Here is a 72089-nt window from a genome sequence, read left to right as displayed (position 1 = left end):
GCCCCAAGGTGATCACGTCGCAGCGGTGAACAGCGCGGGAGAGGCGGCGCCTGCTGCGGTTGACAGTTCGCGAGTTCCATTCGGTGTGTCTCGCATTGAAATCACCGGCAATGAAATCTCGCCCCTCCAGCGACAGCAGGGCGCCGAAGTCGGCTTCGTCTAGTCTGTCAGGCTGCCGGTACACAGACACCAAAAGAATCTTTCCGGCGGTGGTGTTGACGGCCACTCCTGTGGCGTGCAGCACATTGAGCGCCGGCAGTTGCACTCGGTGGTGGCGCAGTGACTTCTTGACATAGATGGGAGTGGTGCCCCCGTGGGTGGCTCTGTCATCTCAGTAGCAGCAAAAATTTGCTGCTCGCACGTCGACCCCGGGTTTGAGGAAGGTCTCCTGCGCCAGGCAGATGTCGACCACCTAGTCCCGTAGGAACTGGCGAAATTCGCCCTGCTGTGGGTGGAGGCCCGTAGCGTTAAACGTGCAAATGGTTAACCCATCAATATGGTCGTTATCCATTTTAAGGCTGGCTTCTCCCGGCGGTGACCTGGAGGGCCGCCGTCACCGCTCCCACGAGCACCGGTAGCTGAGTCATCAGCTGGTTGAGCGATCGCAGAAGCGCGGCCAGCACGGTGGTGTCTTCCTTCGCCGTTGCGGGAAGGTTTGACTCCATCGCAACGTTTCCTGTAATCGGCAGCGGAGCGGTGTGCTGGGAACGCCCTGCGCGGACGGCAACCGTCCTCGCAGCCGCCCGACAGCAGGCAGCGCCGCCGGTGAAGCCAGCTGAATCGGCTGCGGTGCCGGTGCGGCCTGCCCTACGAGCGGCTCTGGCTTCTCGGAGGGGGCTGCCGGCTTCCCCTTAGCGACGTCCGCGAGGCTGCGACTCGGGTTTACGCGGCTGGCGCCCTTCCCGCGCTTGAATGCGGCGCACCTTCGATAGCAGGCGCCGTGACCCCCGTTGCAGTTGCAGCACCTCGGCCGGTCTTCTTTCTTCTTCCGGCAGTCCCGCGACTGGTGCTCCTCGGCGCACTTGCAACAGCGCTCAGCCATCCTGCAATATTTTGCCATGTGATCCACGTGCTGGCAGTTGAAGCACTGAGCTCGCCTGCCTTTCGCACGGAGTGGTTCGACTTTTAAGTAGAAGTCGGCAATGTTGTCAACCTGAAAAAATTTCCGATTCTCAACCAATACCACTAGGAACAAGGACATGTCCCTGTGGATCCTGGGCGACAGCATGAGGCCGACGTGGAGGGACTGTAAGCCGATGCCCTCCAGCTGCCGCGGCAGGTGGCAAAAGACGACCTTCAGCGCTCCAGCTGTTCAGTGCTCTGCGTGAGGGAGTGTCACTTCTCGGTTTCGCAGAGCTGCATGAGTTTCGCGTGGTCCTCTATGCATTCTGCTCTAACCTTGTAGATGTCGGAATGATAAAACAGTACTCCCGGCCTCTTTTTATACTGCCTGATCCTCATCTCGTGACATCTAGCGGTCAGTCCCGCATTACATAGCAGTGTCCGGACACTTTTCATCAGGTGGTGTCCGCGTCCATAGGTGGGTGGTCAGTGCGGCAGAATGCCATACGAGGAGCTAGGATTCGATTCACGACCGGGCCGGAGATTTTCTCCGCTCGAGGACTGAGTGTTGTGTTGTCTTCAAATCATATCATCCTCATCGACACTCTAGACGCCGAGATGGCGTCAACAAAAAAGACTTGCACCAGGTGACCGGTCTACGCGGCAGGACGCCCTCCCCACACATTTCACTTCAGCAGACATTGTATGTATGGAACCTCCCTCCACATAAAACCAGCTACCGTAATAACAACACTCACTATAGCGTAGAAATTATGATGGGCCAAATAGTGGCATATGCGAAAGCTGTGTTAAGAAACAACCGTCTGCGTAGTAACAAACAGTTCCCTATATATTATTGGTCGGTATCAACTATTTCGATTTCTGCAGCCGGTCTATACACGAAAATAAACAAATAGGTGTCTTCTGCTATTAATGCTCACGAACGATTTTACAAATGACGCAGCCTATTATTGGTTCACATATTTATCCCTGCTAACGTAATGAACACTTTTATCATAAAAATCTGATATGTTAACATAGTCATGCCAGAACACGACTGTCGGCTTATCTTCATCTTGTGCATACTTCAGACCTCGTAAATAAATTGTAAGCCTTTGTGTACTTTCAGGAATGACCGATTCACACTACAATCGACAATTGTGAATTTTAACAGAGTAATGTTTTCATATTGTTGTTGTTGTTGTGGTCTTCAGTCCTGAGACTAATTTGATGCAGCTCTCCTTGCTACTCTATCCTGTGCAAGCTTCATCTCCCAGTACCTACTGCAACCTAAATCCTTCTGAATCTGCTTAGTGTAGTCAGCTCCCTCTACGACTTTTACCCTCCACGCTGCCCTGCAATACGAAATTGGTGATCCCTTGATGCCTCAGAACATGTCCTACCAACCGATCCCTTCTTCTGGTCAAGTTGTGCCACAAACTTCTCTTCTCCCCAATCCGAATCAATACCTTCTCGTTAGTTATGTGATCTACCCATCTAATCTTCAGCATTCTTATGTAGCACCACATTTCGAAAGCTTCTATTCTCTTCTTGTCCAAAATATTTATCGTCCATGATTCACTTCCATACATGGCTACACTCCAAACAAATACTTTCAGAAACGACTTCCTGACACTTAAATCTATACTCGATGTTAACAAATTTCTCTTCTTCAGAAACGCTTTCCTTGCCATTGCCAGTCTGCATTTTATATCCTCTCTACTTCGACCATCATCAGTTATTTTGCTCCCCAAATAGCAACACTCCTTTGCTACTTCAAGTGTCTCATTTCCTAATCTAATTCCCTCAGCATCACCTGACTTAAACCGACTACATTCCATTATCCTTGTTTTGCTTTTGCTGATGTTCATCTTATATCCCCCTTTCAAGACACTGTCCATTCCGTTCAACTGCTCTCCAAGCCCTTTGCTGTCTCTGACAGAATTACAATGTCATCGGCGAACCTCAAAGTTTTTATTTCTTCTCCGTGGATTTTAATACGTACTCCGAATTTTTCTTTTGTTTCCTTTACTGCTTGCTCAATATACAGATTGAATGACATCGGCGAGAGACTACAACCCTGTCTCACTCCCTTCCCAACCACTGCTTCCCTTTGATGTCCCTCGACTCTTAAAACTGCCATCTCGTTTCTGTACAAATTGTAAATAGCCTTTCGCTCCCTGTATTTTTCCCCTGCCACCTTCAGAATTTGAAAGAGAGTATTCCAGTCAACATTGTCAAAGCTTTCTCTAAGTCTACAAATGCAAGAAACGTAGGTTTGCCCTTCCTTAATCTAGCTTCTAAGATAAGTCGTAGGGTCAGTATTGCCTCACGTGTTCCAACATATCTACGGAATCCAAACTGATCTTCCCCGAGGTCGGCTTCTACAAGTTTTTCCATTCGTCTATAAAGAATTCGCGTTAGTATTTTGCAGCTGTGAGTTATTAAACTGATAGTTCGGTAATTTTCACATCTGTCAACACCTGTTTTCTTTGGATTTGGAATTATTATATTCTTCTTGAAGTCTGAGGGTATTTAGCCTGTCTCATACATCTTCCTCACCAGATGGTAGAGTTTTGTCACGACTGGCTCTCCCAAGGCCGTCAGTAGTTCCAATGGAATTTTGCCTACTCCGGGGGCCTTGTTTCGACTCAGGTCTTTCAGAGCTCTGTCAAACTCTTCACGCAGTATCGTATCTCCCATTTCATCTTCATCTACATCTTCTTCCATTTCCATAATATTGTCCTGAAGTGCATCGCACTTTATATACTCCTTCCACCTTTCTGCTTTCCCTTCTTTGCTTAGAACTGGGTTTCCATGTGAGCTCTTAATATTCATACAAGTGGTCCTTTTTTCTCCAAAGGTCTCCTTTAGGCAGTATCTATCTTACCCCTAGTGAGATAAGCCTCTACATCCTTACATTTCTCCTCTAGCCATCCCTGCATAGCCATTTAGCACTTCCTGTCGATATCATTTTTGAGACGTTTGTATTCCTTTTTGAGTGCTTCATTTACTGCATTTTTATATTTTCTCTTGTCATCAATTAAATTCAGTATTTCTTCTGTTACCCAAGAATTCTACTAATCCTCGTCTTTTTTCCTACTTGATCCTCTGCTGCCTTCACTACTTCATCCCTCAAAGCTAACCATTGTTCTTCTACTGTATTTCTTTCCCCCATTCCTGTCAATTGCTCCCTTATGCTCTCCCTGAAACTCCTTCTGGTTCTTTTAGTTTATCCAGGTCACATCTCCTTAAATTCCCACCTTTTTGCAGTTTCTTCAGTTTTAATCTACAGGTCATAATCAATAGATTGTGGTCAGAGTCCACATCTGCCCCTGGAAATGTCTTACAATTTAAAACCTGGTTCCTAAATCTCTGCCGTACCATTATATAATCTATCTGAAACCTGTCAGTATCTCCAGGCTTCTTCCATGTATACAGCTTTCTTTTATGAATCTTGAACCAAGTGTTAGCTATGATTAAGTTGTGCTCTGTGCAAAATTCTACCAGGCGGCTTCCTCTTTCATTTCTTTGCCCCAGTCCATATTCACCTACTACGTTTCCTTCTCTCCATTTTCCTACTACCGAATTCCAGTCACCCATTACTATTAAATTTTCGTCACCCTTCACTATTTGAATAATTTCTTTTATTTGATCATACATTTCCTCAATTTCTTCGTCATCTGCAGAACTAGTTGGCATATAAACTTGTACTACTGCAGTAGGTGTGGGCTACCTATCTATCTTGGCCTCAATAATGCGTTCACTATGCTGTTTGTAGTAGCTTACACGCACTCCTATTTTTTATTCATTATTAAACCTACTCCTGCATTACCCCTATTTGATTTTGTATTTATAACCCTGTATTCACCTGACCAGAAGTCTTGTTCCTCCTGCCACCGAACTTCACTAATTCCCACTATATCTAACTTTAACCTATCCATTTCCCTTTTAAAATTTTCTAACCTACCTGCCCGATTAAGGGATCTGACATTCCACGTTCCGATACGTAGAACGCCAGTTTTCTTTCTCCTTATAACGACATCCTATTGAGTAGTCCCCGCCCGGATATGCGAATGGGGGACTATTTTACCTCCGGAATATTTTACCCAAGAGGACGCCATCATCATTTAACCATACAGTAAAGCTGCATGCCCGCGGGAAAAATTACGGCCGTAGTTTCCCCTTGCTTTCAGCCGTTCACAGTACCAGCATAGCAAGGCTGTTTTGGTTATTGTTACAAGGACAGATAAGTCAACCATCCAGACTGTTGCCCCTGCAACTACTGAAAAGGCTGCTGCCCCTCTTCAGGAACCACACGTTTGTCTGGCCTCTCAACAGATACCCCTCCGTCGTGATTGCACCTAAGGTACGGCCATCTGTATCGCTGAGGCACGCAAGCCTCCCCACCAACTGCAAGGTCCATGGTTCATGGGGGGAGGGGTTTCATATTAGTCAACAAAAAATTGAGCTTCCGCGAGACCACTGTCTTTAATAGACATGCTTTTGTCAGTAATCAGCAACAGCATTGGCGGTTTGATGCTTATTGTTATCTCTTTTCCCGCCATAGTATAGTCAACGTTCTTTCCACGCTTTCAGCTACATCTCACTCCTTTGCAAAAACAGACATAATGTCTTATGGGATAACAGCAATCAGTGATTTTATAATGTTACTTAAAAACCGTCTTGATTGCAATTTTTTTTAATTCATATGACCGGTTTCGGTTCATTCAGAACCATCTTCAGATCTGTAAAAATAATGATACTAATTTACTATTTCAGACGACAGATGTCGTTATCAATGAGCGCTCTTGTCACCCACCGCAATACAAATGGGCATATTTTACTTCGATGGTATACAGGCTACTAAGATTGCCACTAAGCCAATAGGAAGTAGAAAAGGAGTTAAGTGTTTTAAAACAAGTGGCCGTAGCGAACGGATATACGTGTAAGCAGGTGATGAATATTTATAGGAAGATAAAGAAGAGGAAACGAACAAATAAAAGGAAATCAAGTAGCAGTTAAGAGGAACAACAAGAAAAAAATATGTAGCTCTCACTTACAATGGAAGAATTACAGATAAAATTGAAAGATGCTTTCGTAAATCCGACGTTAAAATAGGGTTCCGAACAAATAACACGTTAAAATTGAAGCTCCGGCATAGAATATGTAATATTAGGAATAAATTTCATGATTCAGGTGTATATAAGATCAAATGTAATGACTGCTGTAAACAATATATAGGGCAGACTGGTAGGAACTTTGAAACCAGATTCAGGGAGCACTCCTACTCTCAAAACAAAACAGCTTTTGTGGCGCATATGGCTGCGACAAACCACTCAGTCACGAACATTGAACACAATTCAGACATCCTGCATAGAGCTCATAAGGGACGGTTTCTTAACATTTTGGAAGAAATTGAAATATACACCCACAAAAAAATAAAGATCCGGATTTAATCCTCAACGAGCAAAGCGAATTCAATCATAACGCCTATTTTAGCATTTATGACGACCTACTAAGATGAGAACTGTTGCGTGTGGAGATCCAGGCCGAGGGATGAGAGATGGTGCGCGGTGGAGAAGCCGGAAGACGCGTGGAGTGCCTGGCGTCGTTGACGGGGCCCTCCTGTGCGGCCTCTTGCCCGCAGCGATGGACATCAGACGACTGAGCGGACCGCGGCACAACACCGAAATGGCGGGAAATACGGAAGCAGACCGTAGAGGAAAACAAGTTCACACCATCACCATAGATATATAAATCGCCCTATGTTTTTTAGATCGTATAAAAATGATAATTTTACTGTTTTTTTATTAATGCTGATAAGTACAGATTTTAATCTTGACATCTACATATTTTAATTAAGTATTTTTAATTAAAAAAAAGATCTACTGAATACAGTATGTGCAAATGGAATGTAAAAAATGTACCAGACGCCACCTGTCGGTGATAGTGTTATAATTAATATAAATGACGTGCATTCTGTCAACCAATTTTATGTGACGTAGCATGTGAAAATTGCTGGATTTGGACGGGTTACTCCTGTAACTGAAATATCAGTTACGCTCTGGTACATTTGATATTGATTAGATAGGGTGAAAAAGATTAGCTTCCGTGAAATAGTAAATTAGTATCATTATTTTTACAGATCTGAAGATGGTTCTGAATGAACCGAAACAGGTCATTTGAATAAAAAAAATTTGCAATCAGGACGGTTTTTAAGTAACATTACATCTCACTTCATCACCAGGCTAGCATTCGGAAGGACGGCATGTGCTGTGTGAAAACGCACATGTTACGTTCGCCTTTACAATTGATGAGCATCCGACCCGATAAATGGCTAATAACACCTGGTGGTTACTATAAATATACGTGTAAGATGTATTAAGGGTGACAAAACGTGTTATAGACGATCCGAGAGCGTCGACGAAAAAAACAGGTGGTGAGCACGCGCGACTTCAGCGATGCAACAACTCGCCGTCGCTGGATCCAGAGATGCTTCCTGAGCGACGCGCAACAGCCGGCCGCTGTCGTAGAGAACCGACAGCATCAACGATTAATTAATTAATTAATTGTCAAAAGTTGGCGTGGCGATGCGTGTTTGTTCGTATAAATGGTTCCTATTGTATGACGTAAGAAGGTAGTTAGTTCCCGAGTAGACCTCTTACCGACTAAGTTGATATACACTCCTGGAAATTGAAATAAGGACAGCGTGAATTCATTGTCCCAGGAAGGGGAAACTTTATTGACACATTCCTGGGGTCAGATACATCACATGATCACACTGACAGAACCACAGGCACATAGACACAGGCAACAGAGCATGCACAATGTCGGCACTAGTATAGTGTATATCCACCTTTCGCAGCAATGCAGGCTGCTATTCTCCCATGGAGACGATCGTAGAGATGCTGGATGTAGTCCTGTGGAACGGCTTGCCATGCCATTTCCACCTGGCGCCTCAGTTGGACCAGCGTTCGTGCTGGACGTGCAGACCGCGTGAGACGACGCTTCATCCAGTCCCAAACATGCTCAATGGGGGACAGATCCGGAGATCTTGCTGGCCAGGGTAGTTGACTTACACATTCTAGAGCACGTTGGGTGGCACGGGATACATGCGGACGTGCATTGTCCTATTGGAACAGCAAGTTCCCTTGCCGGTCTAGGAATGGTAGAACGATGGGTTCGATGACGGTTTGGATGTACCGTGCACTATTCCGTGTCCCCTCGACGATCACCAGAGGTGTACGGCCAGTGTAGGAGATCGGTCCCCACACCATGATGCCGGGTGTTGGCCCTGTGTGCCTCGGTCGTATGCAGTCCTGATTGTTGCGCTCACCTGCACGGCGCCAAACACGCATACGACCATCATTGGCACCAAGGCAGAAGCGACTCTCATCGCTGAAGACGACACGTCTCCATTCGTCCCTCCATTCACGCCTGTCGCGACACCACTGGAGGCGGGCTGCACGATGTTGGGGCGTGAGCGGATGACGGCCTAACGGTGTGCGGGACCGTAGCCCAGCTTCATGGAGACGGTTGTGAATGGTCCTCGCCGATACCCCAGGAGCAACAGTGTCCCTAATTTGCTGGGAAGTGGCGGTGCGGTCCCCTACGGCACTGTGTAGGATCCTACGGTCTTGGCGTGCATCCGTGCGTCGCTGCGGTCCCGTCCCAGGTCGACGGGCACGTGCACCTTCCGCCGACCACTGGCGACAACATCGATGTACTGTGGAGACCTCACGCCCCACGTGTTCAGCAATTCGGCGGTACGTCCACCCAGCCTCCCGCATGCCCACTATACGCCCTCGCTCAAAGTCCGTCAAATGCACATACGGCTCACGTCCACGCTGTCGCGGCATGCTACCAGTGTTAAAGACTGCGATGGAGCTCCGTATGCCACGGCAAACTGGCTGACACTGATGGCGGCGGTGCACAAATGCTGTGCAGCTAGCGCCATTCGACGACCAACACCGCGGTTCCTGGTGTGTCCGCTGTGCCGTGCGTGTGATCATTGCTTGTACAGCCCTCTCGCAGTGTCCTGAGCAAGTTCGGTGGGTCTGACACACCGGTGTCAATGTGTTCTTTTTTCCATTTCCAGGAGTGTATCAGGGTACGGTACGTCTAGGTCGACCCATTACGTTTTGTATTGATGCACCGCAGTTGGTGTTTAAGGCTTCGGAGAGGGAAAGAAGTTTTTCTGGTAGAACCAGTATGTTATTTTGGTGCAGTTCACGGTGGCAGCGTGGGTACTCTGTCTTTTAGGCTCCTGTTCATGTACGTGGCTGTGACGGTAGTTTCCTCCCAAAGCTGAGCTACGGAATGTGCGTAGGCTCTGTGAGATTTTATAAATAGTCGCGGATGAGACACTGGTTTATGCAAATTTATGTGCTAGGGCGATCGATTTATTGACGCCCGGTGGACAGTTCGGGAGTATGAAATAGTTTGCTGTGATAGATACAGCGTGAGCCGGGTTAGAGAGGACATTTGCAGTTGACGAGTTTTTGGGAATCGTTGGAACCGATATCCTGTCCGTGGTGTACAATTAGTGGTCGCGGCTCGCCCAGAGGTAACTGGGTTCTTAGCTGCTTTGTTGGAGTGGTTTGGTAGTGACTGGTGTGTGTGTGTGTCGAGAATGGAAATCCTCGAACACATATTGTTGTTGTTGTTGTTGTTTAAATACCACGATCATAAAGCGGACTTAGAATTGGCTGCTATAGATGCGAACTGTTTCACTGTAATATGATAGATCGCACCAGTAGTTGAGTTGATAAGCGACGAGAATAAAAGGAACCATTTACGAGCAACACACAACTAAACAAAAACTTTATTAGTCAAAGTGACGAGTGGCTTATTTCAATTTAGGTAACTTAGCGGGTCGCATTTTGCTAACGTTTGAAGGGGCTCAGAATTATGTTAAATTCTTACTTAAGGTTAGGGTTAAAGGGGCAGTGGCGCCTAGTATTTTTGTTCATTTCTTTTAATTATTATTGAATTTCCGTTTTTGTGGGGTGTCTCAGTCCTTGCTGGCACTCGCTCACTTACGTGAATTAAATGGTACTGTGATACCTAGACCCAACAAATAAGTTTTCTTGGGTTAAAAGAAACTTTTACGTGTTATTAATTAGTAACTGTTGTGTGTAGCAATATTTTGTGAGAAAAGCAAAGGTTTAGTTTCAGAGATATTAATAACGCTTAGCATGACACAATTTTTCGATAGTGTTTGTAAGTTCTGCCTGATCAAAAAGTTCATTAATTGAGTTGATCCGCGCTAAATATACAGAGTGTAGATATTCTAAACAGTTAAAACGATTTCATTCATTGAAAGAGTGTCCTAAGTAACTGCAATTAGAACTGAAGTTGTCGAAAGTCGTCACGGAAAAGTCAGCGATTATACTCATAACTTGGTTAATCTGTGGAGTAGATTACGCCGTATTATTTACATAGCAAAGCTGGACTAAACAGAAAGAAATTTCATGGTAGCATCAATTATCTTAATCCTTATAGAAATCATTGAAAGCAACTTAAAGTGAATTGATTGTAACACGACGATATATTTGATATAAATATTGTAAGTAATTAAAAGATTACGAGACTTTTCCAGAGATAGTGTGCTGCGTTGAGAGAATTTTATTGTGTGTGAGAACAATTATAAACTAGAGGTAACATTTAGCTTTACATAATATAAACAGGTATGGTATTTAAAGTGGTTTTGTGTTTTGTTTTGTCCGATAATATGATAAAGGGAGTTGTTATCGAAATCTGCCTGTCTAGTAATTGCTCCTCGATATTGTTTGTCAGTGTCATTGGGATGTTTTATGCGTGTCTATTCGTTGTGTAATAGTGTCTTTCAAGAGTGCAACTACGGTACGAGCTAGACTTCGAGTATTTGCCAAGCTCTCCGCTACGACTCGAATCTTCTGAAAACTAATAGCGATCCACAGTCATAATATCGACTGTAAAATTAAAACTGTACCAAATTGATGCTGTAGTGGTAGATTGGTTCGTTCAAGTAATTTTGCGCAGCAGGAAGCCATACATCAGCGGCGTAGCGACGCTGGTACAGTACGATCCGTTGTCGTTGTGAGTTCGATCTTGAGTACCGCCAGTCGGCGCGTTACAGTCTGTGGCGAACCCGGGCGGAGGATGTGCGTAGTATGGGGCCATCCTGAATAGCAAGACGTAGCGAGAGGGTGCTGGATGACGGAAGTTTCTTCGTCGCACGTCGTTGCGTTCTTAAAGGTTACTTTGAGGAGGGTTCCGTTGCTAGGAGACGGATTAAGTTCTGTACAGGTTCACTAACCAGGTTCAGCTGAGCCCGGCGGAAACCTAATCCCGTCGTCGCTGCTGCTGAACCATCGCCGCAGTGCTGACATCTCTTCAGCCGAAACACCTCTTCAGCCGAGGCATCGCAGTACCGATATAGCCGCTACAGCCGAGCCGACACTGCAGACCACCCTTGCTTCAGCCGAGACGTCGATACAGGAGCAGCACCGAGCTGCCTAAAATTTGAGTACCTTTTATCGTTGAAATTTTTTTCTTTGGTGGTAGTGATCAGTGTTGTGTGTTCGGAGGAACTATAAAACTTGTAGGACAGATTGTTATATGCACGGAAAATTGTGGTGTAGGAAGTGTTGAGTTTATTGGAAGGATAATTGTTGACGTATTGTGGTTTCTTTATAGTATAGCAAAATGGATGAAAACTTAAAGGACTATTTGGAGCATCTTTTAGCTGGACAGCCGGCCGCAGTGGCCGAGCAGTTCTAGGCACTTCAGGCAGGTTCGAATCCTGCCTCGGGCATGGATGTGTGTGATGTCCTTAGGTTAGTTAGGTTTAATTAGTTCTAAGTTCTAGGCGACTGATGGCCTCAGACGTTAAGTCGCATGTGCTCAGAGCCATTTGAACCAAAGAAAAGCTTCCGTCCACAAATCAGCACGACTTAAGAATGCACCGCTTATACAAAACTCAGCTTGTCCTCCCCGGGCATGATATCCTGCGAACATGGGTAAAGGGCAGCAGGCAGATTCGATATTCCTACATACGCGGAAAGCGTTTGGCGCAGACTGTTAACGGCAGTTCGGGCATACGGAATTATTTTCCAGACATGAGTGGCTCGAAGACTGCTTAAATGATAGAATGCAGCATGTTGTCTTGGTCGGTGAGTCATCAGACACAAGGGCATCGTCAGGAGTGTCCCAGAAAAGTGTTATAGATTCTGTCTTGTTCTGCGCTATAGGTCCTATCTTGTTCTCTACGTACACAAAGGATGTGACGTACAAGGTGAGCAGCAATTTACAACCGTTTGCTCATGACGCTGTAATCTACGGGAAACTGTTGTTGAGTCCCTGTAGGAAGAAACAGGACGACTGAGACAAAATTTTTATTTGGTGTGATGAATGGCAGCTTGCTCTAAATGTAGAAAAATGTAAGTTAAAGCAGATGCGTACGAAAAACAACATGTAACGTTCGTATATAGTATTAGGTGTGTGTTGTTTGATCAGTCACGTCGATAACATATCAAGACGCAACGTTGCAAAGCGATATGAAATGCAACGAGGACGTGAAGTTAGTAATAGGAAAGGCGACTGGTTAACTTCAGTTCACTGGGAGAATTCTGGGAATATGTGGCTCATCTACAAAGGATACCTCGTACAGAACACTAGTGTAGCCCATTCTTCAGTGGTGCTCGAGTATTTGGGCCCCACCATGTCGGACTAAAGGAAAACATCGAAGCAGTTCAGATGCATGCTGCTGGACATGTTACCAGTACGTTCGATTTAAAAAATGTGCTTGAATTCCTTAGGGATCGAACTGCTGAGTTCATCGGTCCCTAGACTTAAACACTAATTAAACTAACGTACGCTAAGGACAACACACACACCAGTGCCCGAGGGAGGACTCGAACCTCGGGCAGGAGGTGCCGCGCAATCTATAACATGGCGCCTCAAACCACGCGGCCACTCTTCACGGCTTAGGTTCGATTAACACACGAGTATTACGGAGATGCTTCGTGGACTCAGGTGCATCCCTGAAAGGGAGACGACATGCCTTTCATGGAACATACTGGAGAAAATTTAAAGATTCGGCATTTGCGACTGACGGTGGAATTATCTTACTGCCGCCAAAGTACATTTCACCTAAAGACCTTGAAAACAAAATGAGAGAAGTTGGGTATCATACGGAGAGACCTATAGACAGTCATTTTCATTTGTGAAGGAACAGGAAAGGGAATAGCTGGTAGTGTTACTAGGTACCTTCCGCCTTGCATCATTTGGTGCCTCGCTGAGTATGTGTGTAGATGCTGATGTTGATGGTTGCTTTGAAATGGCCAACTTCCTTCCCTTCCCTTTCCTTTCCAGTACGAGCTTGTGCTCCGTCTCCAATGATCACGTTTACAGATGGTTTGCTGAAGATTTCAACCAGAAACTAGCTAATGGTAATTTCTCTCATTATGTTATCGCCATCATGAAGCGTCAGCTCTATCTTTTCGACGTATCAAACTTTCGCAGCACTTTAGTTGATCACTAAACTCGTTCATTCCATGTCCTGAATCGAATAGTCATACTGACATGCTAAGTATTGTTTGACTTATTGCTTCCGTGTGAACTTCAAAGGTTTCTTAGAAACCTACCTTTGCTCTTTTCTTAAACACTTCTCATGATTCATAAAAAGTTCATAACTGAATGTAAATAATAAATTTAAGTTACGGTTAGGCTACAATTAAATTTGTGGGTATCCTGGAATCCCAAAAACGAAATCTACTACCGGGAAGGATGTAATAATGACATTGAAGCCACAACCTAACGGAGAACTACCGATAAGAAAAATATTTTTTTATCATTCATTTAAAAACAAGTGAAAATTAAATTTGACTTGGGGTTATCCAGAATATGATGAGCAAATTAGCAATAGGTTTTTCCTTGCAGCAACACTTTATCACAGTTGTGAAATTTAATGGACATGGCAATCATTCGCGTTTCATTTTGCTTTCGAGGTATAACGTAACTAATCAAAAAAATTTGCAATACACCGTCGACAAAAAAGTAACGTTGTAACAGTGTTGCTGTTCTCTGGTGGTAGATACTGTCGGTTTAGAAATACACACACTGTTGTTTTGCCTGTTATGAGCGCGGCTCATGTTTTCCTTGTGTTCCGTATACAAGGCCACGTCAGCCCCTGTTTTGCATGTGAAGTTACTGGCCCGTGGTCGTACGCCTCGTCGTCTGGAATCATGTCAACTGCAGACAAAACAACGCCTGTCGGATGGAATTTCTCTCCGGACGAAACAGGGTACATTGTAGTTTAACACAGGAGTCCTTTTGTGCGTAGAATTCCCAGAAGTCAGATGAACAATAGCAGTAAATGTCGAGAAAAAGAAGGAAAATTAAGAAGCAAAGATGTGAATAAGACACAGTGATCACTGTAGTAATTGTTTTTCTATGTTCGTTCAAGATTCAGAATATTGTTCTTTCTACTCTCACTAACGACTGTTTTCGATCCTTGGTCAGCATCAGATCGCCAAGTAAACTTCCTGATATAAAGTATCTTGCGACACTTGCACCTTGCATAAGGTGCAGAGGTTAACTATAGTTAACCAAGACAAACTGAAATTGTAATCTTCGCTGTTGAGCTCATACATCTATAACTGCACGTCGACGTCGAGTATAGATGGTGGTCACATGAATGCGACTGGACCATGTATTTTAATATGTTGGCATTCTCGTAGTTTGATGCGTGATCACAGTGTATGTATAGTGTCGAACTGTGCAGACTTTGCTTGCCAACTCATGTTGTGTGCCCATAGTGAAGCAGAAAATATGCAACATCTTCAGAAAATTTTTGATGATTTTTGGGAGTTTCGATTTATATCAGAGCATGGAGTTGGTTATCCACCTAAATTTCGTTGATAGTCTCGTATCACATCGATTATATATCCTAAATAATTCTAGTGTAAGATATCACAGAGAGAAAATTTATTTTTTTGACTGCAGGAAGGCAGTTCCATGTGTAAACTGCAACTATTCATAGATTGTGAACTGTTAGCTCAAGTTGCGATGAAGGCTATGAGTGACTGGAGAGAGTTTGATGTAGTACTGTCGGGTATGTTTTGTGATGTGGTACTTGTCTGGCAATTTTAAGTTTTGAGAGATTACAGAATTGCGCCTGGAACTGTTTTAAGTAAGGGGAAGATTTCCCAGGTATGAAATCTAAGTACTGGACAGAGTTATAGCCTTCTGTCGGAAAAGTTTTGGCTACTGGACGTTTTACCAGAATGAACACTTACTTTGAGTGTGTTGCAAAATTCCAGCATGGACAATTTTACACAAATGTTCTATTTGTCTTACTTAGCTTTGTCCACACAGCAAAGCTACAAGGAAGGTTAGCCTAATGAGTCAACCATATTACATGTAGGAAGGGCCTAGCAGTTACGGATGACCGAGAACTGACTACTGTATTGAGCTGGGCAAACAGCACTTAGCGGCGAGCAGTGCAGATGTGTTGGCTCAGACATGCAGGGGACCTTCAAAAATGTTAAAATTAATATTCCCAGTTACCAACAGCAACCCACTCGTATACAATGGATAACATGAAAACGCGTCATGGTATACAAAACACGTCCAATTTTATCCTACAGCCACACCCAAACTGGTATCACTGCCTATCAGACAGCCGTATCAACAGTGATTACCACACTACAAAGGGCAACTGAAACAGGGAGAATTATTATTTTCACACATCAAAAAAAGTTTTGCATCCCCTCGGTTTCGAGAGTTCCGGAACCTGTACAGAAAATTGGAATAGAACTCAACATAAACACAATTTGCGCCCTTTTTATTGCTCATGAAAACCACACATTGCATGTTATTCCATCATGCAGAGAGACCTTCAGAGGTGGTGGTCCAGATTGCTGTACACAACAGTACCTCTACTACCCAGCAGCACGTCCTCTTATATTGATGCGTGCATGTATTCTTCGTGGCATGCTATCCACAAGTTCATCAAGGCATTGTTGGTCCAGATTGTCCCACTCCTCAATGGCGATTCGGCGTAGATCCCTCAGAGTGGTTAGTGGGTCACATCGTCCAAAAACAGCCCTTTTCAATCTATCCCCGGCATGTTCGATACGGTTCATGTCTGGAGAACATTCTGGCCACTCAAGTCGAGCGATGTCGTTATCCTGAAGGAAGTCATTCACAATATGTGCACGATGGGGGCGCGAATTGTTGTCGATGAAAACGAATGCCTCGCCGATATGCTGCCGATATGGTTGTCAGAAGATGGCATTCACGTATCGTACAGCCGTTACGGCGCCTTCCATGACCACTAGCGGTTTACGTCAGCCCCACATAATGCCACCCCAAAACGGCAAGGAACCTCCACCTTGCTGCACTCACTGGGCAGTGTATCTAAGAAGTTCAGGCTGACCGGGTTGCCTCCAAACACGTCTTCGACGATTGTCTGGTTGATGGCATATGCAACAATTATCGGTGAAGAGAACGTGATGCCAATCCTGAATGGTCCATTCGGCATGTTGGTGGGCCCATCTGTACCGCGCTGCATGGTGTCGTGGTAGCAAAGATGGACCTCGCCATGGACGTCGGGAGTGAAGCTGCGCATCATGCAGCCTTTTGGGCACAGTTTGAGTCGTAAAACAACATCCTGTGCCTGCACGAAAAGCATTATTATACATAATGAGATTTTCACTCTGCAGCGGAGTGTGCGCTGATATGAAACCTCCTGGCAGATTAAAACTGTGTGCCCGACCGAGACTCGAACTCGGGACCTTTGCCTTTCTCGGGCAAGTGCTCTACCATCTGAGCTACCGAAGCACAACTCACGCCCGGTACTCACAGCTTTACTTCTGCCAGTATCCGTCTCCTACCTTCCAAACTATACAGCTCTCCTGCGAACCTTGCAGAACTAGAACACCTAAAAGAAAGGATATTGCGGAGACATGGCTTAGCCACAGCCTGGGGGATGTTTCCAGAATGAGATTTTCATTCTGCAGCGGAGTGTGCGCTGATATTATTATACATGGTGGCGCTACTGTCAGGGTTACTCCAAACCATAATCCGTAGGTAGCGGTCATCCACTGTAGTAGTAGACTTTGGGCGACCTGAGCGAGTCATGTCATCGACAGTTCCTGTCTCTTTGTATCTCATCCACGTCTGAACAATATAGCTTTAGTTCACTCCGAGACGCCTCGACGCTTCCCTTATTGAGAGACCTTACTGGCACAAAGTAACAATACGGACGCGATTGAACCATGATATTGACCGTCTAGGCACGGTTGAACTACAGACAACACGAGCAGTGTACCTCCTTCCTGGTGGAATGACTGGAACTTATCGGCTCTCGGACCCCTCCGTCTTATAGGCGCTTCTCATGCATGGTTGTTTACATCTTTGGGTGGGTTTAGTGACATCTCTGAACAGTCAAAGGGAATGTGTTCGTGATACGATATCCACAGTCAAAGTCTATCTTCAGGAGTTCTGGGGACAGGGATGATGTAAAACTTTTTTGATGAGTGTATATAAAGAGGGAGTAGTGTCGTATCTCAATAGGAACTCGAAACATTTACTCTCGACAGAAGCACGTAGAAAAACTGTGACTCCTGTTTAGAATAATAGTTCACCATGCAGTTTATAGCTACCGTCCTAGTACAAGGATTCATGGTGGGAGGGATTAACCACGATATATACTCACTGTAAAGAAACTTCTGAAGTAACACACATTACTGCGTAATATATGTAAAATAAAACATAGTGCTAGAGATGTGTAGATGCTGAATGAGATGCGTTTGGTTGTCAACAGGCCAGTGCGTGAGGCCTTCAACAATTGCCGTAGCAGAATATTATCGAAGGATATTACAAAAGCCGAAAAAATTCTGTTTACATGCAAAGGTTGTTGGCGGTACCAAAGTAAGTGTCTAGACACTCGTGGACCAGACAGAGACTGAAATTATTGAGGACAGCAAATCAAAAGCAGAAAAGCTGAAGCAGTTTTCAAATGTTCATTTACCAATTAAAATTAGGGATATTGCTCCAATGTAATTCTCGTACCACTGCGGCGATGAGAATTACAGATATTACCGGCAGTGGTGCTGAGTATGCGACTGTACCTAATGGTTAATGCTGAACAGTTGCTCTACTAAGCAGTGTGAGCGTGTGGGTGCTATTCTGCCATTCCGCGCAACGTATTAATCTGAGATGCACCCTTTACCCTGTGGCTCCTGCAAGATGCAGTTTCCAACCCCACACTACTACAGAAGTCAGACAGACGCTCCTTAGGTTCTAAAGAGAAATGCCAGAAAATCTTACAGCCATATATATCTTCTCGAGTCGTCCACTGTAAGGAAATGACACAAAAATTCACAAAATCTCTTTCGTAACTAGTGGGATACTTGGGTACTGGAGTAGTGCTAGTTAGTGTAAGAAAAACATGAAACTAACGAAAATTCTGAGAAATCACAATCGCACTTTTAGTTATGAACTGAACACGTTATTTCCTGGTTCTTTTCGGAATGTGAAGTTACCTCTCAAGGATAGGATTCACTAATGAAATTTCTATACAAAGTTTAAGATTGTTATTGACTTGGCAGAATGGCTGAGAGCCGCACCTACTCAACTTGAATAATTATCCGTTAGAATGTTGCTAGGTACGGTCGAGGCTGTCGCGTGTGAAATGCAGCGAAGTGTACTGTTGTGGAGGAAATATGGGGCTCGCAATAGCTGTAGCGCACAATACCGTAAGCTGCGATGACTGCTGTCTGTGCCGCTCGTTGCTGGCAAATAAGATAGTTCTCGTTCTATCTGGATTGACCTTCGCCAATCAAACTCTCCCTACGCCTTGATGAACTCAAGGACTCCTATTCGCCCCTAGTCTAACTACTGGCGTAGTACACCGGTCAGATAATAAGTCCACCGCGATGCCACTCAAAAATTGGCTCGCAGGCGTTTAACTATAACTCTGTCCATTCACACCGCTCAATAAGTGTGGCGGCCAACACAGTGAACAACGCTTAACCGCAAGGACTCAATATAGAGTCACACTTCGATTCGCTCTCGACAGAGGTGCTCTCCCAGTGAAGTACTGAGGAGAGACTTGTTCCTCGTTCTTTGAGTACACGTATGAGCGCGCAAGCTCTCGTTACGTGTTCTCGCTCCAAGAGCGACAACTGAATGACCCCTCTCCACGCCAGACGTGAAGGGGTATATCTTTCGGTCTCTTCCATTACTCCTTCAGCTCAAGGCATCAGAAATATGGTCTGCCAGTCGGCATTGCTCTTCTAAAACGGGAGAAGGACGTTTCGTTTAAGGCGACCAATCTGGAAATCTGTAGTATCGGCGTTTGGCGTTTGCTGTCTCCCTGTGAAAATCTCTGAAACTGCGTGCTATGTGTAAAGAATGCGTAGGCTGGGCGCTCCCACACAATGTAACGGAATTTGCTTTTAAGCAGAACACGGAGTCGTCCTTTCACTCGGGCAAACGCTGTCTGCTCTACGGGCGGTCACCGGCCGACGTAGATGGGTTGGGACCGGCCTCCTGGGGTGCGGCTGCCTCTCTCGAGCTAAAAGCTCCTGTGACCGTCGTATCTGTAATGTATGTGTGTATGCATGCCTCGAGTATTTCAACCACGGTGCGCACTTGCGATTTATTAGTTATTTGCATATCGTTTACATGAATTCCTACAATATTGACTTTATCTTATCGAGTTTGGGCTCGAATGAAGCGTCTTTATGTGCAGAATATGACTGTGAGGGCGGAATATGAAAGCAATGAAGGTCAGGAGACCACGACGTCTTACAACAGCAGTCCATACGAGCAAACCAGTTGCGTCCTTACCCATGTTTACTTGTACTTAGTATACTTGGGCTATGCGCAGCTCTGTTTAAAAAAGAATATCTCGATGTTGTCGTAGGGTCCAACTACACACATCTGCTTTCACGTCCCGCAGAAAATTCGCTGCAACTAATAACCTTTAGCTGTGAACCTACAGTCTAATAATAGGTGCATTGACTAGAATTGCGACTTAATAAAATACACAGAAATACAAAATAAAAATATAATGAATAATTTAATAACAAGGCTTCTATTATAACGTCAGTAATTGATGTAGACGACAGAGAACTATGCTGAATCATTTTTACTCAAGACGACATGACATCTGAAATAAACGGAATCTGGTGCTACGATATTCAGTTCAACAACAAACAAAAATACTTTTATTAAATGCAGTAAAGTTACGTTGAGAACGTTATGAGAATGGTATCAAAAACTCCAAACTAGATAGTCATCAAAGACTTGTGAAAACTAAGTGATTTCATGATCACAATATGTGAAGTTTCACCAGCTCAAAACAATTCACAGTTCACCATGATGATTCACAAACTGACACACATGATACAAAGAATAATAACTCATATTCTGTCTATTCTCAGTTCCGTAAATCAAGGGGAAACAAAATCCTACTCCGGAACACATTCAGACTTCTCGAAATATTAAGTCCCTTCAGAAGTATGGTAGCGGCACCTCTACATCTACATCTACATCCATACTCCGCAAGCCACCTGACGGTGTGTGGTGGAGGGTACCCTGAGTACCTCTATCGGTTCTCCCTTCTATTCCAGTCTCGTATTGCACGTGGAAAGAAGGATTGTCGGTATGCTTCTGTGTGGGCTCTAATCTCTCTGATTTTATCCTCATAGTCTCTTCGCGAGATATACGAGGAGGGAGCAATATACTGCTTGATTCTTCGGTGAAGGTATGTTCTCGAAACTTTAACAAAAGCCCGTACCGAGCTACTGAGCGTCTCTCCTGCAGAGTCTTCCACTGGAGTTTATCTATCATCTCCGTAACACTTTCGCAATTACTAAATGATCCTGTAACGAAGCGCGCTGCTCTCCGTTGGATCTTCTCTATCTCTTCTATCAACCCTACCTGGTGCGGATCCCACACTGCTGAGCAGTATTCAAGCATTGGGCGCACAAACGTACTGTAACCTACTTCCTTTGTTGTCGGATTGCATTTCCTTAGGATTCTTCCAATGAATCTCAGTCTGGCATCTGCTTTACCGACGATCAACTTTATATGATCATTCCATTTTAAATCACTCCTAATGCGTACTCCCAGATAATTTATGGAATTAACTGCTTCCAGTTGCTGACAGGCTATTTTGTAGCTAAATGATAAGGGACCTATCTTTCTATGTATTCGCATCACATTACACTTGTCTACATTGAGATTCAATTGCCATTCCGTGCACCATGCGTCAATTCGCTGCAGATCCTCCTGCATTTCAGTACAATTTTCCATTGTTGCGACCTCTCGATACACCACAGCATCATCTGCAAAAAGCCTCAGTGAACTTCCGATGTTATCCACCAGGTCATTTATGTATATTGTGAATAGCAACGGTCCTATGACACTCCCCTGCGGCACACCTGAAATCACTCTTACTTCGGAAGACTTCTCTCCATTGAGAATGACATGCTGCGTTCTGTTATCTAGGAACTCCTCAATCCAATCACACAATTGATCTGATAGTCCGTATGCTCTTACTTAGTTCATTAAACGACTGTGGGGAACTGTGTCAAAAGCCTTGCGGAAGTCAAGAAACACGGTATCTACCTGTGAACCCGTGTCTAAGGCCCTCTGAGTCTCGTGGACGAATAGCGCGAGCTGGGTTTCACACGACCGTCTTTTTCGAAACCCATGCTGATTCCTACAGAGTAGATTTCTAGTCTCCAGAAAAGACATTATTCTCGAACATAATATGTGTTCCAAAATTCTACAACTGATCGACGTTAGAGATATAGGTCTATAGTTCTGCACATGTGTTCGACGTCCCTTCTTGAAAACGGGGATGACCTGTGCCCTTTTCCAATACTTTGGAACGCTTCGCTCTTCTAGAGACCTACGGTACACCGCTGCAAGAAGGGGGGCAAGTTCCTTCGCGTACTCTGTGTAAAATCGAACTGGCGACCTCCAGAACTGAATACCACTTCTTACCACAAGCATGTCTGTCTCCTTTCAGAAGTCGTATAAAAGTGTCCCGAATCGCTCCCTTGAGCTCTTCACTCCAGAAATCCCAGTCTCCACTTAACTCCTATAGTGCTCCGCTACTATCTGAATTTCCATTGGGCGAAGGCCATCCCCACCAAAAATACATCGTCCTTAAGCTCTACAGGCATGATTTGATTCAAGTTAACCACTTCCCAGACTAAACTAATATATTAAAACAATATTTAAATAAAAAAATGTCATAAATATTCGATAACAGCAAGATCATTTGGTTCATAAATAAGCCAGCATTCTTGCACAAGTGTGCTCACGATAAATGACAACAGATTGTCCTTAAATACTGTTTAAACAGTTATTTATGGCTTCCTGACGGAACCGTCTTTTGGTTCTCTTTTCAATCGTGGTGCCCACTAAATTAGCACAATTATTAATAGCACTTGCAATCATCATTTAAATAAAATTACAGGCAAAATTGTGGACTATTCATTAAATAAGTATGCAAGTACTCATTCGCTGTGTAAATGTGGAGAATACGATGGCCTGATAAACATTTGCGTAACAACAAAAGTTTAAAAGACGTCATAAGTCAAAATGCAAAATAGATCCAGATGAGTGGCTCTCAGGGATGACAGCTATCGTGCAGTTCTATCATCTGTGATATCGTCTGTTGAAATAGCATGAAGCGATTAAGAGTTGTCAATTCAGAGGTTCAGTGTGAAAATTTTTATGCACTGTGAAACATTAGCTTCTGTAGTTTTAAAAATACTTAAATATTGTTGTATCACTGGATGTGTCTCATTTATCTGAAATGGCAGAATTGTTCAGATTTGCACTAATATTTCACTCTGTGTTACTGTCGAATTTCAAAGAGCTATAACTTAGCTATCTTTAAAATTCTCAGACATTCCGCCGTTTCTTGCAGCATTGTCTGTCCTCCTAAGCGACTGCACGTCGCCAAAATTACCTGTACTGGAATTTACCCACATCCGTCCCTTTGCTGCTAGCGTTTGTGCCTGGACCGGCTCAAATCGGTCACCTAGACGGAAGCCGGAACTGCCGCGGCGTACCGTGAGACCTGAACCCACTAGCGTTCAGCCGGGCAACAAATTTATCTCTTTTGAGTATCATTAGAGGTGGCCGATTAGCTCCCCCACATACGCGTAATGTTACAAGAAATATCTGAAATCACAGAAACTAAATGAAGCTCCCGGGCCTGGTGGAATATTTAAGAGACTCTATAACGTCTTCGTCGATGAGTTAGCCCCTATGTTAACTATAATCTTACATAAACACCTCGAATAAAAAACAGTGCCAGTAATTGGAAGGAAGTATAGGTTACACCATCTACAAGAAGGATATCACGAGTGATCAAGAAAACTACTGTCTAGTATTTTTTATCCATTTGTTCTAGAATCTTATACTCTGATCTCAAAGGTAATGAGATATCTCGAGTACAATGACTTCCTCCATGTCATCTAGCATCAATTCGCAAAACATCGCTCGTGTGATATACAACTTGCGCTTTTCTTGCATGACATCCTGCAATCCATGCATCAAGGCAGTCATGTACATGTAGTATTCCTGGAATTCTTAAAAACATTTGAATCAATACGAAACTTACGTTTATTATCAACAGAATTATCGTATAGGGTATCAAGTGGAATTTGTGTATGGCTTGAGTATTTTTTGAGAGCATGAACGGAGGAAGTTACTTTGGATGGAGAGTCATCGTACAGACTCCCCTCGTATATTTGAACCTCCACACAAGTTTCTCTGTTCCACTGCTATTTCGTAGAGAGTGGTGTAGGTGGCGTGCAGTATATTGGTCAGGCAATCCCACTGGAGACTGTGCTAGTAAAGGTGACCCTTTCTTGGATTACTTTAGTGATTTCCTCTTAGCTGTACTCTGTCAAGCTCTTTAGATGATATCCCCGAACTCAGCTCTGGTTGCGCATTCAGTTTTTCAGAAGATGCAAGAAGGCGACCTGTGATTCTGATCAGTGGCGTGGATAGCTAGTTTCAACGAAATAAGTCTTGGGATTTATTTGTAAACCCCATAAAATGGTAGCAGTTGAGTGTTATGAAACGATTCCTGTCACAATGTTAACAGGTTCCGAGAACATGGCAAAGACAGATATTATATGTGAACATTATTTAGATACATTCTACCGCCGACTCTCACGTATGAATAGGCTCAGAGTACATCCTATCGCTGACTGGCGATGTTGGTGCGCTCACTTGCTTATATGGTAACACTTTGTAGCCCTTCGTAAATATTTTGTAACTTAACAATGTTCATTTGTTTATTGAGCTTACAGGTTTATTGCATTGTGTTATTATTTTAGTGAAGGCCCGATGACTCATAGGCTCCTTTTGCTACGAGTTATGTCAAAAGAGACCTATAACAATTAATACTTAATGAAGTAACACTAGTAATTCCCCTACATCTTTACTGCTGAGTAATATTTGTTCTCAAGGTTCGCGTTCCCCTCTCCACTTTCGTGAGTCACTATCGTGCCATATGCTCCGCTCGCTACCTTTGCCTCCATTGGAACCGGCTACTAACTCACTGCCGGCTTATTCTGCAGCATTGCTTAACACAACGAACTGACTTCGGCTGTCTGCTGAGTTTCAAAAAACGTAAAATTTGGGAAAATAGCCTTCCTCGGTGGCCGAGAGGTGTTCTAGGCGCTTAAATCCTGCCTCGGGCATGGATGTGTGTGCTGTCCTTAGGTTAGTTAGGTTTAACTAGCTCTAAATCTAGGTGATTTGAATTTGGGAAAATATATACCTTTCAAAATAAGGCACACCTTACACATTCCCTTCAGTGTTTTCTTTTCAAAATTGGTGTTTTTTGAAACCGTATTTCAATTCTGATAGTAATAAAGTCATGATATTGCTGCCCTTAAGGAGTAGCCTGTACGCTCTGGGTTTTGCTTCTTTCCTATACAGTAATTTTAACATTCTTTTTTCTTTTCAAGTATCATAGGAGATACAAGGACAGCCATTCTAAACAAGCTTTTCTCTTTTTCTTTATATGATCTCGTTGGACACATACCAAAAACAAATAAAATTTACAATTTTCAATAAGTATCAGAAGCATAATGATTTTCAGTTTCTTACTATCTGCACAATATTCTCATTTCATTTCCCAAGCTCTCATAATTTCTATACCCACCACTTTAAGAAAAGAAGAAAAAAGTTAAACAATTGGTGCAAAGTAATATAGCTACGAATATATATTTTAAATACAAGTTTCTAAACATGAAATACAACATTTGAAAACTTTCCCTTAAACAGAGTTCTTTGATGGTCATCACAAGTAAGACGGTTTTTCGTTACATTAATTTACATAAAATTAATCTTTTTAATCTCATTTTCTGGATTTGGTTACTGTTCAATAACAATCCACAGGAGCATTTTTCAAATTTTCATCAGAATATAAGTTGTTGTTGTTGTGGTCTTCAGTCCTGAGACTGGTTTCATGCAGCTTCCCATGCTACTCTATCCTGTGCAAGCTCCTTCATCTCCCAGTACCTACTGCAACCTACATCATTCTGAATCTGCTTAGTGTATCCATCTCTTGGTCTCCCTCTACGATTTTTACCCTCCACACTGCCCTCCAATGCTAAATTTGTGATCCCTTGATGCCTCAGAACATGTCCTACCAACCGATCCCTTCTTCTAGTCAAGTTGTGCCACACACTTCTCTTCTCCCCAATCCTGTTCAATACCTTCTCATTAGTTATGTGATATACCCACCTAATCTTCAACATTCTTCTGTAGCACCACATTTCGAAAGCTTCTATACTCTTCTTGTCCAAACTAGTTATCGTCCATGTTTCACTTCCATACATGGCTACACTCCATACAAATTATATATCTATACACTTATATCTATATTCGATGTTAACAAATTTCTCTTCTTCAGAAACGCTTTCCTTGCCATTGCCAGTCTACATTTTATATCCTCTCTACTTCGACTATCATCAGTTATTTTGCTCCCCAAATAGCAAAACTCCTTTACTATCTTAAGTGCCTCATTTCCTAATCTAATTCCCTCAGCATCAACCGACTTAATTTGACTACATTCCATTATCCTTGTTTTGCTTTTGTTGATGGTCATCTTATATCCTCCTTTCACGACACTGTCCATTCCATTCAACTGCTCTTCCAAGTCCTTTGCCGTCTCTGACGGAATTACAATGTCATCGGTGAACCTCAAAGTTTTTATTTCTTCTCCTTGGATTTTAACACCTACTCCAAATTTTTCTTTTGTTTCCTTTACTGCATGCTCAATATACAGATTGAATAACATCGCAGATGGGCTACAACCCTGTCTCATTCACTTCCCAACCACTGCTTCCCTTTCATGTCCCTCGATTCTTATAACTGCCATCTGGTTTCTGTACAAATTGTAAATAGCCTTTCGCTCCCTGTACTTTACCCCTGCCACCTTTAAAATTTGAAAGAGAATATTCCACTCAACATTGCCAAAAGTTTTCTCTTACTCTACAAATGCTAGGAACATAGGTTTGCCTCACCAGATGGTAGAGTTTTGTCAGGACTGGCTCTCCCAAGCCGTCAGTAGTTCTAATGGAATGTTGTCTACTCCCGGGGCGCTGTTTCTGCTCAGGTCTTTCAGTGCTCTGTCAAACTCTTTACGCAGTATCGTATCTCCCATTTCATCTTCATCTACATCCTCTTCCATTACCATAATATTGTCCTCAAGTACATCGCCATTGTATAGACCCTCTATATACTCCTTCCACCTTTCTGCTTTCCCTTCTTTGCTTAGACCTGGGTTACCATCTGAGCTCTTGATATTCATAAAAGTGGCTCTCTTTTCTCCAAGGGTCTCTATAATTTTTCTGTAGGCAGTATCTATCTTACCCCTAGTGAGATAAGCCTCTGCATCCTTAAATTTGCCTTCTAGCCATGCCTGCTTAAACATTTTGCACTTCCTGTCAATCTCATTTTGGGACGTTTGTATTCCTTCTTGCCTGCTTCATTTAGTGCATTTTTGTATTTTCTCCTTTCATCAATTAAACTCAATATTTCTTCTGTTACCCAAGGACTGCTACTAGCCCTCGTCTTTTTACCTACTTCATCCTTTGCTGCCTTTACTACTTCATCCCTCAGAGCTATCCATTCTTCTTCTACTGCATTTCTTTCCCCCATTCCTGTCAATTGTTCCCTGTACAACCTCTGGTTTAGTCAGTTTATCCAGGTCCCATCTCCTTAAATTCCCACCTTTTTGCAGTTTCTTCAGTTTTAATCTACAGTTTATAACCAATAGATTGTGGTCAGAGTCCACATCTGCCCCTGGAAACGTCTTACAATTTAAAATCTGGTTCCTAAAACTGTGTCTTACCATTATATAATGTATCTGATACCTTTTGGTATCTCCAGAATTCTTCCATGTATACAACCTTCTTTTCTGTTTCTTGAACCAAGTGTTAGCTATGATTAAGCTATGCTCTGTGCAAAATTCTACCAGACGGCTTTCTCTTTCATTTCTTACCCCCAATCCATATTCACCTACTATGTTTCCTTCTTTCCCTTTTCCTACTACCGAATTCCAGTCACCCATGACTATTAAATTTTCGTCTCCCTTCACTATCTGAATAATTTCTTCTATTTCATCGTACATTTCTTCAATTTCTTCGTCATCTGCAGAGCTAGTTGGCATATAAACTTGTACAACTGTAGTAGGTGTGGGCTTCGTATCTATCTTGGCCACAATAATGGGTTCACTATGTTGTTTGTAGTAGCTTACCCGCATTCCTATTTTCCTATTCATTATTAAACCTATTCCTGCATTACCCCTATTTGATTTTGTGATGCCTCCTCCCAGTACGTCGTTGGATTCGCCATGTGTGCTCCTGCAGTCTTCTTTCTCATGACATCTTGCTCATGATTGTTCTTTACTTTTCACCCTCAAAATATTCGTAATCCACGGACGCAGCTTAACTTTGCACTATTACAAACTTATTTACTTTCGAGACACACTTTTTGCCCTCTGCGACATGCACAGTTTAAACTCGACTCTGCTACCATAATCTATAAATTGAAGTTACTTTTTAGTTTGCAGTTCACTTACAATTTTTCCTTTCGATGTACTTAGTTTCAAATCGCAAGGTCTTTCCACAGCACACTAATTTCGACGAAATAGTCAATGCACATGGTGATGTGCACCGCTATCCACAAAGGGAGTTTTTCTAATGCAGGCCTATCACCAAGATAGAGGTGTCATACACAAACCCCGTTCGTGTATTTCAACCAACACACAAGTTTCTCAGTTCAGCAACGATTCCGTGGAAAATGGTATACACTGAGAAGGCAAAAGTCATGGGGCATCTCCAAATATGGCGTCAGACCTCCTTTTACCTGGTGTAGTGCAGTAACCCGATGTGGCATGAACTCCATAAATCGTTGGAAGTCCACGGTAGAAATATTTAGTCACGCTGCCTCTGTAGCTGTCCATAATTCCAGGTGCAGAAATTTGTGCGCGAAATTGACCTCACGATTAGGTCCCATAAATGTTCAATGGGATTCATGTCGGGCGATCTGGGTGGCTAAATCATTCATCTGAATCGTCCAGAATGTTCTTCAAACCAACAGCGAACAATTGCAGCCTGCTCACATGGTGCAGTGTCATCCATAAAAACTGCATCGCTGTTTTGTAACATGAAGTCCATGAATGGCAGCAAATAGTCTCCAAGTAGCCGAAAGTAACCAGAGGACCCAGTACATTCCATGTGCACACAGCCCACACTATTATACTTCCACCACTTGCTTGCACAGCGCCTTGTCGACAACTTGGCTCCATGGTTTTGTGTGATCTCCACCACATTCGAACCCTTCCATCAGCTCTTACCAACTGAAATTGGGACTCATCTAAGCTGGCCATGGTTTTCCAGTCATCTAGGGTCAAACTGATATGGTCTCGAGCCCAGGAGTGGCGCTGCAGGACATGTTGTGGTGCTAGGAGAGGCACTCGCGTCGCTGCACTGCCATAACGGATACGTTCGTCGTTCATCCCACATAGATTTCTGCAGTTATTTCAAGCTGTGTTGCTTGTCTGTACCACTGACATCCCTAGGCAGATGCCATTGCTCTCCGTCCTTAAGTGAAGCCCGTCAGCCACTGTGTTGTCTGTGGTTGTAGATAATACCTCAACTTTAGTATTCTCGGCAGACCCTTGACACTGTGGATTTCGGTGTACTGAATACCCTAACGGTTTCCTACGTGGTATGCCGTATGCCTCTAGCTCCAAGTACCATTTCGCATTCCACGACTGTTATTTCCCGTCGTGCGACCACAACCACGACGGAAATCTTTTCATACGACTCACCGGAGTACAAATGATGGCTCCTCCAATGCAGTGCCCTGTCATAACTTGTGTATGCGTTATTAACGCCGCCTGTATATGTGCATATCGGGTAGTATGATTTCCTCTTCCATGCATTCTCGAAACTCTCGTAGATGATGTCCTCAAATGCAGATCTGATAGTGCCTTCGATTTTTCATAAGATACAAGCAGGCGACCTTTGATCCTAGTAGATACATTTTGTATGTTTTGGCGCACTAACGCAATTTTAAAATAAATTCTGTATTTTATAAGTAAAACTACTGATTTTTAAAAATTGAGTAAATTTAATGTATGAAACCGATTCTATAACTTTAACTAAATACCTATTTTTGTACAATAATACAACTAAATAAATAAGCAATTGATTTCTAACTTTATTTAATTAATTTTACAGCACGATATATAGCACAATAACATGAATTAGTTTAAAAAGTAAGTTATTTTTAAAAGTTTACACTATGAATGTAACTAAAAAATTAAGATATATTAGTAAAGAAAGTACATTATTTGTAAAAAACACATTGTGAAAATAGTAAATTAATTGAAATGTATTAGTTATTAACAGTAAATTATATTAAAATTTTCAGTTTACATTTTCTATCTTTTTTAAAATGTTTCTGAAATTTATATAAGCATGACGTTAACACTGTTATTAATTTTTTTAAGATTTTCATTGATTTATATAGAAGCAAATATTAATAATAAAATATTTTCAGTAAGTAATCTGTTGTGCATCATAAATAAGATGCTTTTCCCCATACATAATTATATAATTAAGTGTATCATTTGGAATCTTATTATTAAAAGTAGCACAAAGTTTCATATTTATTTGTGTGCTCATAACATTTTTTCCACATGTCATATTAATTACATAAATTGCATAATTAGGTATAAAACTAAACAGATTAATATCAATATCTGATTTCAGTTAGGTAATTCTTTTAAAACCAAGAAATGCATCATGTGCTTTTGCAAAATTATTTGGTTGCCTACTATTCCACATTTATTCAGGAAAAACTTCGTTTTAACTATTTTTAAATATATGTTCTGTAGTTTGACATGATGAAATAATAATCAAACAACTAGTTGATTATTTCGTCTGAAATACATCAAAAACAACATATGGCATATCAAATTCTATAGAGTTACAATAATTGGATATATCTATTTCAAAATTGTTTTTGCCAGGCAATCCGGCAACTTCTCCTGTTTGAACTTCATAAAAAGATATTGGAATTCTAGGATTTTTTAAAATATTGTCGCATTGTTCAAGTTCATAATTTGGTTCATATTTGGCAATATGTACTCGAATTTCCATAGATTCTATAATTATTTTTCCTTCTTTAGGAAGTGAAACTTTTATTTCAACACCAGCATCATTTTTATCAAACCGATGTAAAATTGCATCTCCAGAAGTTGAACTTCTTGTAAAAACTAAAGTTAAGTTTCCTTCAAACATAATCTCTTTATACTCTTTAAAATACCACTAAGCACTGATAATGAAAACGTACATCAATTCTTTCACTAATTCTTTTTCCTGTTTTACGAATATGTTCTTCTAAACTTATTTTGTCAGTAACAGATGAAATTATATAGTGTAACGTTTTTGATTAAAATATAAGTGTCTTTGATTCTAAATAATATGTTGCCTTTTTTATTGTTATAAAGTCAAACAATTTAGTTACATACTTATAAATTAATTTTTTGTTTTATTTTCCATCATAAGTTGGATAAGCTATACCATCATTTCCAATAACACTAAAATTCATGTATAATTGTGCATGATTTGGATGAAGCCAACCATTAACAATATTTATTTCAATTTCTGTATCTTTGTTAGGAAGATTTAAATTATTTTTAGTTTTTTTGTTAACAGGGAATGAATAAAACTGATAACTTTGAATTTTATACATGATTTATTAAGGAAAAATTATTAACATATTAAGATATTTCTAAAATAACTGTTACAGTAGCACCATTAAAGTCAGTCAAATTATCATTTTTATCAATTATAGTAAATTCTAATCTTGAATTGTATTAAAAATAGGAAAATTTATAGGATAATTTGGTTCATAAATTATTGATCCACCAAACTCTGCATTATGTTTAAATTAAACAGTAATATTAGGTTCTTTATGAAAATGATTATATTGTTTTATATACATTCCATCAGCAAGAATTAAATTTGTATTGATTAATTCATAAGGAATTATATTAGGAACGCTTTTGGCTTTAACAATATGATTATTAAAACCAAGTATACTTCCAATACTATCTTCTATATGCATACCTAATTTTACATCATTCTCAATAATAATTATGTTTAAAATTTCATATACTTTAATGTGTATATTGGGTTTTTTCAGTTGTATACTTTTCAAAAAATCCATAAAACTATATTGACCTACATAATGTCTATACTTTCTCCATCACAAGTAATGGCCGCTATCGACAGGGGCTCTCAAGTTGATTCCGTATTTCTAGATTTCCGGAAAGCTTTTGAAACCGTTCCTCACAAGCGACTTTTAATCAAGCTGCGGAGCTATGGGGTATCGTCTCAGTTGTGCGACTGGAGTCGTGATTTCCTGTCAGGAAGGTCGCAGTTTGTAGTGACAGACGGCAAATCATCGAGTAAAACTGAAGTGATATCAGGTGTTCCCCAGGGAAGCGTCCTGGGACCTCTGCTGTTCCTGATCTATATAAATGACCGAGGTGACAATCTGAGCAATTCTTTTAGATTGTTCGCAGATGATGCTGTAATTTACCGTCTAGTAAGGTCATCCGAAGACCAGTATCAGTTGCAAAGCGATTTAGAAAAGATTACTGTATGGTGTGTCAGGTGGCAGTTGACGCTAAATAACGAAAAGTGTGAGATGATCCACATGAGTTCCAAAAGAAATCCATTGGAATTCGATTACCCGATAAATAGTACAATTCTCAACGCTGTCAATTCAACTAAGTACCTGGGTGTTAAAATTACGAACAACTTCAGTTGGAAGGACCACATAGATAATATTGTCGGGAAGGCGAGCCAAAGGTTGCGTTTCATTGACAGGACACTTAGAAGATGCAACAAGTCCACTAAAGAGACAGCTTACACTACACTCGTTCGTCCTCTGTTAGAATATTGCTGCGCGGTGTGGGATCCTTACCAGGTGGGATTGACGGAGGACATCGAAAGGGTGCAAAAAAGGGCAGCTCGTTTTGTATTATCACGCTATAGGGGAGAGATTGTGGCAGATATGATACACGAGTTGGGATGGAAGTCATTACAGCATAGACGTTTTTCGTCGCGGCGAGACCTTTTTACGAAATTTCAGTCACCAACTATCTCTTCCGAATGCGAAAATATTTTGTTGAGCCCAACCTACATAGATAGGAATGATCATCAAAATAAAATAAGAGAAATCAGAGCTCGAACAGAAAGGTTTAGGTGTTCGTTTTTCCCGCTCGCTGTTCGGGAGTGGAATAGTAGAGAGATGGTTTGATTGTGGTTCGATGAACCCTCTGCCAAGCACTTAAATGTGAATTGCAGAGTAGTCATGTAGATGTAGATCACAATAAGTCTTATTATTTTTGTAGTAATATTTCATGTTTACAAAGTTGAATAACAACGAAATAATGAAACATTAGTTCATCAGGTATTGCAACAGGTAATCGTTTTCTAAGTATAGATAATTATTCAGTAACTTGAATTAATCTACTTATTTACATCTGAAAAAAATTATTAATAAATGACTAATTATTAATAAATGAAAAAATTACTAATAACTAAAAACTAATTAATAAATGAAAAAATTGTTATTAAATGAAACATTATGAATAAACGAACAAAAAAGATTAATTGGACCACGTGGTTGTGGAAAAAACGTTAACAATTGATAATTTTATTTTAGCTACAGGATGGTTAAATCGGAATAAAATTAAATATTTATATGTTCATTCAAAAAGTTTAGAACAACCAAAACATCAAGAATTTATCTTGTCTTAGAAGACTTTATATTGGAAAAACAAGATATTGTTAGAGAATATTTTACTAGAGGTAGACACAAAGGGATAGATTGCTTTTACTTAGCTCAGTCTTACAAAAAATACAAACACAAGAAATTAGAGACAATTTTAATTCTTTAAATATTTTAGACAAGATGATACAAATTTATATCATATTTATCGTCAGTTTGTTGGTGGAGATTTTAACTTTGGTACCTTTAAAAATGGTTAGTAAATGTTGGAATGATGAATTACATTTTTAACAAAGTATATGTATAGAAAACCATATGAAGATTAGAAATAAAATACCACATTTCTTAACAACGTAAACATTAAACAAAGACATCAAACATTACACAGAAACATAAATATAAACATAAACACAAATATAAACAAAAATATGAATATAATCATAAACATAATTCATAATATAAACATAAATATAAACGTAAGCATAAATATAAATATAAACATAAATATTAGTCATTTAACATTAAACAAAAACATTAGCATAATTAATCCTTATCTTCTTTAATAAATGGTTGAATTTATGAGGACAAAAATGTTAAATGAGCTAATCAAAATACAAAGAAATTTGAAGAACTAAAAGAACAATGTAAGCCTTGGAATAAGCAACCAAGAACAGAACATAAGAAATATAAAAAAGACAATCGACCTGTTATTGATGCTATTGAAAAAGTAAAGTAAGGTATGGGAGATATAGGTGATAATGTTTTAATAGCAACTGAACAAATTAGGGAAATTGAGAAACAAATGATTCCATATCAACATAAAGAACATTATTAAAATTTATCACAAAAATAAAAAATTAACAGATTGGTCTGATAATATGCCTGGAAAATATGTTGTACATTAAGAAAAACAAAAATTAAAGATACATCTAACAAATACCAAGGACAAAAAGACAGTAAAAAGATAAATGAAACTAAAAAGACAAATGAATTTAAAAAGATAAATGTTGGTGAAAGATTGTTAAAGTATATTAATAATACTGAAGATAAAGTATTTGGTTTAAAACCTTTAGGTATGTGTAAATATGTTAGTAGTTTACCCTCTAGAATTTAATGGTAATAAATTAACATATGAAGTTGCAGATGGATTATTGAGGCTTTCAACTGAACAACAAATTACTGTAGATTTAAAAGAAAGGTTTAATGGTGAAGATTTATCAATTTATCCAGATACATTATTAACTTCAAGAGAATTAAATTCTGATAATAATTCAAATAAAATAAGTACAAGTGGAGGTGAAAGCTATTTCTATTTAATAAAACCAATTGTTGATGATTATTTACCAAAGTTAAGAAGACAAACTATAGATCACTCTCCTGAAAAACAAAAAATAGATAAAGGTTTAGTTACTAAATCTACAGAAAGCCAAATAAGTATGTTTCGTTGATTGATGTTAGACAATTAATTGATAGATTAGCAATAATTCATGGTGAAACACTAGCTGGAAATAAAAATTACAATAACGAAAAAGTTAATATTGAACAATTGTAAACAAATAAATTTAGTGATTTTATAACTGATATTCCATAACGAATTACATATTTAATTAGATTTTTTAGTAAACTTCCACTTACATTTTACTAAACTGATAAATATGAAAAAAATTAGTAAATAATTTAATTAACAAATTGCCATTTGAAATGCATTAGATGAAAGATTAGCTAATTGTGATAAACGTACAAATCAATTAGATGATGCTTGTACAAAGCATGATACTGCTTACAGAGATAATAAAGATTTAGATAAATGACATACAGCTGATAAAGAATTTCAGTCAGCTGCAAAAGAATGAACGTATGCAAATGATGCTTCTTTTGGTGAAAAATTTTCAGCAATAGCTGCTAGAGGAATATGTATGGTGAAAGTAAATTAGCTATGGGAATTAATGTTAATGATAATGGCCAGGGATTATAAAAATTTTTGTAATTTTTTAAACTACATAAAAAGTTTTGTACAGTTTTTGGTTATATAAAAATCATTATAAATTTTATACTATATATAAAAATGATTATTAAATTTTTAATTATATGAATGAATAACTGTACAATTGTAGTTTGCTACCTAGTGGGAAAACTACACCAAAGACAATTAAATTAAACTTAAATAATGGACAATTAACTGCAATTGAACCATTATTAAGTGAACCACAAAACCACAAGAAAGATAAAAAATGGCAAAAATCGTATTACAATAGGTACTCCTGCTGTAAAAAAATTCTTGAATATTTAACAAAAAGGAAGATGGTAAAGGATTAACACAACATGTAGGTGGATTTTTACCGTTATTATTAACTGCATTACCATATCTTGCAACAAATCGTTGATTATCATGATAAAAAATTAGAAGAACAAAAAAGACATATCTTAGAAATGGAAAAGAAAGTACGTCGTAGACTAAACAAAAAAATTCAAAAAAGGAATTGATAAATATCCTAATGTATTAAGTAATTTTGATATACTAAAGAATTAAAAATTGAAAGCTTTTGTGGAAAATATATGATTGATTGATAAATTAGTAAATAAATCTTTAAAAATTGAATGAGGTATAGTGAATATAGGTACATCTGATTATCCTAGTACTCATTGGATATGTTGTTATAAAAATATTAATAAACAACTTATTTTTGCTTCATTTGGTATTAATATACGAAAACAATTATTTTACTACTTACAAAAAAATGAACTATACTACAAACAGAAAGAATACAAATTTTGATGACGTAATATGTGGTCGTTTATGTTTGTGTTATAAAATTGCTATGTGAAATTTTTAACATTAATGGTATTTTAGATTTAATAAATGGACGTTTTTCGAAATAAGACACTAAATTTAAAAAAAGGTGATAAAAATAAAATAAGTAACCTTTAAAAAAATTTGCAGTGTATATTGCTAATTGGTCAACAGTAATAGTTCAAATAAAAAATGTTATTCATTCTAATCCAATCACACATGAATTAAGATATATCAAAGAAAATTTTTATGACCAATAACTAGTTTTTAAAAGAAGTTTTTAATATTTAGTGTAACAATCAATAAATTTTTCAAGTAGGAGCAAACTTTACCATCAAATTTTGCTTTTTAACATCTTTTGATTTAATTATTTTATCTTTTATTTAACACTTCCATCGTTCTTTTCAATTCTATCATCTTTTGTTTATTCATTGTTTATTTTATTCCATATTTGTGATTTTTGTAAACAAAAATCTTTGTGATTTGTTTGATCTTTGTGAAAAGATTTCATTTATATAGAAAAATTTCATATTAATTTTTTTATTTATTTTGTATAGAAATGGTATCATTAATTTTATATAGAAATAATTTGATGACATATCTTTTATCATCATAAAGACTTTATTGTTTACTTGAATTGTATAGATTTCATGATTTTCACTTTTAATTAAATATAATTTATCTGCATTGCACTATATTGTTAAACAAACAGTCTTTGTAATCTTCTAAAATTATTTTGTTTTCAATAATACATATGTTAATACGTTTATATTTTTAAACATTGTCACCTACTTTACAAACATAGAGTTTTGCTCTGAAACCACAAAATCTTTTAATTACTTTTCCATTACATTCATCTTTCATTTACCAACAATTTTTTTTTGGTTTCTTGTGGAATATTACATATAATATTATCTGTTGGATAAACACTTGTATCGAAATAATCAATCCTTAATTTTATATCTTCATAGGAATCCTCATTTTTAATATTGCAGATTTGACTGTCTATATCTGGATAACGTAATTCATTATTTACTCTGTATATAGGTTTCATAACTCTATAGCGAAAATCGTATATTAGTTCTTTAGTTAAATCAAGTATACTTAATCCAATATAAATAAGTTTATCGAATTTAATTTTAGATTAATACATATGAAAAGCAGCAATATTATAATTATATATAGTACTACATTTAAAGTTTGGTTTAGCTGAAAGTTTATCACATACTTTACTATTTGAAACTAATTATATATCTTGTCTGTTTATAATATTTTCCTTTGTTTTACCAAACACAGAATTGTTCATTAAGTAATACAAATGTTTTTCAAAATTATATATAGTTTGCTTGAATTTTAAAACTTTGTGTATATTTCTAAGTTACATTCCAAGAGATAAATATTGTTTAAGATTTCCATAATGTACTACATAGTTAGGTTTTTTACCTAAAGTAGTTATTAATTTACTTTCATTTGTACCTGGTACAAGTTTTTATTCAGAAATTAATGGTAAATTTTTGTGCATATCATGTAATTCTTTTGGATATTCTAAATCTACATCAAATATTTAACCATTTTCAAAATCGTATAAAATTTCATTTATTTTGTACAATTAACAATATTTGGTTCATCCCACTGAAATCCACCATATGGTAAATATTGGTTCATGCCATAACCATATAAGTTATTTGCACCTAGATATGTTATATAATTAGATATTCCTTTATTATTAAAATCTTTTAAGCATTTATTATTTGTTTTTTCATATCTTTTACAACATTGCGAAATAATAACACTTATTCCTTTTTCAACCATTAAAAGCATATTATAATCAAATAATAATTCAAGTTTTTGTTCAGCAATTTTTAACCTAGGATCCCGAGATAAACCTGGTGCTGTAAAATATCAAGAAGGATCTACATCATATGTTTGTACACATGTGTTTCTATAATTTTCAATATGTCGGTTTTATGATACAAATCATGAAATTCGATAACATTGTATATATTGAATTTATCCCACACTAATTTTGCATATATTTTATTGTAAACTTTTTCTTCATTGATTTCATTTGTTTGTAATTTATATTCACAAAATAAATTAAATTTTATCTTTAAACCATTATGTACTTTCAAATAGCCTCTAACAATTGTAAAATTTTGGTTTTTACTGCAGTTATGAAATGATTATGATCAAGTATATCTATACTGTATTCAAAATTTATAGTTTGTTATCTGTTTCCAAATGCTTTTTCAACTAAGTAGTCTTTCTATATATTCGTTTCAGTTTTACATATATATTTGTAGAAACTGGAAATACTTTTTTAAAGGTTTATCTTCTTTAGTTAGAATAACATCATAAATTTCCCAAAAATTATCACTTACTTCAGTGACAGCTGTAGCAATCTTAGAACTACATTAAGGTGTATAATTTTTAACAATATTTGTATGTTTTTCGCTCATTTCAGGTATATAAATTGTAACAATATTTCTGTAATTTTTACTTACTTCAGTTATATAGTGTTTAACAATATATTTATAATTTTCACTTACTTTAGGTGTATAATATTTAACAATATTTTTAATTTTCACTTACCTCACATCTATAATTTCTAACTATTATTAAACTATTTCTAATATTAAATCTAATAAAATTGGCTTTATGTAAATCCTCATAAATTATTTATCCTACAAAATTCACAAAGACTTGCAACTGTAAGTTGTTGTAGTTGATAAGCAATGTATGTTTCCATTTTGCTCTTTTATCTATTATAGAAGAATTCATTCGATTTGTAAAAATCATTTCATTTTTTAAATAATGTACTTTGTTAAGTAATACATTTTAATAAATTTACTTACATTCACAATGTGATTTTTTTAAATAATGTACTTTGTTAACTAACACACTCTATTTATTTACTTACATTCATAGCGTAAATTTTTAAAAATAACTTACTTTTTTAACTAATTCATGTTATTGTGCTACAAATCACGTTGTAAATTAATTAAATAAAGTTAGAAAACAGTTGTTTTATTGTATTTACTTGTATTCTCATAAAAAATAGGGGTTTAGTTAATGTTATAAAATCGGTTTAATTAATTAATGCTACTGAATTTTTAAAAATCAGTTGCTTCACTAATAAAACACAGAATTTATTTTAAAATTGCGGAAGTGCACCCAAACATACAAAATGTATCTACTGATTCTAATTAGTGGTGCAGGTAGGTAGTTCATATGAAACAAGTCTCTGGATGGCATCACGGTGTGTTTATTTGCAAATAGTATTGTGAAATGATTCCTTTCACAAAGTTGTTACATTCTGAGAGCATGGTAGCACTCCTCCTGATATCAGTTACATGAAAAGAGGACTTTAATCACAAATATTTAATAAAATAAAATCGGAGCTTAATGCCAGAATGCTGTTGGTTTCCCTACATCTTTCTGTCAGGCAACATCCATTTTCAAGGATCGTGTTTCATCATTCGCCATCGCGCCATATACATTCAGATACATTCGCAACTTCGAATATCGACAACAATCAGCTGTAGAATGGAATGACGACAATGAAAATTAGTGCCAGACCAGGAATCGAACCCGGAAATCCCTCTTATCGCCAGTGGTCACATAACCATTTTTAAAGGAATCTTACCATCCTTGCGCCCAAAGGGAGTGGTGAAGGAAAGTTGGCAGCGGTCACAAACTGATGCCTGGCCACCACGACCCGTTCCTTCCACCAAGGAACCAAAAAAGGGTTTATTTACTAATTTCCTGTTTTCAATTATTATTAATGCTACCGCGAGTACCAGAAAACTGGCGTCGTGAGGAGTAGGGAGTGGGAATTTCCAGATTCGATGAGACCACTGACGCATAGTTTTGTGGAGAAGAACATTCTGATGAACAGTGAATAACCGGTTCTAAGAGCGGAAAGGGGTGGCTGCAGTAACACCCCAATTCTGTGAAGGGTTAAGAAAGACAGTACAGAGGAAATTGGAGAAAGTTGTCTGTCTTTGAGATTGCAGACAACTGCTTAATCTACATCTACATCAACTCCGTCACATTTCATTAAGTGGCTTGCAGAAGATACTTTCGCCACCACTATCTCATCCCTCCAACCCTGTTCCACTCCTGGGAAGAATGATTGTCAGTAAGCCTCTCTATTGGCTCTAATTTCTCGAATCCCTGTGGTCTATATGTGAGATGCATGTGGTGGGAAGTAATATGCTGTCTTTCTCCTACTGAAAAGTACTGTCTCGAAATTTCAGTAGTAAACCTCTCTGTCATGTACAACGTCTCTCTTGTAACGTCTGGCAGTGGAGTTCGTTTAGCATCTCCGTAACGTTCCCTCGCTAGCTAAACGATCCCGTGCCGAAACGCACCGCTCCTCGTTGTATCTTCTCTACCTCCTCTATCAGTCTTACCTGATGGGGATCCCAGATAGACGAACAATATTCAAGAAACGGGTGAAGAAGCACCTTATAAGCCACTCCCTTCGTGTTTAAGTCACAGTTCCTTAAGATTCTTCCGATGAATCTGAGTCTTGTCTGCTTTTCCCACTAACTGTTTTATATGGTCATTCCACTTAAGGTGTCCATTAAGGAAGTGTCAAAAATGAAAGATATCTTTCTCGTCATCAGCAAACAAGTAGTGAAATTCGTGTCCACTAATCCATTTCACACAGTTCATCCTCGCTTGTGGGAAATATCCTGCATCCAAAAAGAGGAGCAGATGAATAGGTATCTGATGAGGAGTCGTACAGGTAATTAGGGCCAGCATCTGTCACACCAATAACCGCGCACCTGGCGATGCTCGTCTGTGTCCAAAACATCACAGGCGACACACAACATGGTGTCCGGGACATGAATCTCATGAAGGTGTGACTGGCGTACTCACTTCCCATTGACTGTAAGGCATCATACAGATTTGACGTCAGTGTCAAGACCATGGACGCACACCGATTGCCAAATGGCACGCCAGTCGAGTTGGAGATGCTTCCCCTCAACCACATTTGGTGATCTATGCCGCTGAAGAAAGCTATAGACCACTACCATGGATATCAAGTGCGTCCTCAGTATTGCAGAATGGACGTAGCTCAGTTCGAAGAAAAAGTGGCGGAAATAAGAGTCGTCCGAAAACTGGATAGGTGCTCAGAGAGTTTATATGATGCAAGGGCCTGCAGTAATAGGGTGATAAGGCACACAGCACAATGGCGCCACAGCGCCATGTGAAAGTTGAAGAAAAGGTCTATCACTCTGTCAGGTACATGACACAAACTTAAACCACACATGAACCGCGGCAAGGTGAGGGTCTCGTACCTTATCTCGAACAGCAAGCCATGGCAACATGTGAACATAATGTTGCTAGCATGTGGCAGGCCATAGACAGTAGAATACGAAGTGTCTGTGTCACATGGGGGATACGTGACGCCAAATATGCATTCACATATTGTGTCCGTTGCAGGTGAACAAGGGCTCGTTAACAATTATCTGGAACACCAGCTGGCAGTTGCGACAGTAGGCGCCGGCAGTAGAGGGAAATCATGCGTCGCAGATGACTTGTGAAATTAAGTCCTAAGAATCGCAAGTAGCAACTACATGCAATGGAGCAGCGCTGTCCACACTACGCATCGCACCTATTGTCATCACTCTCGATTGTCGGCCGTTAAGACAGATAGTAAAAGCTTCACTGTAGGTGGTAACCCATGCCAAAGACTTCCTGACCTCAGCACTTCTACGAAGAACGATGATCATTTGTATAAGTAGTGAAGCAAAATACGTGGCCACCAAGAGATATCCCAGACAGGCGATAACCGATGCCACAGAGCCATGGTTCCATAGCGAAAGCATACAACAGTGAAGAGAGCAGGCAGTCTTGACACACTGAATGGCAAATCAAGATGCAGAGAGTAAGACGCCCATTGTGCATGGGACATATCTCTACAAAGGAGACACATTACGATGTCTATGGTAATATCAGGATAGCCCATATTGCGAAGCACCCCTTCCAGGTAGGCGTGACTGACCACACAAATGCCTGACTGAGCTGCCAGAAGTCCTGACTTATGACGAGCGTGAGGAAGAGCAGTTATGTCCCGATAGCGACTGAGGACAGTGCAAATGTAATTGGCACTTCCCAAAGAGTACTGATCAGAGGAAACCACACACCAGGCCGCCCATTTAATCCGTGCAGTGGACAGCTGGATATAGATCTTTGTGTCGCTGTTGAGCAACGTCAGGGGGCGGTAATCTCATATCCATGAGGTACCCAGAGACTTGTGGATGGGAATCAGGGTACCATTGAGGAAACTGTCTTGGATCTTCACCAGAGACAATACAAAGTCCTGACAAATTTTCATCCACACCGAAGCCCATAGGGGGCGAAATATCCATCGCCAGGAGGACGGACGAGCCAAATATGAGGGAAGCGCAGGGAGCTCCCAGTTAGGCCCTGTGGGAGGGCACATCACTGTCATGAGGAAGGATCCGACCCCACCAAGGGGAGTTCATCACACTATAGCCCTCCAGAACGTCCATCCTCAGCAACGACGTCGTCCACACAGGAGACGTCTAACCTGGCCGGTTCAGTGGAACGCTGTCAGAGATGTACCCACAGGTAGCGTCAGACAGAGAAAGGGAGCAACCATAGTAGACGCAGGCGGGAAGGTCGGTGTCGGCAGGTGGATGCTGAATGGAGATGGAGGCAAGGAAAGACGTCGATGTCAGGTGCCAGGACGTCAGAGAACAGTGCATCATTAGTAGGATTGTCGTTATCCTGTGCACACATCCGATGGAGGCAGTCGTCAGAATGGGTACGAAGTTGTATCTTCCATTCCCTCTGCCACCGTTGCTCTGTAACACGCTGTTCCGTGTTGGGTGGAGAGTGGATATCGTCCGACATGTGTCCAGACGGCTCCACCATCAACAACCATGAGGTTAGAATGGATGGCTTTCGTCTGTTAACGACCATCATATGTTGCTACTGCCTCCAGCAGTAATGTAGATGAGACAGGCGAAACGTCCATCGCATTGTCGAGAGGAGTCGACGCCAGTGTCAACTGACTGAGAGTGGGCTCAGCAGGCAGCCCGACTGCAGACATATAAGATAGAGGTAACACAATGGACGCCGCAACAACATCACTGACGAAGTCAACGTAAGGTTTAAAGGCAGCCACGACAACGTCCGATGGCACCTCAAACGGGATTCTCAACACTTCAATGTTCGGAAGCTAAAACCAGAGTGATCAACCGCGACAGCTCATACATGTCCGCCACAGTATCGAAACTTGAGAACGTTAGCATGGCGCCGCACAGGCTTCATTCGCTTTTTTTTTTCTTTATTGCATTTCGATTTCCCCCCCCCCCCCCCCCAAGGGAAGTTGTGGAATTTAAAATATAAAGAACTGCAGTGAAGATACACATTAAGCAGACAGGCACAATTAAAAAACATGGTGACAGTCTGATTTCTGTCCGCATGAGATAAAAAACACAACTAGCAACAGTATGACGGGACACACAACACTGAACACTTACGGAAAACGGCACTGCAGAGGCGACATGGTGGCAGACGGGGGTGGAGGGGGGAAGGACCCGGACCTAGGACCTATGAGGGGAGGCCGATGGAGGGAGGGGACATAGAAAAGGGGGGGCTGGGCGCACGTAAGGAGGAGTGGGAAAGTCAGTGGAGTGGAGAGCAAATAGGACTCGAGGGAGAGCAGGGAGGCAGAGAGAGGGAAGGCGCGGAAAAAACCGGATGGAAGGGGGGAAAGAGGGAGCCTGGGGAAAGGACAGAAGAAGGGATGGGAGGTGAGGATCAGAGTTCATAGGAGGGAAAATGGAGGGAGATACGGCATCATCCGGGAGGAGCAGTCGTCGGAAGCAACCTTCGGAAAGGAGATGAAGGGTGTAGACATGAAGGAACTTTGCATCTTAATTCGGAATGACACAGGCACTGCAATATCGTATCGTGCCACATGGTGTGGCTGCTGTCTCTGCCTCCGTGGGAACCGGCTTCCTGCTGACTCCCGACTCATTCTGTAGCATTGATTAATGCAGCCAACTGACACAGGCTCTCCGAGTTTCAATAAACGTAAAATTTGGAAAAAGTAAATACTCCTCTATATAAGGAACCCTTCACAATTGGCAGGTGTAGAAGAAACTTAGAGTGCGTCTCTGGAATGCATGTAGGGGCCTTTTATGTTCATGTTGTATATTAACGACATTGCACATATTAACAGTAATCTCTGATAAAAGTTGGAAAAACATCATGATAAAATTTCGAAGTGCTGTAGAAATGTTAACTTGCTTTAAATGCTAAAATATGCTGAGGGAAAAAGATTGCAGCATCAAGAAGGAGCTGTACGACATAAATTAAAGTTGGTAGGCATGTTTCTACATCCTAAATATGATGTCTAGCAAGATTTCGCGCCAGTCGCACAAGAGTAGCTCTAATAGCACGACTATGAGCATTAAAACCGGATTTGCTTTTAATACACGCTTTAACCGTCGTAAGTGTTAGTTACCTTTAAGATTGGACGTGGCGTGTTGATGTTAGTGAGGTGTTGATAATGGTTCCTCGTTTTAAAGGCTTTTTTGACTGAGTTTGAGTGAGATCATGTAATCATGCTACGAGAAGCTGGATGTTTATTCTACACTACTGCAGAGAAACTTCGCTGGAATGTAGCCACCGCGTACGATTGCTGGCAGGGGTGGTCACGAGAGTGTATGGTTGCAAGAGGACCAGGTTCCGGACGGCCAGGTAGCACTGCCAATAGGAGAGTCATTGTGTTTGGCGCATGGCTCTGGTGCATCGTATTGTATCCGTAGCAGCCATTTGAGCAGCAGTTAGCACAGAGTGACACAAAGAACTGTTAAAAATCGGTTACTTTAAGCACAGCTCCGAGTCAGAGGCCCTATTGCGTGAATTTCACTGATCCCGAACCACGGCCATCTGTGACTATTGGTGTCAAGCGAGAATTCATTGGAGTGCAGGGTGGAGGTCTGTTTGCGCTTTCTGATGAAATCTGGTTCTGCCTGGGTGCCATTGATTGCTGTATATTGGTTAGGAGGCCAGATGAGCGCAAGCAACCAACCTATCTGAGGGCTAGACACACTGGACCTACACCTGGAATTATTGTTTGTTGTGCGAGTTCATAAGGCAGTAGGAGCACTGTCGTGGTTATCCCACGCAACTTGACTACAAATTTTTCCATCAATGTGGTGATTCGACCTGTTGTGCTACCATTCATGGACAATAATCCAGGGGGTGTTCTCCAACACAATAAAGCTCACATACCGCTGTTGTAAGCTGACATGATGTACAGGGTGTCGACATGTTGCCTTGGCCTGCTCGATCACCAAATCTGTCTGTAGCCGAGCACATGTTGGACATCATTGGACAACACTCCAATGTCATCCACAAACAACACTAAACGTCCCTGTATTGACTGACCAAGAGCAACAGGCATGGAACTCTATCTCACAAACCGACATCCGTCACTTATGCAACACTATGCATGCACGTATTCTGCTTTTATTATTAATGTACCACCATTACACATTTCCAATAGCTTAACTCACATGTACACTAACGCGCGATCTTGTAATGTTAATAACTAAAATATCTTACCAAGACAAACGTATTCCCGAAATTTCATAGCTCTACATTATTTATTTTTTGGTGTTGCGATTTTATTTTTCGTCAGTGTACTTAAAATTGTGCATCTCACAAAACTAAAAAAGGTGGTATCCTACGACTACAATATCAACAAAACGCAGTCACAATCGGACAGTTGATACAAATGCCTGGGTGTTACACTTTGTAGAGACATGAAATCGGTCAATCACATAGGTCGAATAGTAGATAAGTATTGATCAGTGTCATGTATACTAGCTGTGGTTTACGTTCCATTTCCACCCCTCAGTCACGATCTATGGTAGGAGGGGCATAACTCCACACTGCCAGTTTCCTGCATTTTCGCATGCAAATCCCGCCCCCGAGGTGACGTCTCCAAAAATAGAAATTAGAATTCCAAAACATCCTCCGGCCGTGACAAGCTTGAACACCATTATATAGGAAGCAAGCATCGCTCCCGTCACTTGTTCTCCTTACGAAAGAGATCGTCCTAGATTTGAAATCTTGAATTTAAAGCCAGCCGGAGTGGCCGTGTGGCTCTAGGCGCTACAGTCTGGAACCGGGCTACCGTTACGGTCGCAGGTTCGAATCCTGCCTCGGGCATGGATGTGTGTGATGTCCTTAGGTTAGTTAGGTTTAAGTAGTTCTAAGTTCTAAGTGACTGATGACCTCAGAAGTTAAGTCGCATAGTGCTCAGAGCCATTTGAACCATTTTGAATTTAAATCTGATTTGACGCTGTCTGAACACCGATAAAGCTCTATATAAGGATGTGGCTGCGAAAAACTTCGATATTATCTGGCGTTGCAGTTTTAATGTGCAACAGTGTAATCTGGGTACGCCAGTTACCGGGTGAGTGGTTTTGTACACTGTACTTCGGCATTTATGATGCAAGCTCTCTTCCACAAACAAGTGGCGCAGATAATTACACGCTGTGAACACTGAAGATAAGCACCTACGAGCACTGCCGCAGCCTACTGTGTTGCCAGCATGTCCAGACTGCCACACACAGAGCAATTTTATAATTACCAAATTTAATAGTGCATTAATAAGCGGCTCTCCAGGGAAAAAGATCAGAGTTTAACGATCCGTGAAGGATGAGGCCATTAGATACCGAGCGCTACGCAAATTGGGATGGGAGGGAGCCGAAGTGGCTGTTTTTCCTTCCGTTTTTCAAAGAAACCATCTATGATTTTGTCTTTAATACCACGGTAAACGTAAATGCGGATGGCCAGAGTGTGATTCATACCGCCGTCCTTCCGAATGTGTCACCTCACTCGGTAAACGACGTGTACGGTGGTACTGTGGTGTATACTCGATTGCTAGATTTCTCTAAATGGACAGAACGATCTTATGGGGGTATGATTTCCTCCTACAAGACTACACATCTCCATCTCGTATCAATTAGGTTAATATGTTTTCATTATGATATGATTTTTCTTGCTTCAGTCAGTTTTTGTCGTTATTTAATTACTACGACACGTTTCGGCAGCATGCTGCTACCATCAGGTGCATTCCAGTTATATGTACTATCATACCCAAAAGTACTGAACGACGTGAACTGCGTTTCACATGATCTGCATACAGCCCACACAACGAAGCGGACTTGCAGGTCCTCTCATCTCTATGCAGTAGAGTCGTATGACTATACAAAATGGGTAACACAAGAGATCACTAGAGAAAACTATTCATTAAGGTAATCAGTCCAGATGTAAAACAACATCACGATGTTTTAAAAGCTAGTAAATGCATCATTAATGATGAGACTGTCCTTAACCCTTGTAAATTCAATTTTATAACAGTAAGTGACACTTCAAAATCACTACCACACTCGTTTGAATTTGAGTTAACTAATTCCGTCACATGTGTCACTCCAGCAACCTTTAGGAAAAATTTAATATTTTTTTAACAAGAGATTTTGAGACAATAACTGGACTCCTGAAGTTCTGTAACAGTACGAAGTATTTTTATTCTTTAGAAGGTATCCCACACCTGTGAAACATCGTTCCTGATACGAGTGGTTTGTCGTAAACTGAATGCTGAAATACCTGTAACTAGTTAAAAGCAATGCGATTAACAGACATTACGATCTTTTTTGTTCTGGATCTGTATTGAAACCAAACACTTATAATCACTGTAACTAAGCAAAGATTTCTTGCCTGACCAAGACTCGTTCATTTCAACGTTCGTCATTGATGACTAGGTTAAAGAGTCGAGAAATATCGCAGTTTTCACCAGTACCAGTTAGCAATTATGAACCTGAAAATTTTTGTGCTCTTCCTGGAAGCCTGTCAAGATCCTTATTTCTCTGTTAATTACCCACAAACAACGTTTAGTATAATTTCGCGTGACTAAGTTTGCACGTGTTTAAACCAAAGTGCCATGTTGTAAGTTTGGTGATGGGGACTGGAACCCAGAACGTAATCAGATTGTTAACTAAGTAAAATCAGATGTTAAATATCAAATACTTTTTCACCAGCAGCGAGATGTCTGAATTTGAAATCAGGATATAATTTCCTTGCCTGACTGACCGGTAATCGGAACCGGCTGCTACCGCTGTTGTTTTCTATCCACGAACTGTTTGTTCACCAGTAATTAGATTAGTGCATGTTTGACTAGAAATAACGCCACCTATCGTTATTGTCGAGAACACATGAAGAGACATTAAAATGAATTACTTATCACTAGTAGATTATACCATGGATATTTTTATGCTCGACCAGGATTCGAACCCATTCATGTACCTTCCTGGGAGACCAAGGGAAGTGTACCATCTCGGGGAAAACAAAGAAAAGATCGAACTACATCGTTCCATGTTGATCAGCTATCACGAAAGAGGAAATCAGAATTCCTGAGAGTCCTGTGACCTTTAATGACCATTGGCTCATGAAATAAAATAAAGTTTCCAGTATGTGGAAGCTCACTGTCGACAGCGCTTCTGTTTGCCGCGGCTTCCGCCTCTGCTATGGTTCATTATTAGGAGGCATCTGACACGGAAATTGTGGTAGTTTCACTTCAGCAGGATGTATAGTTGCTTTTGGCAGTCATAGCCTCGATATGAAGCCATTCTGAAATGTGTACTATTTCAAGAATTTCTTAGATCGAGAAATACCATTCAAGAGACTGAAGTTACCAAATACTTCGATCATTACTGCCATTATCGCTATTAACCACTTTATTCTCCTGCTGCTACATTTGTGCTTGAAGGAAACATTTAATGCTTCTTGGTCATTTTTAGAATCAGTGGTCCAAATGCACGGAAATATTTACTTCGCACCAAATGGTTGCGGCGTTCTGTGGCAACTTTTTCTAGTCATTACTACTGCAAATTACTGGAGAACACAATGTTTCCTTCTGTTCGTTAAAGAATTTTTGGAGGCAGAATAATCTTCCAACATGAACGCTTCCTGCCTGTACAGCAAACACTGTAGAAAACTTGTTTCAAATGAACAGAGGTGTTGAAGTGTTGGAATGGCCTCCCAGAGGAGCAGACCTCCGTCCCATAGAGCACATATGGGAGGAGATGAAGAAATTTATTTGGTGTAGGGCACTAGCAATGACAACCAAGATAGCGCTGTTCAAAGCAGTTCACAATGAATGAGGAGAGTTGTCACAGAATAACACATTCAGCCGGAAACTTGGTGCCTCTTTTCCCCGGCGGCTAAAACCTTTTGTTCTCCCTCGAAGATGAAGACATTCGTCTCTCCTATTCAAAAAAAGGAAAACGGGAATAAAAAAAAGAGAGGGAGAGAGGGGAGCAAGTTTTACGTAAAATCTAGGCTGCGTATTTTCAATCGATCAGTAGACGCTTGATTTTAAATTATTTTACGACTTTTCATCAAACAGCCTGAGAAAACAAGAAATTATATTTTTTCTCACATGGCGCATGACGTCAGTGCTGATGAAAGTATCAAAGTAACAGTATTTAGTATTTACGTCGAGAAACAGCATACTGAAGAATGCACAAAACAGATATCATTTTCTTTTAATGCCAAGCAGAAATCACAGTATATAAAGAAAAAAGTGGTGCAAAGTCGGCGGTATGTACGTAATACTATGACGTTATGCATACGTAACAATTCTCATTCTCATCCTGAAGTAATGACTCTTACCAACTAAAATTCACGGAAGTGACAGGATTCGAACCCCGTAGTTTCATATAATAAACTGATCGCCAAACCACTACGCCATTCTACCAATCGCATACGCTATGCTTATGAAGTGGTATAATAACGCCTGTAATGCCATACTTTTTGCCATGAAAAAGAAATGATAGACCGAGTGAAAGCAACAAGTGCGTCTTCGGCGGAAATTCAGACAGCCCATCTGCCTTTAAATTCCATGAACGGAGGAATGAGGAAAATGAGCGAGCTGAATGTGACACAGTAAGTATTCTAATAGATTTGCGGTTTTTTGACATGCCGTGAGTTTGAGAGCGTGAGGGTCACAAAATTTCGACACAGTGATTTCGAAGTTACTCACTTGGTACTTGCTCATGCAGAAAATGGCTTGAGAATCTTTGCAACATATATTCTATCAAAATGTTTGAAAACATCAGAAAATGCATCTGAATTATACTCTTACCGTGGCTATCTTACAATGGACGTTTGATGTAATGAAAAAAACTGTTTGTTTCAGTCACATTTGATAAATGATTCAAGCATATCATACAGTAATCAAAATGTATATTTACAAGGAAACTTTATCTCTTCTGATGCAGATACAAAAAGGAAGATATAGAAAAGCGAGCAGTTCCGATATTCAATACATTTTTCACCTCCAGCTTTACCTCAGTATGTTCATTGCTTCCGTAAAGTTTGTCTCAGGTGATGATTGCCTAAATGACAAACAACATACAAATTATGGTCATTACCGGTCCCTTACAGTCTTCTCTGAGTCTTTCTTGTGAAATAACTCAGTATTTCCAAAACAGACACTTCTGTTCAATCCTACAATGTATTGAATGGAGGTTGTGAGATGGCTTATGATGCAGAGCTTGTTTTATGATTTAGTCACTGAATTTCCTCCTGGCCATCTGCAGATCGAATGAAGAAAATGAGAAAAAAAAGCTTACAAATCACAGTGTTTCTACAGCATGATCTTAAAGGCTTGTATAATAACCAGCTCAGTGAAACTCGATCGTGCTACCAATAAGCCAACATGACAGTGCTGTGGTACACATTTTTCATAACGTCCATTTTTCCTAGTGTAGATTACTCAGGATGTGACATTAGAGAGCAATGTTAGCTTAGGTGCGAACCAACATAATATGGGTTCAAACAATAAATTTTACTTACTCATTGTCCCATGTTAAATTGAATCCATTTAGAACATTTCTTCAAGGTGACAAGAAGGTACAGTATTAGACATAAAATCTGTCTGCCAGCCGGCCGCCTCAGAGACGAAATCTGAATCATTCACTTAAGGCAGCCATAATTCCCAGAAACCTCTCAGAATTCCAAGTCCGGCCACATCCACGCCCTGGCAATACTGTAGTATACAGAAGTGTATGGGGGATGCTCTGTCAGTCTTACTGAGGTGTAACTGAAACGTATCTGCTTGTGGTGTAGTGCTAAGCCTCGGCTCCAGTAAATGTAAAGTCGCGCGTTCGAATCCACTCCATTCCCTAGTTTCTTTAAATCGCATACTGGACATCAGATGAAGTTATCACTCTAATGGAACCTTAAGCATAATTCGTATCATTTTCAAATCCACGTGCAATAGCAAAAAGTTCCATAAACTTTTCTACCAAACACCTCGTGGCGGCATCAAGAAAAGAGCAGATTGCCCTCGAGACTTTCCTCGCCCCTGAGCAGCTACCGGCTACCGGCCACACGCCTCCCACTGCCAACGTCAGACGCTTCCAGGTAGAAGAACGTAGCCCGGCGCTATGAGCGTACTTATCAACGATCACTTGGTTTTTGTTTTGAAATTCTCTTATTTATCTCACTGTTACGATTTGGGCTTTGCATGGCTGAAACATATGAACGTTGTTCAAGTGTGATGAAATATAATTGCAAGTGGATAAGTCCTAACACTCGTCACGTATTATTCGCTTTGTGTTTGGTAGAGTGATGAAAGCAACAGCGGCAGCTATGCATCTTTGTATTGCATATAGGGCGAGTGCTTTTGCGCAAAACACGCCAGAAAAAGACTTGCTAGCTTTATGAACATCGCTCTGGCATGAACGATTCTGCGCGTTCAGGGAGACTTCATAACAGTCTTATGTGACGGAGTGCGACCCTTTAAGCGACATTAGACATTTGCATTCCACAGACCACTTTCAGAAGTACGGAGCAATAGTACTCCATACTCAGATTTTTATCAATAATGAAGTGTACGAGGGCTGGAATATTAATAGTTGCAACTATTTATTTACAGCTCGTACAAAATAGATACGCGCTTCAAAGTTTTACTGACCTTCAGATTAGTCACCAGCATTGTGTATAACACGTTGCCAGCGATGTGGAAGTCCTAGGACACTCTTAGCAGTGCCAGTTGTGTTGACAGTTCGAGCGGCGCGGTCTATTGCCCGACGAATCTGTAGCAGTTCTGACGCGAATGCCGTCAAGTGTTTCCTTCAGTTTAGAAATCGAGTTGAACTCACGAAGGCTTAATTCAGGGCCGTGCAGTAGGTGGTTAAGCACTTAGCAGCCCCATCAGTCAACCAAATCAGTAACATCTTGCCCTGTACGTGCTTGAGCATTGTCCTGCGAAATGATGGTCAAGTCCTGCAGTAAGTATCATTACTTCTGTCTATATACTGTTCATTTTTGGAACACAACATACGACCAGCTTAGAGACAGAAGTGATGACACTTTCTGCAGGACCTGACCATCATTTTGCAGGTCAATGCTCAAGCGCATACAGTGCGCGCTCTTACTGATTTGTTTGACTTATGGGGCTGCTAAGTGCTATGCCACCCACTGCACTCCCCTGACTTAAGTCCTCGTGACTTCAACTAGATTTCTAAACGGAAGGAAACATTTCACGGCATTCGCTTTAGAACTGCTACAAATTCGTCAAGCAATAGACCGCGCTGCACGAACTGTCAACACAACTGGCACTGCTTAGAGTGTCCTACGACTTCTACATCGCTGGCAACGTGTTATACACAATGCTGGTGACTACTTTGAACGTCAGTAAAACTTTAAAACACGTATCCATTTTGTACGAGCTGTAAATAAATACTTACCACAATTAAAATTCGATCCCTCGTATATAATTGATTCTATTACATCTATTATATTTTTCTACCAAGACTACAAACAAGACTAGAAACAAGATTATGGTTACCACACCATCGTTCATGTTCAATCTCTCCTATCACCCGCCTCACGCACTATGGATGTCTCATAAAGTATAACACTAAATGCAGATTTAGACTTAAATTAACCAGCTTTTCATCAGCATTTCTGACTGAGTATTCTAACGTGTCTCTGAAGAGAAATACTTAAGGTAATTACGGGTATTCTATATGGTGATCATCCAATGTTCCCATTCTTCCAGAAATATTATTCGAAAAATTGTGATAATAAGCGACAGAGTAGCATCTACGAATTAATAAAGAATAATCAGTGAACTGTGACGTTTTCCATCAGTCAACTGACGATTATGAAAAATTTCGTTTTGACCTACATGCCACTGCAGCATAAAATTAAGGGTCTCGTAGGAATCTGTTACTTAAATACACTGCGATCCTTATCAGTTGAGATACAGAAGGAGGTAAGAGTCCGAATTTAAATATACAGTCCCAGCGAGATTTGAGCCTATAGTTACAGCTTCAGTGGCAGTCAGCTTCTGAGGAATCAAGAACCTGAAGAACATTCTCTCACTAGGATAGTACAGACTAGGGCAGAGAGAAGCAGCTTAATTATTCTTTGTTTTGTGTTGAATTCTACATATTGCAACGATTTCCAAGCATGTTTAACTCATCATCAGAAGCTTAAGCATACAGAAAACTGTTACATAAACGTAAATTATCTTAATATATCTTAGCATAAAACTGTCCCGTTCGCTGTTAGCTGCTGGAGCGGGTATTGTAGTATTTGGGGGTGAGGGTGGGGAGTCAGTGAATGGCCAGAAATCAATGTCGAGTAGTGTCTTCTGCTAGCGTGGAGTTCTACGCCGTTGTGATTGACACCGTAGCCTATGTGGGAAACAGATAGTTTTGCAGCAGGTATTGTGGTGCGGTAATGTGAGACACTTTTTGTATGTCTATTGCTCACTTACGATTTAGATAAGCCAAACTTTGTTTTTGATGCTCTGGAGCAGCTCTGTCGTAACATTACACTGCTTAATCTGACACTGATTTAGAGAAATTATTCCACGGAATCAAGGTTTCTGTACTTAGCAAGAGTGGCAACAATTAATGAAAATGGAATCAGGTTGTCTACAATGTAACTGACGAGAGACATCGTAGTTTTCCCGTTAAATAACCTTTCAGTTATAAACTTAAAGTTTCTAACCCATTTACTTATTACGCACGGGTTGTGCAGATATTTCATCAAAGTTACAAGTAAATATTTAGTGAACTGAGCAGGATAATTTAGTTCCACTCCCGGAAGTCCGTCGTCACTGAGTAGACAAACGTTTTTCGGATAACATTTTATACATAACTGTTTTCTGAGAAAATAATGGTGACTTGCGACCTTTTGTGTTGCTTTCTGCGTAATGGGGCTTAACGGTATTCTTTACTTAGTCATTATTATGTGATGACCCCAAACCATGTCAAATACATGTGACCCACCGTGAAGCGCCTATTTATTCATGTAACTAATGGTCAGTATATTTCAAAACAGTGGCAGTAATAATGCAGCAAGCTGATTACTCGACTAAGTGTAACATACAGAACTTGTGTAGTGGCTGCCATTTCAGTTGCATAGCAGACGTTTACCCGTTAAGCAAATATCTGCAAAATTTGTATATTTATCAGGATAATGAACTCTGTGCCTACTTGGTGCTCATGAAATAGCTGTTACGTATATTAGATTAAGCAGATTTACTAGTGTTTCCCTTCTAATGTTAAGAGTTTTTGGCTTCGTTAATTGCTTACTCTTGAGGGTAACATGAGTAAGCATATCAAGACAGATGTTCATAGTCACATATCAATGCATAGTGTATCTAGCTTGTGGAGCAGGATGATGTAGGTAGAACTTAATCAGAATTATTGGTCATATGAAACGACAAAGACACCGCCCCAGCTTTACTTAGGTAGGCAGCATTAGTGCACAACCACTAACGTCGTCCAGAACAGTTGGACCGTCTACACCACAACATACTCTGAGTTCTCATACCATTCTGATCATACTGTTGTTACTATCATCTACTAGTGATGATTACAATATAATTGCTGCCGATGCTTTGCTAACAAAAGCGAAAAGCGCCTTCTGAACGAGAATTTCCATTTTCAATGTACCTCAGGTTCTTGCTGTTTGACCTTAATTATTGCCTGACAGATTCACACACTAACTGGTCCTTTCGGCCATCAGAATATTCATATGGGAATTATCAAAGTCTAATTTCTGGAACATGCGACAACCTTAACTAATACCCCATTGTGAGTTGAATATGACCCGGAAAGAGGCGTTAATTTGACTTTCAGTCCATCTCATGATGACTTACTGAAAGATGTCCGGACTACTCTGATAATGGTAATCCCCACAGCATTAATTCTTTAAATGGTTCTGGCAGCTGTCAGTCAGTGCTGAATGCTGACATACACAAAGATCTTCACTGCTGTAGGGGCCTCTTTCCTTTCCTACACGTTCCCCACACCATAATTAGTAATACAACACAAGACTGATTCTGCTGCAAAACCTAATGTCTGTAAGTCAATCAGTAAGGGTCTGTGAGCAGTAGTAATTGATGAAAGGAAAGAGACTTTCATTTTTGCGACACTTCCGATCTGGTGTCGCGTAAAGCGTCGGACACCTAAAAATGTTTACTTTCTCACTTCATGCTGGAACAAGTGATATGATATGAGAGGAAGGAAAGAATTATACACTTCTTATAAAAATTATTTTCTTGTGCACTACTATCAAGTGCAAAAAGCTCCTTAGTTTGTGTGGGGGTGGGGGGGGGGGGGTGGGGGGAGGGGGTGGGGGGGGGGAGTAAATGTCGTTGTCACCTCATTTTACTTTGTGAGAAGGTTCTTTTTTTCTTGGGGTCAAAAGAGGGTGGACATGATCCCTGGTTAATTTTCTGATGTCTAATGACATGACACTGCTTCCATATCTCCTTCCGATATGCGGATACAATTTCACTCAAAGAACGCGCAGAATTCTGTTGGAAACCTGATGCTTTCTTCATTAACTGTTGTCACCCTTGCTATGTTTAGGAATCAGCATTCTGTGAAACATCAGAATACTCAGTCAGAAAAGCTGATAAAAAGCTGGTTAATTTAGGTCTAAAGCTGCGTTTGGTGTTATACTTTATGAGACATCCAAAGTGAGTGTGGCGGGTGGGAGGAGAGAGAATGAGCGTGAGCAGTGGTGCGGTAGGCGATAACCCTTGTTTATAGTCATGGTAGAGGGAAGATAGTCCTGAGATAGAAATTAAGCCGTTGGCAGAAAGATGCGAGGCCAGTGCATTTTGCGGCGATTAACTGGAACGTACTAGGACTGTGTGGTGAGTAGCGTGATGGTTGGTGGCGGTGATGCTACTCGTGCACTATTAATTCTTTCACAGGTAGAAATTAAGTATGGCCTATAACCTGATGCAGTGGTACTTGAGCGCTATAATTCAGCAGCATATGGGTAGTCTCTGCAAGAACCGTCTGCCCATCTGTGCCGCTGCAAGAAAAGTCGATAATTCGCATGTGACTACTGTGTCAGCCCAGAGGCGTCGTTAATGTTAAAACGCTACGGGCTAAATTAATAACTCTTCGCCCAAGCGATGCATAGAATCTCAGTACCACGCTCAGCTTGGTGAACCTGTTTTTATTTCGGGTTCTCTGTGCCTAAGGCATACTGCAGTTGAAAAACTCTTCAACATAGGCGATTTTCGTTTTTATTGACGAAGCATCAACAGCCGATATATTTTAATCACAAGGAATACATGATACGTATCTTTCTGTTAGTATTTTAAGACAAAATGCCAGTTTTACTCGAGGATGACTTATTTTAGACATTGCTCTCACCGTTTTGTATTCTTTCTCTCATTCTCTGATAATAATTGCTTCTCCTTTTGCATTAGCAGAAGTTGGAATCGAAGTTGCGCTCCATACATTCGCTAGATTAATTTTCAATGGAATTTTGAGCCTACACTTTCTGTTGTTTCTTATGGTTTCCTGCATACGAACCGTTCTTGATTCGGAACGTCATGTTATTGGTAGATTGCGAGGTTTCCCTGAGTATGTTACTTTTGTGATTGATGGTGTGTTGTTGTAACTTCATTTGTTTGTTTGTATTTCATGGATAGTACCGTCGACATCGGTCTCAATAAAAATATTTTCCTGTTGTTATTATAAAAAATATGTGTTGCTTACTCATAACATTTACAATATAACTACTGGAGATGTTCTACAAATGTGATACATGACTGGCGATAACCTTTTTAGTTTCAGTACAATTAAGACAGAAAAACACAAATAATTGTGACATTAATGACTTGTGTTGTTTGGTCTGCAGTCGGCGCATCTGAGTATTATTAGCGATGACGTTGCAGTAGCTAACCCAGTTACAAAAACGCAAACAAGGCCCATTGACATATACGTTAGGTATTTCGTACCAGGGCGCCACGAACTGTAGTCACTTCCTAGACCGATCAATTGCGCGGCCCCTCACGCCGGAGGTCCGAGTCCTCCCTCGGGTATGGGTGTGTGTGTTCTTCTCTGCATAAGTTAGTTTAAGCAGTGTGTAAGTCTAGGGACCGATGACCTCAGCAGTTTGGTCCCTTAGGAATTCACACACTTTTCAACATTTAGACCGCTCAAGGTTGGTATTTCCTGATAGAAGTACGACGGATTCAAAATTCACTTGATATATTCGTATCATTTCCGTTAAACAAACTCAATGATTTTCACATATGGTGTGAAATAAAGTTACTAATTCATGGTTTTGAGTTCAGGGAAGTCACTCAACGTGGAAATTGTACTTAATTTCGTCTTTTACGTAGCGAGCTTATCGCTCCTAGCCAGAACTGGAGCAATAAGGGGGAGCACGACGCTGCAGTATTCCACTAGCTAGGAGGTAACGACGTTGCCTGTAAGGGGGGAGGGGGGCTGCAGTGGTTCCCGGTTTTACACTTGCTGAAGGATACATTTTTATCCGTTTCATGACAGAGCTACAAGCAGTCAGATCGAAAATCCATACTACTTCATTGTGACACAGGACAGCGTGTAAACACAGACCGTTTCGAAGTCCACAGTGAGTAGTATCTTACTAATTCGTACTGATATAGGCACACACCTGTTACAGATACTATATGTTTCACTCAAATATACTTTCGTCATAAGCATATTGTAGTAATCTACATTTCATTTGTGTTAGTTCAGTGCATAATTTAATGGCGTTGTCCACTATTTTATTGACCACAATAGCAAACGTAGGAGAGAAATTAATCAAAAACATATTCTCTGGCATTATCTAAAACAGTCTGACAATGCTGAGGCAGTTTACCGATTCCATGCCTACCTACTGTATCTGAGTTAAAGATATCATCGGACGATGTCTGAAGTGCATTTTCGTCCAGAGAGGAAATTCCTTGATTGTTTTTCGATAAGGAGCTTGAAAGGTAACCAACTGAGATCAGAAGAATAAGTTCTGATAGATGACGATACAAACTCCTGGATAGTTTTGTTAGTGTAGTTGGCAGAGTGCGTGTCTTGCAATATTAACACGTGTGAAGTTTTGTAGGTTGTATTTTTTACATTGCGACCGCTATATGTCTTAGTTGTTGGCAAAAAATACCAGCTGCAATATATTCTACCCTGGGGAGGCTTATGTAATGCACAATACCCTTTCTGAGCAAATGGTACATTCACAGTGCCTTTTGCCCGAGTATTTGTCTTTTGTTAGGGCTCAGCCATTAATTCTTCTTAAGAAGTGAATATAAAGGCATCATAACTAGGCAGCAGTAGCAATACTGCATTGGGTTCTCAATGAACCAACTGATAATGCTCAAGCAAAAATGCATTAATAGTCACCTCTCTGATTTTTGTTGTTTTAAATTAGAGCATGGAGTACTACTGCTTCCGACATCTGAACATTGCCTATTGAATGCAAACGTCCCACGTCGAGTAAACGGTCGCACTCCGTCAGATACGGCTACTATCAAGGCTTCCTGAATGTGCAAAATCATTCACTCCAGAACGATGTTTCTTGAAGCAAAAAAGTCTTTTCCAGACGTGTTTTTCCCAAAAGTACTCTCCCTACATATAATATAAAGGTCCAGAGCTGCCTCTACCAAACCCAAAACGAACATTTTGCTGCGAACGTTAGGACTTTTTCCACTTGCAATTATATTTTATCACACTCGAACAACGTTCATACGTTTCAGCCATACAAAATCCAAATCGTAACTGCGAGATAAATAAGAGAACTTCACAAAACAAAATGACCGTTGATAAGTACACTCATAGCGCCGGGCCGCACTCACCTAGCCGGAGGCGTCTGATGTTAGCAGTGGGAGGCGTATGGTAGGTAGCTGGTAGCTGCTGAAGGGCGAGGAAACTCTCGAGTGTTAACTGCTCTGGTCCTTATGCAGCCACGAGCTGTTTGGCAGAAATGTTTCTGGAACTTTTTGCTATTGTTCGTGGATTAGAAAATGAACTAATTATGCTTAAGTTTCCATTAGAGTGACAACTTCATCAGATGTCCAGCACGCTATTTGAAGAAACTAGGGAATGGAGTGGATTCGAACGCGTGACTTTACATTTGCAGAGCACGGAGCTTACCACTGCACCACGAGAAGATATGCTTCTGTAAATCCTCGAGAAGACTGACAGAACATTGCCCATTCACTTCTGTACCCTACAGTGTGACCAGGACGTGAAAGTGGCAGGACTTAGAATTCTGAGTGGCGGCTGCGAATATTGGTTGCCTTGTGTGAGCGACTCAGGCTTCATCTATGAGGCGGCCGGCTGGAGGGCAGATTTTATGTCTAAAACTGTACTTTCGTGTCACCTTGATGAAATATTATAAATGGTTTCAATTTAAGATGGGGTACTGAGCAATTCAAGTTCATTGTTTGAATCCATATTTTGTCGGTTCGCACCTAAGCTAAGATTGCTCTAAATGTCACGTTCTGAGTAATCTCCATTAGGAAATACAGTCATAATGAAAAAGGTATAAGACAGCACTGTCATATTGGCTTAGTGGTAACACGATCGATTTTCACTGTGCTGGTTGGTATACAAGTCGTTCAGATCTCGCTGTAGAAACACTGTAGTTTGTAAGTCTTTTTCTCTTTTTCCTTGTTCGATCTGCACAAGGCCAGAAGGCAACTCAGCGGTTAAATCTTAAAACAAGCTCTACATCATACGACATATCACAATTTCCGTTCAATACATTGTAGGACTGAGCACTAGTGTTTGTTTTGGAAATACTGAGTTATTTCACAATAAAGGTTGAGAGAAAAGTCTAATGGGCCATTAATGACAGTAATTTGGGTGTTGTTTGTCATTTAGAAAATCATGACCCGAGACAAACGTCACGGAAGCAGTGAACATACTGAAGTGAAGCTGGAGTTGGAAAATGTATTGAATATCATAATTGCACGGTTTTTCATATCTCCTTTTTTGTATCTGCATCAGAAGAGATAAATTTTCCTAGTAAATATCCATTTTGATTACTGTGTGACACACTTGAATCAGTTCACTACTGTGACCGAAACGAATAGCTTTCTTCAATTACATCAAACGTACGTCGTAAGATAGATACGTTATGCGTATAAATCAAATACATTTACTGACACATTTCAGTCAATCTGATATAATATATGCTTCACAGATTGTCAAGCCATTTTTTGCACGAACAATTGTTACATTAGTAACTTCCCCATCACTGTCTGGAATTCAAAGTCAGATGGATTGTCTGCATTACCGTCGAAGAAACGCTGCGCCACTTTCACTCAGTATAACATTTCTTTTTTATTAAAAAGGAGTGACAATATAGATTATATCACACCATTTCGTAAGCGTGGCGTACGCGATTGGCAGGATGGCGTAGTCTCCAAATAGGCTTTTTGAATCCTGTCACTTCCATGAATTTCAATTGATGGTAAGAGCTATTAGTTCAAGAAACAACGATAATTAGTAAATCTGCATAATTTTGAAGTACTACGTCTACACCGCCGGCCTTGCACCACTTATTCTTTATATACTGTGATTTCTGTATCGCATTTTGCGCTTTCGTCTGTATTCGCATTCTCCCTGCTTGTAAATAAAGAGAACACAAGATGCCTTCAGCGGCACAGACGTCATTTTCCATGTAACAAAAAATTAGTTTCATGTTTGTGTCAGTCTCTTTGATCAAATGTCGTAAAATAATTTAAAATCAAGATTCTGTTTAATGACTGAAAAGAGTGAAATAGGCAGCCTAGTTTGTTAAGACAAACGTATTTTCCTCTTCTTCGAGGGAGAACAGAACGTTAATTTGCCATAATTAATTTCTCCCTAAATAACAATAATTCAGTTCCGTGTCAAGTTTCCGTCTTCCTCTACAACCGCATTTACTCACCGGGGCATAAGGCACCAAGTTTCCGGATGAATCTGTTACCCTCTGACAACTCTTCCCATACGCCATGAACTGTTCCAGACAGTGCTGCCTTGGCTGTCGGTGCTGGTCTTCTACACCGAATAATTATCTCCACCTCCGCCAATACGTGCTGCTCAACGTCACCGTTTATTTGAAACCAGTGTTCTACACAGGCCACTGTATGGGCAAGAACGCGGTCATGTTGGAAAATTATTCTGCCCCCGGAAAAGCTTTGACGAACAGGTAGAAGCATTACGTTCTCCAGTACTTCACAGTAGTAATGTCTAGAAAACGGAATGTCCTGTTGCCACGGAACGCCGCAACCATTTGACGCGAACTAAATATTTTCCCTGTATTTGGGTCACTGCATCTAAGAATGACCAAGAATCATTAAATGATTGCTTCAAGCACACTGTAGTAGCAGCAGCCTGAATGGGTTTAATAGCGATAATGACAATAATAATCGAAGTATTTGGTAATTTCCTACTCTTGAATGGCATTTCTCGATGTAAGAAATTTCTTGAAATTCAAAATGGCTTCATATCGAGACTGTGATGGCTAAAAGCATCTTCACATCCCGCTGACATGAGTCTGACATAATTTTCGGGTCAGAAACCTGCTGATTAACCAATTAATAGAGAATTAAATTTTTTCACCGTGTCTAATTTGTAAGATTAGCGCATCATAGGTTAAGACACAATGACAGTTTTATTTCTTAGATTCTGACTATTTCAAAAATATTTTTGACTAAATTTCTTTGATCATATTATTCTCCAACGTCATCTAAAATATCTCGCACTTTTTGTCGCCAGAATTTAATGTTCTTCACGAAACTACCTTAAAGAATATGGAAATGTCGTCCGATGTTACTTCACCTTACGGTACGTTATCACATCACATTGGTATGAAGTGAGATCAGGTTTATTTGTTGTGTTTGTCAGTGAGTTATGTACTAAAATTCAATCATGTACAGAAAGACACATATATTTTAGTGTGTACTATCAGGTTTCCATCATTTTATTAGTGCATTTAATTAAATTTTTGTTGGCACACAAAATACAGTGACAAACACATCACAGGCTACAACTTTCTCATACAGATATTTAAATCACTCTGAAAGGCCTCAACTGCTAAGAAAAACTAATTCCAGCTGCTAACATAGTAATACACAGTGAAAATTAAAGCTTTTTCAGCTAGATGCATCTATGTCATAGGGGATATTAGCTAATATGATAACTTGGTAAGGACACTTTTTTATTGTTAAACATGATATTTTCAATAAAATAAGCGTTCAACATTGAGGAAGTTCCTGAAGAAATTAATAATGTTACCTTCTAGCTTTTCATTTAGTAGTATGTTACCAGGTACCGTGCCAGGAATGGAAATTTCTAATCCTCGTGTAAGTCCATTTGGTGTTCCTTATCCAATTTACGTAACATACGAAGACCATTCACGATAATATTCATTGGGTGTAGTTTCCAGTTTGCCCACCCAATCTGAATCGTATTGAGTATGTTCGCAGCAGCCTTCCTGTTGCTGGCAGTTCTTCTCCGATTCTGCAGATGCTGATAGCAGTTTCGTGAGAATAATAGCATTTTCTATGCCCAAATGTGTAGTTACATTTGGGTATCTGATTTATTATCAAGAAATCCATTTTAGAAATTAAGCTTAGTCACATTACGAGGGCAAATCAAAAGGTGAAGGAAAATGTTAACAAAAAACTTACTTATCTACATAATTTTCTTCGATCTCTGTGGACTTAGTTTACTGACAATCTTCGTAATTTTCGGTGTATTAGGCTTTATGGCATCTTGTGCACCCTCTCTTACACAGTCTTCACAACCTCAACATCTGACGAAAACTTGGATTCACATAAATTTTGCTTTTGAACTGCCCGCCGTTGGCGTAGAGGGTTGATTCCACATTCTGTGCCACTTAGTAGTGCGAGACACACATCTCATAAATGGCAGCATACTATTGAGGAAGTCTTCTCTTTCCTCTTCAAAATACCTTAAATGTCATTTCCACATTTCCAGAATTCCATGTTTGTGTTTGTCTGCCAGTGACGCTGTAGCCAACGAGCACAACACTTGACGATACTTTAAATATCCATAGACGATTTCAAATGCTGAACCGTGAACTGATTTCATAAGCGCGATATAATTTAGAGCTGCAAGATCGTCTAGAATCACCTTACTACAACTGCGGTATGCGAGTTATGTCCGCAACTTCAGTCGTTTCTTCGTAGGTAAATGCAGAGAACGGGGCAAGCATAATAAAGTGCTCTGAAATCATTAGGAGCTACTCAATGAACCAACACAGCTAAAACACGAAGACAACAGTGAGGTTAATGGTTGTCATTGTTGAGTCAGTGCTGTCAACCTATGGAGCAGAAAAAATATAGTCCTTACTTACTGAGTTGCCGTCGTATGTTTTGCATATTTCAAAAGTGTTTAAATAAAATGTATTCTACACAGTCAGTAGGATACTGTAAAGTAATGTATGTAGCATTGTGAAAAGTCTGTAGTACGGTTTCTCTGAAACAATGCCACTGGAAAATGAGCACTCTATCGTGAACTGTTCGCTGCAGAACTTTTTCAGTCTTGCTGCTGCTGTCGAAACCATGGACGAGCTGCTCTCGCGAGTGGAGGCGAGGATATCGTCATTATTTTTCAGATTTTGTACGTGTGCGACTACAGCGAATTGTGAAATTTAATATGCGGCTCTATCAGCTTATATGCTACAACACAGAATATTGAATTGCACGAAACTTCTGCCTGAGATTCTGAATTGGACGACGCCATCACCGCCCGAGTCAACACTTACACACTCTGAAATTCTATTGTAAATCCCAATGAGTTTCCAACCATGTTATTTGCAGAACAAAAATGTTTCGCTTTCGTTTTCAAAAGTAAGGTGCTATCAGTCCGCTGCATCAATAAATCAAAATTGTTAGAAGTTATTCCACTTTTGATTTCTGAATAGTTTTTATCTTCTATATTTTATACCTTTTATTTCTTATATCGTCACACTGTATCAGTGTCTGTTTCTCGCTTGGTGTAGAGCGTTCCAGTGTTACTTCATTTTGTGTTGCGAAGTGTTTTAAAACAATAATCTAAATAGGAACTAAACGGTGTGGCTAGATTTATAAAGATCAAGACTGTGAAAATACGTATTTGCGCAATGTAACGTCATTGAATTGCCAAGTGCAACTTTCTGAAATATTTGGTAAATACAGTACGCATTATTACTCTGAGTATTTTCAAAATTATTACAGATTGTTACTCAGTGAAATCCAAATTAAGTATACAGTGAAATTTTTTATATGTACACCTCTGAAACGAGTGTTTAGTCTTGGATGTTTTGTTTAGATCGATTGGCGACATGATCAACACAACAGTTATCCAATGTGAACAGTAAGAAACTCATATCAAAATTTTTGTTGGTGATTGGGAGTGGAGGGTGAAATAGACAAAGAACCTGATAGTTGCTAACATCATCATCAACATTTCTCGAATTCTGACATCATTGTATGCACGAAACTGCACCGACGCCATGAGTCATCATGTCACTCTAAAGGCCACACCCATCACCCTTGCACCCCCCCCCCCCCCCTCCCTCCTGGTCCCCGTGTGTCACGGGAGCGCTCTAATTGATTTGCATGCAGTACTGTTTCAGTAACTTCCCTCAAATTGCAGTGCTACGTATGTACGTCGGCGTCATGATGCTATCAGCCAATTGCGTTGGAGCCCCACAGCTCCAGAGTACTGACGTCCCTGCAGAGGGCGTGCAAGTTCAGCACCGACTGCGTGAGCACCATCGTTTCCTGTCTGTACTTTTTCCAGTATGAAACGCCTCCAGCAGCAACCAGCCAGACAGAGGAAGTCTGATAGTCAGTATTTGTCAATTCTTTTTGCTATAACAATATGGTTTTTATTAGGAAAACGCAGCAATTTGTGTGCTTGCGTCACAGTACATTAACGCGGCGCGAATGTAACAGCTAAGATTATACTGCTTCCATGCATAATTTGGAAAATTATTGCATGTGTATTTTACATACGCGCTATCCTACTCTGATAAATCAGTAACGTCAAGATATTCTCTGTATGTACTACGTATTTAATGTGTTTACACTTAGGTTTTTTTATTATTGTTTCATACCATGTTCTGGTGCTCTAATAGGACAAGGATGTGTCCTGAAGCATACTATTGCCTCAGCAATGACAGCCACAGTCCACAGAACACCATCGTGAGATATTACACCTGTTGTCGTTCGACCATACAGTGGTACAACAACCACAACCGTCCACAGCCCAGGGATCTCCTAATCTAATACTGAATGAACTGCTGAACCAGGACACCAAGGTGCTCCATGGCCTACAGAAACCTTTGTCACAGCTGCAGCCTTGTACGTAAAGATATGACAGTTTATGTGGACTGCAAAACAATTAGAAGGAAAACAGAATGACACTGACTGGCTATTACTGTAATTGTCGGTTGAAAATTGTGTGTGTTTGTGTGTATATAAATAAATAAGTCCTATATTTTTTATCTTTAACTCTGTCAACCAGCAACAGCACACACTCACCTTATGGTTTATAAAGTGCCAGCAGCTGACCTTTTGCAACGGAGTCTTGTAACTGACACCTGTATCACGTTTTTCAATTGAAAGGAAATTCGTAGTAATGACTGAAGAACTGGCATATTGGTTGGATGCAGAAATTTGTGAACTGGCTGTATAACTGATAAATTGGTAGAACACCAAATCTCTGAACTGGTAAAATCAGCTGTGAAATTAGTAGTTTGGTACGATTGTTGTTTGTTGTTGTGGTCTTCATTCCTGAGACTGGTTTGATGCAGCTCTCCATGCAACCCTATCCTGTGCACGTTTCTTCATCTCCCAGTAGCTACTGCAACCTACATCCATCTGAATCTGCTTAGTGTATTCATCTCTTGGTCTCCCTCTACGATTTTTGCCCTCCACGCTGCCCTACAATCCTAAGTTTGTGATCCGTTGATGCCTCAAAACATGTCATACCAACCGGTCCCTTCTTCTCGTCAAGTTGTGCTACAAACTCCTCTTCTCCCCAATTCTATTCAATACCTCCTCATTAGTTATGTGATCTACCCATCTAATCTTCAGCATTCTTCTGTAGCACCACATTTCGAAAGCTTCTATTCTCTTCCTGTGCAAACTATTTATCGTCCATGTTTCACTTCCATACATGACTACACTCCAAACAAATATTTTCAGAAACGACTTCCTGACACTTAAATCTATACCCGACGTTAACAAATTTCTCTTCTTCAGAAACGCTTTCCTTGTCATTGCCAGTCTACATTTTATATCTTCTCTACTTCAACCATCATCAGTTATTTTGCTCATTTCCTAATCTAATTCCCTCAGCATCACCTGACTTAAATCTATTACATTCCATTATCCTTCATTTGCTTTTGTTGATGTTCATCTTATATCCTCCTTTCAAGACACTGTCCATTCCGTTCAACTGCTCTTCCAAGTCCTTTGCTGTCTCTGACAGAATTACAATGTCATCGGCGAACCTCGAAGTTTTTATTTCTTCTCCGTGGATTTTAATACCTACTCCGAATTTTTCTTTTGTTTCCTTTACTGCTTACTCAATATACAGATTGAATAACATCGGGGAGAGACCACAACCCTGTCTCACTCCCTTCCCAACCACTGCTTCCCTTTCATGCCCATCGACTCTTATAACTACCGTCTGGTTTCTGTACAAATTGTAAACAGCCTTTCGCTCCCTGTATTTTACCCCTGTCACCTTCAGAATTTGAAAGAGAGTATTCCAGTCAACATTGTCAAAGCTTTTTCTAAGTCTACAAATGCTAGAAAAGTAGGTTTGCCCTTCCTTAATCTAGCTTCTAGAGTTTTGTCAGGACTGGCTCCCCCAAGCCGTCAGTAGTTCTAATGGAATGTTGTCTACTCCCGGGGCGTTGTTTCGGCTCAGGTCTTTCAGTGCTCTGTCAAACTCTTTAAGCAGTATCGTATCTCCCATTTCATCTTCATCTACATTCTCTTCCATTTCTATAATATTGTCCTCAAGTACATCGCCCTTGTATAGACCGTCTATATACTCCTTCCATCTTTTTGCTTTCCCTTCTTTGGTTAGAACTGAATTTCCATCTGAGTTCTTGATATTTATACAAGTGGTTCTCATTTCTCCAAGGGTCTCTCTAATTTTCCTGTAGGCAGTATCTATCTTACCCCTAGTGAGATAAGCCTCTACATCCTTACATTTGTCCTCTAGTCATCCCTGCTTAGCCATTTTGCACTTCCTGTCAATCACATTTTTGAGACGTTTGTATTCCTTTTTGCCTGCTTCATTTGCTGCATTTTTATATTTTCTCCTTTTTTCAATTAAATTCAATATTTCTTCTGTTACTCAAGGATTTCTACTAGCCCTCGTCTTTTTACGTATTTGATCCTCTGCTGCCTTCACTACTTCATCCTTCAGAGCTACCCATTCTTCTTCAACTTTACTTTTTTCCCCCACTGCTGTCAACTGTTCCCTTATGCTCCCCCTGAAACTCTGTACAACCTCTAGTTTAGTCAGTTTATCCAGGTACCATCTCCTTAAATTCCCACCTTTTTGCAGTTTCTTCAATTTTAATCTGCAGTTCATAACCAATAGATTGTGGTCACAGTCCACATCTGGCCCTGTAAATGTCTTACAATTTAAAACCTGGTTCCTAAATCTCTGTCTTACCATTATATAATCTATCTGGTACCTTCTAGTATCGCCAGGATTCTTCCATGTATACAACCTTTTTTTTATGATTCTTGAACCAAGTGTTAGCTATGATTAAGTTATGCTCTGCGCAAACTTCTACCAGGCGGCTTCCTCTTTCATTTCTTACCCCCAATCCATATTCACCTAATATGTTTCCTTCTCTCTCTTTTCCTACTCTCGAATTCCAGTCTCCCATGACTATTAAATTTTTGTCTCCCTTCACTATATGAATGATTTCTTTTATCTCATCATACATTTCATCAATTTCTTCATCATCTGCAGAGCTAGTTGGCATATAAACTTGTACTACTGCAGTAGGCGTGGGCTTCGTGTCTATCTTGGTCACAATAATGTGTTCACTATGTTGTTTGTAGTAGCTTACCCGCACTCCTATTTTCCTATTCATTATTAAAGCTACTCCTGCACTACCCCTATTTGATTTTGTATTTATAACCCTGTATTCACCTGACCAAAAGTCGTGTTCCTAGTGCCACCGAACTTCACTAATTCCCACTATATCTCACTTTAACCTATCCATTTCCCTTTTAAAATTTTCTAACCTACCTGCCCGATTACGGAATCTGACATTCCACGCTCCGATCCGTAGAACGCCAGTATTATTTCTGCTGATAACAGCGTCCTCTCGAGTATTCCCCGCCCGGAGATCCGAATGGGGGACTATTTTACCTCCCTAATATTTTATCCAAGAGGATGCCATCATCATTTAACCATACCGCTGGATGCCCTCCAGAAAATTTACGGCTGTAGTGTCCCCTTGCTTTCAGCCTTTCGCATTACCAGCACAGCAAGGCCGTTTTGGTTAGTGTTACAATGCCAGATCAGTCAATCATCCCGACTGTTGCCCCTGCAACTACTGAAAAGGCTGCTGCCCCTCTTCAGGAACCACATGTTCGTCTGGCCTCTCAACAGATACCCCTCCGTTGTGGTTGGACCTACGGTACGGCCTCTGTATCGCTGAGGCACGCAAGCCTCCCCACCAAATGCAAGGTCCATGGTTCATTGGGGGGGGGGGGGGGGTTTGGTACGATACCGAATCGAAAGTTGGTAAAACTTTTTGAGAAATTGGCAATGTGGTAGGAGGCCACATAGGAAGTTAGTAAAACTGGCAATTTAGTAGGATGTCTAATCGGAAATTGGTACAATTGGTTATATAATTGGCAATTTGGTAGGCTACCAAATTGGAAATTAGTAAAATTGTAGAATGGAGATGCACCATCCAAAAAATGAATTGGAAAATTTGTAAATATGTCCATTCTTGCGGATGTGAATTTACTTCAAATATTCGAGTGCGGTGCCTTAATGATTGCTGAATCGCTGGCGTCCATATGTGCTGCAGTGAGAAACAGGGTTTAAGGAAATGGAGAAGTGAGATAGTTTGACACAGCAGTGAGTGTCACGTCATAGCGTATTCTAAAACAAGGAATAGTGGTAAGTATTAACGTAAGTTGCTCAGACTTCACAGGATGTGTGCGTGTGTGTGTGTGTGTGTGTGTGTGTGTGTGTGTGTGTGTGTGTGTGTGTGTGTTTGTGTGTTTGTGAATTTTACAAAAATGTTACTCCTCTAGGTGCACTGTGTGTGACTGAACCTAGGAATGGTAGCCCATTTTACAATAGTGAATGATTTTCGTATCTAACGGAGAAGCATTGGACATTTTCCGTAAACACTCCGCAAATATTGAGACTGTGTAACGCAGTTACAGTAAATATTTGGGTGCTGTTAATAAACATTAGCGATTAGGTATGTTAGAGTATTTTTTCGATAATATCTTGATTAGACGCATCACATTTTTGCTGTCCCTACGCACATGCATTTCTACTGTGTCGGTGACTGCTACAAGTATTGACTAAGTACTTTTGCAAGACACAGCTGGTCAGAGCGAATATTCTGATTTTCTGTCTGCTACCTTGCAAAAAGCCAACGACCTTGCAGCAGGGGTAACACCGGTTCCCGTCAAATCACCGAAGTTAAGCGCTGTCGGGCTGGGATAGCATTTGGATGGGTGACCATCCAGTCTGCCGAGCGCTGTTGGCAAAGCGGGGTGCACTCAGCCCTTGTGCGATAAACTGAGGAGCTACTTGATTGAGAAGTAGCGGCTCCGGTCTCGGAAACTGACATACGGCCGGGAGAGCGATGTGCTGACCACATGCCCCTCCAGATCCGCATCCAGTGACGCCTATGGGCTGAGGATGACACGGAGGCTGGTCGGTACCGTTGGACCTTCATGGCCTGTTCAGGAGGAGTTTAGCTTTTTTTACCTTGCATAAACCATCGCATGTGCCACTGTGTAAGTGTTACATTAATGCAGCGGGAGAAACTTCTTTTTTTCGCTACAACACCGTTAAACAATGATAGTTCTAGGTGTTAACAAAAAGAAACAGCGTATCAAACGGAAGCTATTATCTACCGCTCTACAGTTTTAATTAGTTAATGGGGAAATCGAGACACTGTCGTATCACACCTTGCAGCATATGGTTGATCATTCACTTCTCATTGTTTTTGTTGTTGTGGTCTTCAGTCATGAGACTGGTTTGATGCAGCTCTCCATGATACTCTATCCTGTGCAAGCTTCTTCATCTCCCAGTACCTACTGCAACTTACATCCTTCTGAATCTGCTTAGTGTATTCACCTGTTGGTCTCCCACTACGATTGTTGCCCTCCACGCTGCCCTCCAATACTAAATTCTAATTATAACTACAGCATTTAACCTACTCATACAAAAAATATATTGTACAATTTCACTGTGGGTGCATGTCCACATCTCACCCTTCTCAAGTGTAACCAGCCGTAAAAAGTGGTGGAATACACCAAAACGCAAGCATAAAAAAATTGGCAGAATTAGCTGTATGACGTTAAAATACGAGTAACACATCTCCTTTTGAGTAATTGCATAGCTGCCTTGAACACAATTTAAGGCAGTGCTTCCACTATTACGGGCTCTAGGAGGAAGGAAAAACAGTTACTACCCACCAAGGAGTTGATGCGTTATATGTAAGCGCTACAAAGAACGACCACCAACTGTGTTTCTGTCTTTTACTTCCTTGCCCAGTACAGTGTTACCTACAGCAAGAAAGGTCCACTTGCCTGCAACGTGATTATCATTGTCACGTGACACCGCTCCCCAACCAAGCGCATAGGTCACGAGTTGTCGACGTCATAATCCTCTTTCCTGCCAAAAACTGCCAGCTGAGCTATCCACAGTAGATGGTCGTCCAAATGGGTAAGGAAAACATAATTTTAGTATTCATTCTTTGTCTCCATAATACTGTAATAACGCACATCCTAAATCCATGTAGGTGTCAGCATCACGTCCTAATGCAAACGTATAAATGAACATAGAGAAAGACCGTACAGCACCAGAATGTCATACAGCAGCCCTGCTCTATAACAAGGGCATTTTGTGACGTGCTGTGTCAACCACCTCTTTCAACTCGGCATCCATGTCACATGCACAAAGAGATGTCACTAGCCTTGACAATATATATCAGATACCATGCTTTACCAGCACACATCTTGATTTAGTGGACTGTCGTTCCAATTTACCAGTATGCAAATCGTATAAGCTACAAGTACTGGGACATTCAGATGAGAATCGGAAGCCATCAGTAAGCTGGCTCCTGAAACTTAGCTCTAACATAATGCACTCAATGAACATTTGAGGACATTGCACAGGTGCTATTCGTGGCTATGCAATATGACTAGCATGCATTTGCAAGGTGTCCTACACGTGGTTAGCACTCAACAAACAGTGGACTTATTTTAGTCATA

This window comes from Schistocerca gregaria, chromosome X (assembly GCF_023897955.1).
Source record: "Schistocerca gregaria isolate iqSchGreg1 chromosome X, iqSchGreg1.2, whole genome shotgun sequence".
Lineage (NCBI taxonomy): Eukaryota > Metazoa > Arthropoda > Insecta > Orthoptera > Acrididae > Schistocerca > Schistocerca gregaria.
The sequence above is the reverse complement of the archived record's forward strand: the minus strand, read 5'-3'. Positions refer to the sequence as shown.